We start from the raw sequence: 72,089 nt of genomic DNA on the forward strand, positions 1-72,089 counted from the left end.
AGCTCATATGGCACTTGTGACGAGGCTTTCATGTGAGCCCTCGCCCGATATTCTAGGACTACTGGTTCGGTACAATCACGCCTGAAAAAAAATTCCTATGCGAGAAAGTGGTTTTCTTTGTTTTTCAAGATAGGGGACTTTTAAGTCTCCCAGACAGGATTTTTGGCGGGTTTCCGGCCTGCTTGAAATTCCCATAAATTTATTAATAAACTTTACTATCAAGATTAGCTGGAAAACCAAATACCATTCTTGAATTTGCTTCAAAAGGGCTTCGTCACTTGACAGCAAGGGCGTATCCAGATTTTTTTTTTTTTTTGGGGGGGGGGCATTGTTTTACACAAAGTACTTAATTTCAATTCAAGTATCAATCCTATTAGGCCTATCAGCTGTTGTATATTTCTCTGAAACGAAAAACCACTAAAAACAAAATGGAAGTCAGTTAATACTATGATGCGAAGATCACGGCTGTAGATAGAATTGCATTTTGGAGCGTTTTCAGCTAGTTGTGGTGGGCGGGTATAACCGACAACTCAAAATTTTTTTATATTAAAACTAATGGAGATTAAACTGTAGGAAAAATCCTTACCTTGTATTTCGCTTCACTTTGTTAAAATGTTCCTCGAGAACAAATGTGTTGTTTGTCATTTACTTGATTTAAACTGAAGCATTGAACGGAACATTCCCGTCTAGGTTAGGTTCATCAAACCAACCATAAACTATTTGACGATCAATTTCGCAATCGATGGTTGAACTTGTTCCTAGAGATACAGCTTGTTCCTAAACACAACCTTAAAGCCGTCAAAAACGTGTTTTCATTTTTTGTAGTACGTTATTACGAGTCGATCAAAAATTTCAGGGTAGGGGTCGGGTTCAAACCCGCTAAACCCCCTCCCCCCTGAATACGGCTTTGGCTCTGGGGGTATCTGAATACTTTCTATTTTTTAATATTATTTTTCCCGTATCTTTGAGTCCGTTGATTTTTGGATTAAAATGGAATAGTTGTGGGCATCAAGCCATGGCTAATTGTAGAAAAAGCCACGACAGATAGTCCAATTGGGTGAGAAGAAAAACCTGGCATTAATTCCCCCCCCCCTCATTGCCTTATACAATCTTCCCAAAGATTGTATGATTTACTACAAACCGGATCTGACGAGGCTTACCGACAACTCTTGCCAATCCTCCCATGCTTATCTAATTAGCATACAGTTGATCTGTCGCTATCTTCATTTTTTTTCACTCCAAGAGAAGCTATCGTTTTTTTTTTTGGTCCGCCCTCGTCTGCCTTCAGCCTCCCTAAAAGTTTTTTAACCAAAATATTACTAAACATTAGGAGCCACTGGATCGACGTTTGGGATATATAAAAGCCTCTTGCACCATTTTCGAAGTTTAAAAAATTTCTCCAGTATTCCTTTGCCATCACAACTTCAACAGGATTCAACTCAAGTGTAGAGGGCCCTTGGTAAAGAGCGAAGTGGCTTCCATGTATTGTTTATTTGTTATTCCCGGCCAATTCATATAGAAGCAATGGTTGTAGAAACTTGAGAGATGGCTCATTCGATCGGATATCTGTACATGTTGTGACGGAAAAGACAAACATTGCCTTTTAAAAAGGGACAGCTTTAGAACTTTCTCACTATAATCTGAAAAGACTCCTGCACGGGTATATACTTTTTGGAATCTAGGTGACTAGATTCAGTCATATTGTGCACGGTCTATGTCTATCACCTCTTCAGATCTTTAATAGGCCACAATGCAACCCACTGATTACAAGAGGATTTGGCTATACTCTTTGTATAGTTTCAAAGGATTTTTGGTATTTGCGCACTTTAGGAAATGGTTTCAAAATTCTTTTTTTCTACTTATCAGGAAACTCAAGCTTCAGACTCAGAGGTCGCTATCAGTCCAGGTAGGAGACTGTCTAGCTTCAGTTTGTAAGTTTTGTTTTTTGTATTCTATACTACAAGCAGTTCTTCACTTATAAGTTTCCGAAACTTTCACTGCAACTAGTACCAGACGTTTTTATTTTGTTTAAAAAGACGCGGTAAGGGCCCTCTTTCTGATATTGATAATACCCTAACTTTCCATCCTTATACAGTAGTGGTCAGTAAATCCTTAACTAATGAAATACAAAACCAATTTACTTTTTAAGAGTTTCCGAGATTAAATCTGCCTGCCAACTAGTCTTCAGCATTTAAGACTAACTTTCTGACCTTGTCTTACTTTCTAACCCAAAGGGTAGGGAACTTATAAGAGTGGCAACTAACGCTAACGTTAGTTCCCCATTACACTACCTGGCTGAAGGGCTGTAAAACGGAGATTAGCACCGCCGATAGGGAGTGTAAAGTCAAATGCAGTATTCTTTACCGTAATTTGCCTCACAGAAATGAAAAAAAAAATTACGAAAAAGCAAAAACGAGGATAATACCAGCCAATGAAAAAAAAAAGGCAGGATAAATGTGCAGATATATCCGTTGAGACCCTGACTCGATCGGAATTGCTTGGAGAGGGCCTCATTTAATTTAGTATTTGTCTTTTTTTTATTTGCCCCGAGACATTTATCTCTGTAATAAATGTGATTTATCTCTGGACGATCGAACGGAGGTCTCAACCGAAATATCTGCATATTTCGATTGAGCACATTCATCCTTCCTTTTTTCACTGGCTGGAATTATGCTCATTTCTCCTTCTTCACGAATTTTTTTTCAGTTTCCTATGTATAGCCAGTGTAGTCTTAGAAATTATTAAATGACCCTCGCCTGCCTCACGCCTTACCAATTTCTATCGCCTTCAAATGATTTACGATCTTCTAAAATCTGCTACGTCTGGAGATAGCGAATTTAAAAAACTAAGGTTATAATCCAAAACAACAATTCATTCATTTAAAACTCTATTTAGAAAAGAGAAAAAACCCCAAGGCCTAGCAACTTAAAAAAGATAAAAATAAATAAATTGAAAACACACTATCGGTAACAAAACATTTTCTTTCAATAAAACAACTACTAAAACAGAGTTGTGAATCCTCACTTGACAAAGGCTTTATACAATAATGGCGACCTACAAGTTTCTTTATCTTCTTCTAGTATAAATAGCATTTCACGAACAGTCGGTCTCTTAAGTCTTGGACGATAAGGCATCTACAAGAAAGAAGAAAATTATCAATTTTTCGTTTTTATAATTATAAATTATTCTTACATAACCATAATATAATTACATAACGATATAAATTATTATCATGTTTAATTTTAATTATATATGTTTGTTATATATTTTTATAATTACTATATAATTACCTTCCGTTAAATAACAATGCTATAAATTCGCACACGGGAAAAAAGTTAAATTGGACAGGCATAATTGTACATCTAAAAAAACTGGGATAGAGGGTGAAATTTCTATACTAAAGCAAGTTTCAGTTTCTGCAGATCAAAGTAAAATCCTGAAAATACGCAGGAATATACGAAAATCCAGATATTTTAGAAGTACCCCCCCCCCCCCGTCGAGTCTTGATTATTTGCACCATATGGTGCAATCCTACGTCACATATTCATATAAATACACTTGTCTCATTTCTAAGGTCGTGTCAAACAGAAAAACTTGAGGGGTTGTATACATGAACTCTTTAAAAATATTAAACTCAAAATTAATTAAGAAATTAAACCATCATATTTCTTTTTGAGCTTCCTGATACAACGTCTTAAAAATATTTTTATATATTTAAATTTAAAACTTTTTTTATTAGCCAGCTTTTACTAACCAGACTAATTACACACAAATTAAGATACATGTTTTAAGATACAAATTAAGATACAACAAAATTGGTAGCTATAGAGTTTAGAAATGCCGATATTTAAGCTGAATAACTTTGAAACTGCTGCTTGAAATGAGAGAATTGAAAACTATTTGGGTAACCCGTCCACGGTAACCAAACCACTAGCCAAGGACCCCCCCCCCAAGAAAAACTATCTGACCCAGTCGTATACTTAATTGAATTTTTAGTTACTATGGACTAGAAATTCGATAGTTTATTCTACAGCATAAACTATGTCTTTGGGGATGACTTACTCCTCCACAGTCCCCATGGGAGGGCCTGCAAGCTACAAACTTTGACCAGTGTTTACACTTAGTAATGGTTATTGGGAAGTGTACAGACGCTTTCAGGGGGATTTTTTTTGGTTGGGGGGAGGGGGTTATGCGGGTGGATCTTTCCATGGAGGAATTTGTCATACGGGAAGAAAATTTCCATGAAGAGGGCGCAAAATGTTTTAGCATTTTTTTAAAGACCAATGAAAAAATAAATGAAAAAGTTTTTTCAACTGAAAGTAAGAACCAGCATTAAAACTTAAATCAAACAGAAAGTTTTACGCATATGAAAGGTACACCTCCTCCTAATACCTCGCTCTTTACGCTAAAGTAACTTTATGAATTTCAACTATTTATTCTACGGCCTTTGTGATTCAGGGGTCATTCTTAAGGAATTGGGACAAAATTAAAGCTTTAGTGTAAAGAGTGAGGTACTGACGACGTGGTGAATCCCCTCATGTACGTAATAAAAACATACGAGTATAGAAGTTCGTTACGTAAGCTAATTCGTAAGTTACGTATTTTTACAAATAAAAACGTTTGAATCAAAAGTTCTAGTTGCTTTTTTAAATAACCAAAAGAATTGGAGGGTAACAATGCCTACTCCCCCGCTCTTTTTCCTCAAAATCGTCCGATAAAAACCATGAGAAAGCCATGTAGTCATGAAAATAAATTAATATGCAAATTTCTTTTTAATTATTCATGTGCGGAGAGCCCAAATCAAAACATGCAAACGTTCAGAAATTAAATATAAAAAAACAAGTTTTTTTAACTGAAAGTAAGGAGCGATATTAAAACTTAAAACGAACAGAAATTGCTCCATATATAAAAGGGGCTGTTCCCTCCTCAACGCCCCACTCTTTACGCTAAAGTTTTTTACTGTGTTAAAAAGTAGAGTTAAGAGAAAGAGTCAAACTTTAGTGTAAAGAGCGGGGCGTTGAGGAAGGAACAGCCCCTTTTATATATGGAGTAATTCGTTCTATTCTATTCGTTTTAAGTTTTAATATCGCTCCTTAATTTCAGTATAAAAAAAACTTTTTTTTTTTTTATTTCTCTTAATAGTGACATCAGATCCAAAATACACAATCATCATTGATTGATTCAGAGTTTGTTGTGTAAACACATTATTTCTGGATAATAACCTCTCAATCAAGTAAGGCCTTTTACCTGGATGGTTTTCCCTAGAGACTTATAGTCCGATTGTTCATGTAACTGCTATTGACATTAAATCCCCTGGGATTCAGTGACTTAATAGGTACAGAGTTGTGAAGAAAAAGATTCAATTAGCAGTATCTATTAGTAAGTTCTTAAGCCAAATCATAACAGTTGTAATAACCGGCTTGGATACGGACTTAGATAATATAAGACTAATTTTTGTTTGTGATAATAGTGTGTGACGTTATGCATTTGAGAAAGGATTATTCAAACGGACATTGTGTAATCGCTCTGGAATAATGGCGAGCGGAGAACTGGTTTATTTGCCAATTCTGAACTTTTTGTAGTTTAGACGAAATAATGGTGTTGATGATGATCTTATTATTCGGCATGCCTTGGAATTCTTCGATGCAGCTGCTGTTGCGGGTGCAAAGTCTGCTTTTTGGGAAAAAATTTGCCCAAGACGTGCAGGAAATAAGGCTACACAGAGTCATTTACGTGATATTCTTGAGCTGCTGGCGAAATGTGATTCTGAAGATTTAACCGTACCTACGTATGTTATCTTGTCAGCTAATGAAGTTCTTTCGGTTCCTGACCTGATGTTTTCACATCTATCCTCGAAGCTCACGCGAATGGATAAAGTCCTTAGGTAAAATTGGAGCAAACAGTATTACTGGCTTTCATATAAAATGAATATACCACTCGATGCCGTTTTTAATGCTCTTTACAAATATAATAATCACTTCTACCGGAAATTCAGATTTAAGCACTTTTTGACCTCTTAAAAATGACCTAAATATGGGGTCATTACAAATCTGTAATAGTTTAGAAACAAATTTGGGCTATATATTTGCACATCAGGGGAGGGGGGGGGAGGGTAAAGCATAGCATATATTAAATATGTAAACTAACCATTGCTGTTTTTTTTTTTTTTTATGTGTGCTGTTCAATTTCAATTTATTCAAAAAGAAAAGAAAACACAAAACAACAATAATAATAAAGATCCTAGAAGCGAACTTGTTAAGGACCAAAACAACAAAAAATTGTAAATGAAAAAGAGAGAGAAGAAAAAAAAAGAAAAGAAAAGAGAAAACAAGGGTAATTAAAGCAAATTGAACAAACATTTAGAGAAATATAATATCAAGATTTTAGTACATTGCTATATAGCGTCCGAAAACTTGTGGATAGCTCGACACTGGAGGGCATTACATTCCATTGAATTATAGATTTATAAATTGGGGATCGCTGGGCGAAACTAGAGATACACCTGGGGACAATGAAGGAACGGTTGGATGAACGGAGACAGTGGCCTTCAGAATTATTACTATTAAAATAAGTTAATAAGTGGGGAGGAAGATTTTTATGGTAAGCGGAATATGCAAGGGATAGATTTAACTTTTTGATGATTTGTTCAAAAGGGATAATACCAAAATCGGAGTACAAGTCCTTGGTGGGATATAGTCGTGGCAACCGGAAAACTGCTTTGACGGCACGGTTTTGAGCAGATTTTAATTTATTGGTAACTGAAGGATAAGTATTGCCCCATACAGATCCGCAGTATGAGATATATGGGTAAATAAAAGAACAATAAAGGGTGACAAGGATATCGGGAGGAAGAAAATAGTTCACACGATTAATTATACTTACCTGTCGCAAAATTATGGCTCTGATATAGGACACATGTGTTGCAAATGATAGGCAGGAGTCTATGTGGACACCAAGAAACTTGGCAACTTCGACCTGCGGGAGGAGATTGGTAGAATATTTTAGGCCAAGTGCTGGCTGAACTTCATTTTTTTTTGTAAGGGGTTTGAAATAATACCACCTGACTTTTCTTGCTGTTAATGGTCATGCAGTTAACGAGACACCACTCCTGTACTCTATTCAGAAGGGTTTGAGTAGAGGTGACGACGGATGGTAAATTAGGACCGGTGATGAAAAAGTTGCTATCGTCAGCAAAAAGTACTGGGTGCACTGATGGGCCCAGGTCCGTAATCAAATCATTAATATAAAGGAGAAAAAGTATTGGACCAAGAACAGAGCCCTGTGGGACGCCCCTCCGGACAGGTAGGGGATGTGAAGTCACCCCGCCCAGTCTCACACTCTGTACTCTACCAGAGAGATAAGAGCCGAACCATGAGAAAGGAACTCCGCGAATCCCTAGGTTATTGAGTTTACTTAATAAAACACTGTGATCAACCATGTCAAAGGCCTTTGAAAAATCCAGAAATAAGCCCAATACAGTATTTCTAAGGTCAAGTTGGGAACGTATAAACTGTGTGGCGCCTATTATCAACGAATCGGATGACTGATTCCCAAATACAAAGGGAGAAAGACGTCGGAATATAATTCTCTCAAGCATCTTAGATATAACTGGGAGAAGTGAGATTGGACGATAATTGCTTATCTCAGACGGATCGCCTTTTTTATGAATCGGGATAACAATTGCTGATTTAAATATTTCTGGGAAGACTCCATTGGTCATAGACAGGTTTGCTATGTGCACAATGGGTTCACAAATATAGGAAGATACGGTCCTAAGAAGCTTATTACTTATGCCAAAGAAGTCAGGTGTACTACTATTAGAGAGAGATTCGATAACTTGAAGCACCTCTTTGCGATCAGTTGGAGAGAAAAACATGGATCTGGGATTCTTACTAGGGTGTACTGACTGTGAGAAGGAACAGGAGTTAGCATTTGGAATATTAGTGAAATAATTATTAAAAGCATCCGGTACTAAAATTGGGTCAATTAATCTGCCACTGATGTCCCTAAGGTTAATAGGAACAGATCTTGAATTCCTTTTTTTTGAAAGGATTTCATTTATTGTAGACCAAATTTTTTGCAAGTTCCCTTTGCAGTGAGAGATTTTTGAATAATAATAATTTTTCTTTGCTTCCCGGATGGGTTTGGTATATATGTTTTTGTATTTTTTATAATTAGTTAGGTAAATAACGCTACTGGTTTTGCAAGCTAACTTATATAGGTCATTTTTTCGATATGAAGAGATTATCAGGCTATTTGACATCCAGGGGCGTATATGGGTAGTTTTTCGGTTTGATTTACGAACTGGAAAGGTTGAACTAATAAGATCACTCAATCCCTGTGTAAAACTACTTGTGGCTGAATTAACATCCTGACAATCCAAAGTCTTGGACCAGTCGAAGGATTTCAAACAATCCGTGAACCGGTTCATATTCACAGTATTATATATTCTATTAGACGTAGGGGTATTAGTTCTACGGGGTTGAGTAGCTGATAGGGAGGGTAAGGAAAGATAGATTGGAAAGTGATCTGACAGGTCAGAAAATATTATTTGGAGGACAGGTGGTTTCCCAGGGAAGTGGATACAAAAATGTTATCAATTAAAGTAGCGGTAGACCTCATGGGATCAACTCTAGTAGGAAAAAGGATTGTGGGAAGAAGACCACTTGAGGTAAATGTTTCAAAGAAGGTATCACTATCATTGTTATTGCTAACATTTAATAAATTACAATTGAAGTCCCCAAAAACTATTGCCTTCTTTTGTGGTAAATTAATAAAACTAGAAAAATCATCAAACTGATTACAAAAGAAAGGTGTCGGAAATGAGGGTGGTTTATAAAATAACGAAAAAATAAAAGAATTCTCGTCTACACTTATGTCGACGATTATTGAATAAATGCATCTATTATTTATAGGTTGCGAGAACAAGAATTCACAATCTAATAGTCTGGTGAATTTTAGACTTGATCGGATGTAAAGAGAAATGCCACCAGAGGACTTGGTTAATTTTCTTTCAATATGAATAGCTTGAAAGCCAGTGAGGGAAAATTCATTAGTATCATCAATTTCTGAAAGCCACGTCTCCGTTATTCCAATTACGTCGAAAGGGCAGTAACCATTTGTTAAAATTAAATCTTTAAAATTAGCCCACTTATCCCGTATGCTTCTGATATTAAAGCAAATTACATTAAGTTTGGTCTCTTCCATTAGCTTAGGTTTCACATTTTTCACAAAATCAAAAGTGTCGAGATATTTACAGTTAATATGGTTTAAAGGGCTATCGGGGCTAGCTAAGGTGTTGGTGGACAGATTATTTTGGTCATCGTAATAATTAAAAACAACATTATTGCACAGTGACAAATTATTAAGAAACGTAAAATCTTGTAAAGTACTTGTACTTGTGTTTGTTTGACTGTTCATTTCTTAAGCAGTAGTTTCTGTGCTTCTGGACATTTATACGAATAACAGGGGTGGTCGGAGGAGCCACAGGGAGCACATTTCATGACAAGTTGACACGGGTTTTCTTTGGAGTTCTGGTGGTCACCAGCGCATTTAGAGCATCTCGGGGAAGCTTTACAGTTATTTGCAGTATGGCCGTAGCACTGAAATTTGTAGCACTGGGTAGGCAAAAACTTGTACTCAGTTAAAGGTAGACGCTCGTAACCAATAACAAGGGGATTCTCAGTGGCATAGTTTAGGTGGTCACGTGACTCAAACTTTAATCGAAAAGACCTCGTACTTCCTAACTGAACAACTTCTATACAGTTATTAGCGAGATCGCATAGGTCACTTTTAGATGTTCCGTCAGGCACTCGGCGTACTTTACCGAAAAAGGCAGGACTCTTCACTTTAGCATTAATGGATTGGTCTACTTTGCTTAATGCATCTGCCAAAGTATTGGCGGCACCCTTTTCCGACAGAACTACTTGCCATGCATCCCTCCTAGGCCTCAAAACAACTATGCTTGAACTGACACCCCCACAAGCTTTATCCAGGAAATCTTTTCGAGCGTCAATATTATTCAAGTTTTTTGGTGGATTTTTCATAATAACTGAATAGGACGGTTTTGCGGGTGGGAGAGGTTTCATATCAGGAATAGTTTGCACGACTGACCTTGCTTTATGGTGCTCAGCGAAGCTTTTAAATTCCATGTAGAGTTCATTAACCTTTCGAGTTAACGTAGCTGTTGTCTCCCCTGGCACACAAGGGACCTGATCTGGCTCGAAAATCAGATACTGAGGTAGGCTGATCTTTTTCTCATCACAAAGATCAAAGGCTCGAACCATATCACTTACATTATCAGTCACTTTGGGGCGCTCAGTTTCCCTAGTAATAGAGGCGTCAGCCCACAAAATCTTCTTTGCTTCAATTAACATATCTCCTTTGAAAAAATCGCAAGCAATTTTTACAATATTATCAGCTGAACAACCTGCATTTCTAGCCCGTGAAATGAAATTCAACACGGGATTCAAGACAAGTCTTTCACCTGGCATCATCAGGTGAAATGATCAAATTTCATCAAAATTCGTGGGCGGGGCCACAATAGTTGTCAGTAAAAGCAATAGCAAATCAGGTAGCAATACTCACAAGATATATAGGCCTATTCAGAAGTTGCGTACACAATTTTAATTATCCAAAATCCAATTATTCAAAGCAAATTGTTCACAGCACGTTACACAACTTAAATAGTTGCGTACACGATTTTAATTATCCAATTATCAAAAGCAAATTGTTCACAGCACTACATAGCATTGTACACAATTTCAATAGTTGCGCAATGAAATAAATATCCAAACAATAATCCTCTGTAAGTTAACCAACCAATATAAACTGGTTTTCATCCATATAGGTCAAAGACTGAATGAATTGCCCTCCTTTAATATCGCATTTACAACTACTTTTTCAAATGTGTTTGTGTTGTTCTGTCGTGTCGGACAGTTTCTTGTGTGGCACAGTTACTTCTATTTTAAAAAGGGGGAAAGATCCATTCTCATGTTCATCTTATCGTCCTATCACTGCTTCTTGTACCTTAAGCAAAGTCCTTGAGTATTTACTTCTCCCTTCTATAACAGATAATATAAATTTTGGAGTTAACCAGTTTGGTTTTCAGCGTGGTCTGGGATGTCAGCATGCCCATAAATTTCTTTCTACTCTGCTATCTGATGCTTCCGGGAAGGGCTATGATCTTTATTTTTGTTCTTTAGATCTATCTAAGGCTTTTGATTCTGTAGTTCACTCCCAAGCCCTGTTTTCTTTGCTTAAATGTGGAGTGAATGTTTCTATGGTTTCTTTATTAATATTTTGATAAGGTCATTCTTTCCCTCATATTAAATCTTCTCCTTTTGATTCTTCTATGTTAAAGATCTCCGTAAGACAAGGTGGAGTTTTATCTCCATCAATTTTCAAAATTTGTATTGCTGATATTTTAAATAGTCTTCCAACAACTTGCATTTTAGCTAGTTCAAATGTCTCATATTTTGCTTATGCAGACGATATTCTTCTCATTAGTAGTAGAACTAAATCTGGGCTTTCGGCTTCTGTTCGTTCTATCTCTACTGCTTTCTCGACTGTAGGTCTAACCCTTAACCCTGATAAATGTGAATCCCTCCATTTTGGTCCTTCTCCTAACCAATCTTCTAGACTTAATTGTTCTTTAGGTAGGTAATTTTATTCAAAAAACAATACAATAAACTTTCATTCATCAGCTAAAAAAAAAGGCCGCAATGGCCTGTAAGCATAGCTGACATCAAATACGATCCATTTCTTTAACATATTTCACTTACATCAAAAAGAAAAATAAATAAGAGAAATAAACTAAAAAAAAGAAAAAAAACACAAAAAAAGAAAACAAAACAAAAACTAATGGTCAATTTAACAAAATGGGGGGAGATACCCCTCTCTCAATCTAAAATACTCAACATTACTAATTGTTCAGAAGGTGGGCCTTGAGGCGTCGCTTCAGCTGAGGCAGACTTTCTGATTCCTTAACTTGATGTGGGAATGGATTCCAGACGGACGGTCCCATGTATCTGATGACATGAGCCGACCGGGAAGTATTCCGAAACTCATGAACAAGATTATTTGAATTTCGCGTGTCATAATCATGACAGGAAGAACCCAAGCTAAAAAAAAATCATTAAAAATATCAGGCCCTAAATTATGTAGACACTGATACACTAAAATACCAATCTGCATGTCTCTGATTTTTCCAACATCCAAAATATCAAACTTCTTATATATAGAAACAGTGCTAGCGCTTCCACGACTATAATTTCCTAGAATTCTAATTGCCTTCTTCTGTTGCACTTGAACTCTCCTGTAATTAGACTGAAAGTTACTAGCCCAGATTAAACAACCATAATTTATATACGACGCTATTAAAGTATGGTACAGTGACATTAAAACTTTCAAAGGAAGCACATTTTTTAGACGCCGCAGCATTCCAACTCCCCTTGACACTTTGCAGGAAACTAGGTCACTGTGCGCCTTCCAACTCAGTTTGAAGTCAAGAAGAAACCCGAGGTAACGCGTTTCTCGGACTTGTTTTAAAGAAACACCATTGTACTTAATATCTGAAGGTAAATCTTGGGGCTCACCAGTCCTTCTAAAAACCATGTAACTTGTTTTTGAAGCATTAACAGCAAGTTTACTGAGTGTAAAAAACGTATGTAGTCCCTTTAAAGCACTGTTTGCTCGGTCTATCAAGTCCGGCAACGATTTGGCAATAACAGTTATAGCAGTGTCATCAGCAAAAGACGTTAAGTAACCAGGGACAAAAAATCTCATACTATCTACATAAATTAAAAATAAAAGAGGACCTAGGACAGAACCTTGTGGCACTCCGCAATTCAATGGGTAAGCTTGTGAAACTTCATTATTTATTACGACTTTTACACTTCTACCTCGCAACTACGACTCAAACCAACTCAAACACTTATTCCTAATACCTAACTTCGACAATCTATCCAGCAAAATTCCAAAATCAACAGTATCAAAAGCTTTCTTAAAATCAATGAAAATTGTCATGCAAAAATAATTTTTTTCCAGTGCACCGTTTACCTTATCAATTAAATTTAAAGGAGCATGCACAGTTGAATGTCTTTTTCTAAATCCAAATTGAGTTTCAGACAGAAATCCGCAATTTGTTAGATGCTCATATAGTCTTTTGTGCACTATTTTTTCATATAGCTTTGAAATGATGGGTAGTATTGATATAGGTCTCCAATTTGAAAGGTCACTTAGAGTCCCAGACTTCGGAAGCGGGATGACTTTGGCCATTTTCAGCGAACAGGAAAATTGACCCTCTGCCATTGACAGTTTTATTAAAAATACTAGTACTGGAAGAATATTCGGAAGCACTGATTTTAGAGTTCGTAGGTTGAGGCCATCGGTCCCAGCACTGTTTGATTTTATTGAAAAAACAATATTCTCTATTTCTACAGAATCGCAGGGTTCTAATTTCATTTCAAAATCTTGACCTCTTAGGTCTTCAAAAGTTGATTCTTCTATCAGCAACTCGTTGTTCACTGCTGCTTCACTCTGAACAGTTTCACCAATCTTCGAGAAATGATAAGCAAACAAATCACATACTTTGTCAAGATCTCGAACTATTTCGCTACCAGCATTTAGGCTATACTGTTGTGGAGCAGGACTACCTCTGATCACTTCATTAATAATTATCCAAGTGGCTTCAGGGTTTGATGCATTTTTCTTAAATTCTTCGCCATAAAAGTTTCTCATTTTCTTTCGTCTAGTAGAGTTAACTAGATTACGTTGATCTTTGAACTGTGCAGAACTAAACTCATTTGGTTCATTGATGTGTGCTGTATACAAAGCATTTCTTATATCAATCATTCGCAAAAGCTCATCATCAATCCAAGGTTTTCTCGCTGCTTTTTTTCTTATTTTCATGCTTTTCAGTGGGCATGTCGAGTCATAAATACCTAGCAGCGTGGTGTTGAACTTTTCAAAAGCCAAAGATGGGTTATTCTCCCTAAATATACTCTCCCAATTTACAGCACCTAGCTCTTCTGAAAACATTTTAACGTTCGCTGGCTTCAGATCTCGGATCTGTATATTACGCTTCACTACTTGTTTTTTTATGTGAAGTCCTAATCTAGCTAGGACTGGCAGGTGATCGGAGATGGGCGAAACTGTAACATCTGCGCATGTAGTTGCTACTTGACGTGACGAAACAAATATGTTGTCAATCAAGGTCGCAGAATGCTCGGTGATCCTTGTTGGAACTGTGACCACAGGGTATAGATCGTAAGATGACATGAAATTTAAAAAATCAAGATTCATACCAGCTAGTATTTTCAAGTCACAATTAAAATCACCCATTATCATAAATTCCAAACCTGAATTTTTTACATTCAGCATTAAATCATCAAAACCAGACATAAAACGATCAAACATAGCACTTGGTGGTCTATAAATAATACAAAATAAAAAATTCTTTTCTTCAAATCTAACTTCAACAGAAAAACTTTCAAACTCACCCTCTAGCCAAACCTCAAGATCATCACGCACCTTATTAACGAGAGAAGACTATCCCTACCCAAATACGTTTCACATAAAGCAAGCAACTGAATAGAATCATTTTCATACATAAACTGAACAATATCATGATAAGATGACGTAATGTGGCAGTTCCACGCGCACACAAGGCACTCATTTATTCTTTTATTAATGTCTACAGGTCCATTAATATACGTGCTAAAACGACCCGGCCGAAAACTTAAAGTAGACTGCTCTGCCACAAGCTTAGATAATAAATATTTGTCAATATCAAATGGGTCTTGTTCATATCGCTTAAGCCGCAAACTTAGTAGATCAGTACCCATTAAAACAAAAAATAGTAAATATTGATGTTACTATCGAACAATAAAAATCAAAATAAAAAAATATCTGAAAAAGAAAATGGAGAAAAAAATATAAAAAAAATATAATCAACAAAATCACATGCAATCAACAAGTGACCTTATTCTGCGAACAGAAGGGTCGCTTGGCCTTTTCACAAGGACATTACCATGGTCTGTCCAAACATACTTCACACCAAATTTGTCTCTCGCCATGTTTAAAATGTCTCTTCGACGCTTTGTTAAAGCCTCAGTGATGTATACACCGGTACGCGCTAATTTTGCTTTTTCTTTGAAGACTCTTCGGACAATATCTTTGCTCTGAAACTTCACCATTATTGGAGCTACTTTACCAGAACCATCAGCGCTGATCATATTCTGCCGGAATCGAAATACACTTGTAATATGCCCATCCGTTATATCACTAACACCTAACTTCTGCTTAACCAAATCAATCACAGTGGTATTCAGGTTAACACCTGGCTGTTGTTTCATTCCATGGATTACGAGACTATTAAGCAGAACTTATTGGTCATAATCATCAAGCCTCATCTCTATGCGATTAACGCGCTCCTCAAGATTTCCAATAAGTGTTTTTAGGGTTTTGAGTGATTTTTCAAGCTTTTCAAATTTAGGATTATATTCAACCACAATAGAGTCGTACACTTCGCTGACAATTGTATCCACAGAGCCACCACCAGTAGCCATTTTTGCTACTTTACGGGCTATATCATTTTTTAGACTCAACTTCGTTTTTTCCAACTCAGCCTGCACCGTAGCCACTTGGCCAAGTAGACCTGAAGTCGCAGGTTCAGGGTCAGCCAGAGTAAGATTCTTAGTGGCAAAGTTTTACTTCTACGATATATATCGGGCATCGACTCTAGCTCAGCGAAAGCTTTATCTACTCCTTTTGATTTGTTTTTTTAGGCCTGTTGAAATTTAGCCTTTTTGGACGTGATATTTGATTCAGTGGCTATATATTCACTTTGCTGACCGTAGCAGAAAACAAGGTATTTGGAATCTCCGTCACCCTCAGTTCTAACTTTCATTATTCTTGATGGCCAGAGAGGATATCCTGCAAAGTGGACTAAAACCAAGTCGAACTGCCTAAACTTTGGCACTTTAAGGTGGCAAAAAATAAACCGAAAAAAGTATGAAATGAAGAAAAAAAAACTTCACTTGCAAGAGAAGTATAAATAAAGGGGTCAAACTCAATACGAACAGAAATTCACTCAAGTAGGGCTCAAAAGCCCCTATGCATTCCAAATGCCAGAAGATAATTTTCACTTTATTGAGAGAAATACAAATAAACGTGCATTATCATTTTATTGCACATATGCTGATTTTCATAGCTTGAAATATTAATAGTATTTGATTTATTAAAATTATAAAAGTAAAAAATTTAACCAATTTGTTTTCAGTAAAGTACAAATTAATGTCTCAAATATCAAAATTATGACTGTAGGCTCCTAATCCTGCTTATGAAGTGTTTACATTTTAACGGTGGGAATTCGGCCTGTCGTGGGCTAGAACTTATTAGAATTTTTTACTTCTAAACGTAAGAAAAAGTTACCATACATCCTAGCCTATTTAAACAAAATTATTCTACTTCGCAACACTTGCCTTAGATGTTTCTTATCCATGATAGAGTCTGTCTATGATTTAGTTCGTTTGTTTTATCTTTAATATCTCGGAATTAAAAACAGGGAACTGGTCTATTATTAAGCAACATTGTCCAAGTTTAAGGTTAATCCTAAAGTATGTCTCTAATTAGACTCCATTGCCATCTATAAGTACGGTTAAAATAATTTGTGTTGAGATTTAGTTAAAATATAAAAAAAAAATGACACACTTCTCGAGAAAAAAAAAATTTCTGGAATTACTGAATTTTGTTCCATTGCTTAAAATTTGAATAGTTACTTAATAGGTGAAAATACGAGGAGCGCTATTTAGAGCCTGACTTCTGACCAAAATCCTAATAATATACTTTTCATGAAAGCTTTCAGGATGTTTTACCACTCAATGATAACAGTAAGGAATTAGAATATTGTTTAGTATAGTACAATAGAATATAGTATAATAAGCAATTAGAATATAGTAAAGTATAGCATAATAGAATATAGCATAGTAAGGAATTAGAATATAGTATCACCAGCAAGAATCAAAGAATTAAACAAATAGGAGTTCCAACGCGGTTTTTATTTCAAGTGGTAAAAGTTAGGATTCAAAATCCATTGGATATTGAGTTTGTCCAATGGCCAAAAAATCTTTCATTTTTGATCTTTCCACGCTTGAGCCAATTAGCTTGCTCTTACATGCATGAGAGCTACCATTAAACCATTAAAATCTAGTCCTCCAGACAAAGTACAAAGTTTACCAACGCTAAAACTACACTCAAGCTTTATTTTATCTTTAAATACATTTTATGAAATGAACCAATGCATGGTGAAATATATAAGCACATACATTTCTTAGAAAAACAACAAAATACACAAAATATCCAAAACATACATTTTTTGTCCCTCTTCGTGTTCACTCGATAGATTCCATCAGATTCAACACCAGTAAAACCTGTGTGCATCTCCAAATTTTGTTCCCATTCATTATAAAGGTAAAAACAAAGAGAAAACTTGTCTTTCTCCTATTTCTCTAATAAATCTCGGACTATTCGCGAAAAAAAAACCCATGGAAGGAAGATCAAGAGTTACAAGAATATTATCTGGTTTAATGTCGGCATGCACTATGTTAAAATTCTCATCTTGCATTATGTGTAAACAGCAATAGTGTTTATACTGTAAAGACGGAAAATTATAATATCAAAATTAAATTAAACAGAATATAATTATTTAAATAAACGGCATAAAAAAAGTGTAAAGGTATAATATTCACACTTAATGCGAGTTTTGATACCCTGCAATAGTTTACAACAGGGCACCAGCCAATTTCTTGTTTCCATTAATGTAAAAGTATGACTGTAAAGCACATAGAATGATTTTATATCAACAAGAGAAAAAGCGAACAAAAACCTTTTTCAAGGCAAAGATAATTTCTTTACAAGTTGAGAAGCGGTTTTACCACGGTGTCTGAACTTGCCATCAGTCCACCACATTTAAATCAATTAGGAGCTTCACTCAAAATTAGCAATTAGAACGTATAATAAACTCCAACAATAAAAGCTATAATTTCAAAAATAGACTGTTTGAAACTGGACTTTTCCAATATTTTTGGAATGAATAAAACAGTTGCACCATAAATAGACCCTCCGGCAATAAATGGAATAATCCAAGAAGTAGCAGCATTCAAGCAGAAGGAGATCTTATGTGGAATTACAAGAACAAAAACTGTGACTGTTGTAATTATACCGATTGGTCGCCCAACAAGAAACGAACCTCCTTTTGCTAAACCATCTTTGAATTTATGTGTAAAATCTGCTGCCAAATTCAAGAATGCAGCTACTTTGATGCTCCTTTCTGTCTTCTCAGTATTTTCTTTGCTATCACTATTCTTTTTAGTGTCCTTTCCATTTTTGTCACTATTCTTGTTTCCATCTTTCTGAGCTTCCTTGGCTTCTTTTTCCTTTTCTTCGATTTTAAACTTTTCAGAATGAGAATGTCTGTATCCTCCTTTTGCAATACGGACACATTTATCAACCATCAAAAACGTCAAAATCCCAAATATTACCCACAATCCAACACTCATATCATGAGGCTTGTGTTCATGATCGTGACTATGTGAATGGCCATGTCCTGCTCCCTCCATCATTATCATTCCAGGAGGAATAAGGTGAAGAAATGCATCTCCTAAAATTCCACCAGATGTAAAACTGATCAAAACCTTCAACAATGAATCTCCCATTGGTGCTAAAAATAAGTAATAAATTTTTGTAGTAATAAAACTAAAAAATAAGCTTTTATTTGAGATAAACGCTTTCAATTCAGCTGCAGTGGCAGGGAATGTCTCAGGTTTTCCCCGAACTACTCCATCAGTACCAATAATAGCCCCTTCTGAAATGTCTTTAGAAAACGATTCACTTTCATCCTGATTATTCCATGTAGACATCTTATAATTTTTAATAAGTCTTAACGAATGGAAGTCATGGTGTTGAATAGCAGCAACCTAACAAAAACAAATTTAATTCTAAAATTTTCAGGTAATTTTCTACTTTGAAATAAAAACTAAAAATTAGTGCTCAGACCCCATAAATATTTTTATTGTTTACATAATAGCTTTAGTGGTTCTGAACTGAAAACTAAATAAAAAAAATATATAATTTCTTTTCTACGAAAATATAGCACAAAAGATACGCACTTTAGAAGTTAAGCCAAAAAAGTACGAGTCCAGGAGACAATTATAACTATGAAGCGAGAGATGAAATAAAATTTTCGCTGATTAAATCGAACAAAAAACAAAACTAATTTTAAAATGTTCAGGTATTTTATAGTATGAATTAAAAATTAATATTATTGCTTTTTTTCTCAATCTGTGAGTTCTAACTTCAGTAATCTGTTTACAGATATAATATCAGGTGATCTTTTTTGTGTCGATATTGCAACATAACTTTCACGGTTTGTAGCATCTGAGGCCTCAGTTCACATATGCTCTTAGTTGAATTCATTATATTGAAATGATTATTCTTGTAAATGACAATGTTGTTGTGACAATGACATGGGAACGCCAAGTAAGATCAGTCAAGAGTCTTTTACTATGCTCTAGATAAGATTGAGGCATTAGGTCTACAACAGTTGGATAAATCTTCGTTTTCCTGTTTTTACAATTATTGTGCTGGTGGTGGTGCTGAATTTTTGGAGCTTGGAGGTTGATCAATAACATTAATTATGAGCGATATTTCACTGAAGGGTTTACACCCATTTACACGTCGAAGGGCATTATGAAGCAAAATTAATTATCCAGCATTATATTGAAATTATATTGAAATGGTGATTTTTAGTGATGATACCTTCTTATAAATGACAAATGACATCATAGTTGCATCTATGATCACGTCAGCCAAAATATTCAGCTAGGTATAATGATGTCATTTTAAAAGTGCTCTATGTAATGACATTGCTGTAAAAACTAAAATTATAGAAATGAATTTAAGGTATCATGCCTTGTAACTTAATGTTTTTCGGAACTTTCGCACATGATTCAAAACACACCAACACTGTAGTGTGACAGAACATGGTGTGTGAACACACCAACACTGTGGTGTGGTGTTCAACGACCACCAATAAAAAAATGGCACGAATTTTGGACACCAATTAGAAATGTTTGACGTTTTTGTCGCTGTTATTTGGTTGATTAAATGCGTCCAATCAGTAGGGTTAATTAAAAAAATTGTCGAGGAGCAAAATGTGTTTTTGAGTTTAGGGGGGGCAATTTGTCGTTTTCTATCAAAAATAAAAAAAGGGCGCATGTCAATGAAATACCCCTCACCCTGAATAAGGTATTTTTCAAAATCTAAAGGGGGGGGGGTTAAATTACATTCTTCTGCAATTGTCACATTTTCTATCTATTTCCAGCATGGTTAAGCATCGGCAGCGAGAATTCCAATAAAAAAGAGGGAGCTTTGCCGCCAATTTTAAATATTTAAACAAAGTCAAATTTCAAAATGCCTTCAAAGCAACATTGTGTGTGAAGATAAAGAAAGAATTTGGTTGTTTAAGGAGTTTTTTTCTTTTTTTGTACAGACAATCAACCTAGGACAATTATCACAAAGGGCTACTAAAGTTGTAACTAGAAGAGACAACTATACCTCCCGGGCAGAAATTCCAATTTTATGCTGCGAAGCAGTGGAAAGTTATAAAACTGGAAACTAGTTCTTTTACATTTTTGGGTTGATGTTAAGTTGTTTACATTTGGGGTTGACGTTTTTGGCTGTTTACTTTTACTTTGAGTTGTTTTCAAAAGCCAGTAAAGTGCATTTTCTATTTTGAGAAATGGGGACAGTACAGCTATACATGCAGAAAGTTTTATTGAGTGACAACAATCTATTGCCGTACGGTTTTTGTGACAGATACTGCTGAACTATTTCTTGACAGTTTACTTTTATTGTTGACACACAAAAAGCAAAACATGTTTTTGTGAATCGATTTGGCTATATCTCAAAACAGACATTTTTAATAATTGGGGTAGCCATTATTTTGATGTCATTGCGTCCAATTTTTTTTTTAAATTAAAATTCTTTAATAGACTGATTCCTTAATGTTTTTTTCAAATATTCAAAAACGAATTTTTGTGTTTAGCTGGGAACATGTTTAAAGTGATTTTGTTTGATGAATCAGTTATAATTGCCTTTTTTTGTAAAACGCACTGTTAGAATTCTGCTTATTTAGATCCACTGTCAACACGCTATTTTTAAATTGAAAGGGTAGGAAAATAGTAAATATGTTGGCACGTTTTACCTTTTGTTTCTTTTCGTTGTCCAATAAAGGAGGTCACTTTTTCAAGATCTTCTACTTCTTGAATATTATAGTTTTAAATCCTCTCTCTCTTTCTCTCTCCCCTCTCTCTCTCTCTCCTCTTTTTTTCCTTTCTTTCTTCTTCTCTCTCTTTCTCTCTTCCTCTCGCTTTCTTTTCTTGTTCTCCTTAGCTGCGTTGTATTAACATAACAAATTCGACTTTATGTCAGCATTTTGCTTTTTAGTGTCTTATTTGTACCTTTTTGCCATCGACATGGAACAGCAAATCAAAAACTTTATTTTTGGCAGTAATGTCAAATATAAGACTCCAATACCCTTTAATACTGAATTAACGAAGCGTCAGCTTTTATTCAGCTAATGAATTGATTCTTATAATCCTTGCCATTCTTGAAACACACAAAAACCTTTATTAGAAAGAAAGCCATCAATTCATTTTAAATTTCGAATTTTCCACTTGAATGTATAATTTCTATGTCAACATGGAAAGCAACGGACGTTTTTTCTTCTGTAGTCAAAAGAAAGAAAATGTTGGATAAAAATAACCCTGCTGTAACCCTTTGTGGGTAATTAAAATAGCCCTGTTGTAACCCTGTGTGGGTAATTAAAATAACCCTGTTTTAGCACAGTGGACTGATGTTCAGCTTGGGTGTACGAGGCCCAGGGATTGATCATTGCTGCAGCAAGGTTTGTTAGGCTTGCTATTTATCCTGTAAAAAGGACCAGCAACTTGAACCTCGATTTGACACCCTGTGTGCCAGCAATGGCTTTGGAGGATCTTTATCCACATTTACAAGTCGAACGCCTGCCGTGTCGATAGGAAATCAAATAATACCATGTAATTCATTATCTTGTCAACCTTACCTTAGACCTTAGTTCCTCCAGTGCCTCAAGAGGCACAAAGGGTGTCAGTCAGTAGCCTCTAATCTTCCCTTAAGTTGGCCGCTGGGTAGATGTCCTCCCACTCTGGGATGAAACTCGTCTGGAGGGCTTTTCTGTCACGCTCTACGGAGCGTGTTCTTTGGTCTTCCTCGGTGATAGGTGCCATCCTGTTGCTAGCGGAGGAGCATTTTAGAAAGTCTATAATCTGGAACACGGAGGACGTATCCAAGGTATCGCCATCTTTGTTTTCAACCGAGATGCTAATTGAAACGTGGCTCGTTTTGTTTGTCATTTTTATTCTAGGTATACGCTTCCTGCTTTAGTGAATTGTGCTCTTTTTATTGCAATTCTTAGCTTTTTTATGCTCTTTTATGGTCTTTTTTTTATCCTGTCCTGCTCTTTTATCCTTTCTTTATCCCGTCCAATGTTTGTTGGTTTAAACCTGCCATATTCCTTGATAGGAGGAGAGCCTCACATTAGACAAAAGGGTAGAATCTGGATTACAAAAATCCAAGGTGAGGGGGGAAAGGGCCAAGCTAAAACAAAAAAATCGCTGCATTTCAGATTTTTCGCTATAAACTGTATTTTGGCATTTCTGCTATTTGGCATCACTGTATTTTTGCTGTGGGAAAAAATATGAATGAATCATGCTTGTTGTTTTCACTTTTAGTAACTTTCTTCTTTTTTTGCAGCTCCAAATATTCCGTCCATTCTTTGTTCAACTGAACTTACCCTATTCCGTTATACGAGGAGAAGCAGTGTCCATTCAAGTGGTTGTGTTCAACTACATGTCGAGAGACCAAAATGCAGCTGTAGTTCTGGAGTCATCTGGAGACGACTTTGAATTCATTGGTGATGAAAATGACATTCGATCGTTGGATCTTTAGGGAGAAAAATGTGAATGTCAAATCTCAAGATGGAGCGAGTGTATCGTTTCTGATCCGTCCAAAGAAGCTGGGCTATATTGACATTAAAGTCAGCGCAAAAGCACCAACTGCTGGCGATGCCGAACTGAGGAAGCTTTTAGTCAAAGCAGAAGGTTTTTTTTTGTTTTCTCTTGTAGTTTGTGTGTAAATCTTAGAATTGAACGAAAAAAAAATACATTTTTGACAAATCAATTTCATAAAAACACATTTCATTTCTTGAGGAACTTTCTTTCCTTATTGCAATATATTTATTTTTATTTTCTCTAACCAAAAATCTCAAACTTCAGAAGAAACAAATCTAAATAAAACTCGGTGCGTTGAAACTTTGCTTAATAAGAAAAAAAAAATATTTTGATACTGACAAGGCCGTGTCCACGGATTCATAAAAACGTGACAAAAAAGGGATATGAATACATTTTTCATGCGTTTTTCAAAGCCTTTTTCGACAATCTGCGATTTAGGCCAGAAAGCACAATCTTTGGCAACCTGCCATCTTATTTACCAATGTGTCATGACTATTTACCAGTAGTCAGAATGAATTTTTTTTTTTTTAAGCAGTCAAAGATCAAATTTAATAACCAAATTTTTTCCAAATTAAATAAGAAATTATTTATATTTTCGACCTGTCCAAATAAGGTAAGCTATATTAAAGTTAAAGTCATATATATTGAAGTCGAGTAGAGCTAGCTCAGCCCCAGAATATTCAAATTATCAATATTAACTTCTTCATCTTAACTGCATTTATTTATCGGATCTACATTCACTCGTCTTGCTTACAGCGACATCTATACTTCATATGGGACCTATCGTAGTGGGGACAAAAACGGCCAAAACTCGATATGTTGTTTGTTGCAACGTATTTTGAAGTGGTGTGTTAATTTAGTTGATGTAATTGAAATATAATTAATTTAACAGTGATAACGATAATAATTTAATACTAATATTTTGATATTTTAATACTTGTTCAGTTTAATAGTTATTAATTGAATTTAAATAATTTAGTTTAAACTAATTTAATTAGATCAAACTATTCAAATTAAATTATCTAAATTGATTAATTTAAACAACCAATTTAATCTAACTAATACAATGTAATTTAATATAATTTGAAGCAATCTAATTTAATTAGTGTCTATTGAAATTAATTTAACTTAAATAATGGTAATTTTATTCAAAACTAATCTTATTTAAATTAACTTAATACTGCATGGATTAACGGTAAAAAAAGAATCCCTCTCTTAATTGACTATCTTTTCTTTAGTTTCTCAGTTTCATATATGCTCTTTATCTTGGTACCACTTTCACTTTGTTTCAATCTTTTTTTTGATAATAGTTCTGTCTTAGGTGAAACCATATACAAGAATAAGGCCGTCCTCATCGATCTACGACAACGTTCTTTGTTCAATGAATCGATATCGATTGAGATACCTCCGTATGCTGTTCCTGGCTCAGAACATATCGAGGTAGATGCCATAGCTGATATTATGGGACCAAGTATAAATAACCCAACATTGTTGCCCAAGTTCAAGGGAATTTAAAAAAATTCCCTTGACCAGGGTTGAAGGATTTTTATTTTCTTTTAGTGTATTGACTATCTTGTAATGTTATTGGCACCATAACTTTATTTTATGGATTTAAAATCAAAACACATGCAACGTGTTAGTGTCCTTCCTTGCAAAGGCGTCTATAGACAAAGGGTAAGTACCATTGATTGAGCTTTTTTGTAATCGTAATAAAAGGTATTCCTATTTTAATATTAAGTTTTTAATAATTACCTACATTTCTAGGGTTTTGTGGTTTTTTATTTTCTTTCGGTGTGTTGACTATCTTCTAATATAAATAGTCTATTAATTTTAATTTTATGTATTTAAAATTTAAACATATGCAAGGTGTTAGTGGCCTATCTTGCGAAGGGGGTCCATGGGCAAAAGGGCAAAGCTTCTTGTAATTGATCGAGCTTTTTTTGTAATCATAACAAAAAGTGTCCTCGTTTCGATAGTTTTGAAAAAGTGTCCTCGTTTAGTAGTTTTTAATAATTACATATATTCTCAATTTAGGCATGACTTTGCCCTTACTTATAAGGATAGTTATCTGCTTAACTAGGCGACCAGATACGAAAACGTAGGGGAGAGGAGGGGGGGCAAGGATTTTTTTGGATTTTCGATATAAAAAGGGGCTTCAAAATTTTGGGATAGCGGTTTTCTGAATTAAATAAAAAGATGGCGTTTTTTATAGCCTAGGGATTTGATCTCTTTTAGTAAAGATATAAATAAATGGTTAAGAAAAATACCGGAAACACACAAAAACTGGATCTTTATTTTATTTATAAGGACTTTTTGTTGTTGTTGTATTGACTGTCTTCCAGTGTAATTGGTCCTGTAAGTTTATTTTAGGTATTTTAGGTATTTTATTTTATTTATTATTATATTTTTTTATTATTTTTTATTATTATTATTTTAAATTATTATGTTTATATAATTTTTTTATATTATTCTTTATATTATTATTTTCTATTATTTATTTTTATTTTATTTATTCTATTTATTTAGGTATTTTATTTTATTTCAGGTATTTTAGTTTATTTTTGGCATTTAGGTATTTTAGGTATTCATTTTAGGTAAAACTCGCGCAAGGAGCTAATGGCTTTCCTGTGAAATGGTCGATGGGCAAAAGAACTAAGAACCGTTGATTGAGATTTCTTGTAATAATCACTAAAATTGTATTTGTTTTTATACTAGGTTTTGAATAATTACCAACGTTTTTAATTTTTGATATGGCTTTGCCTTTACTTGTCCAAAAGGGGCCTATGAGCGAAAGGGCTAAGAGCCATTTATTCACCTTTTTGTAATCATTAAAAGAAGCGTCGCCGTTTTTATGCTAAATAGTTAATAATTACTGACACATCCCTTGGACATGACTTTGCCCTTACTTGTAAAGGGGTCCAGGAGCGAAAGGGCTAATAACCAATGATTGAGCTTTTTGTAAACATTTCAAGAAGTGTTGTTATTTTCATGCTAAGTAGTTAATAGTTACCAAGAGTTTCAATTTCGGTTATGGCTTTACTCTTACTTGTAAAGGGTCCGTGGGCAAAAGCGGTAAGAACAATTATTTCAGCCTTTTTTTGTGATCATTATATGAAGTTCATCGTTTTTATACTAAGTAGTTAATAAATGAAAATATTTCTCATTTGCACAGGGTTTTGTCCTTATTCATAAAATGTTCCATGTACTGGCGTCAATTTACGGAAACTAAGGGGGGGGTTGCATTTTTAAAACCTGGGGGGGGGGTTACTTCTGTTGTTTCTTTGATATTCTTACAATGCAAGCGTAAAAAAGTTTATTTTTAATGAAAACACTAAAAGATAATCTAGGAGGAGGTGACAAATTCTTGAGAGGCCAGGCCCATGAGCAAAATGGCTAAAAACCATTGATTGAGCTTTTGTGTGATTATCACAAAAACTGTCGTCGTTTTTATGTCACTTGGTATTTACCAAGTGACATATAGCGATCGCAATTTCTGTCGGTATGTCGGTTTGTGTCCTGGTTTTGCTAGTTTTTTTTTTCCTTCCAGATAAGCTAGGACGATGAAATTTGGCAGGCGTATCAGGGACCATACCAGGTTAAATTAGAAATAGTCTTTTCCCTGATTCGACCATCTGGGGGGTGAGTAGGGGGAGGACGGTTAATTCGGAGAAATTAGAAAAAATGAGGTATTTTTAACTTAAGATAGGTTATCGAATATTAATGAAATGTGATATTTAGAAGGATATCGTGTCTCAGAAGTCTTATTTTAAATCCCGACCGGATATGATGACATTGGGGAGTTGGAGGGGGAAACCTGAAATCTTGGAAAACGCTTAGAGTGGAGAGATTGGGATGAAATTTGGTGGTAAAAATAAGCAGAAGTCCTAGATCCGTGATTGACATAACCGGAACGGATCTGATCTCTTTGGGGGAGTGGGGGGGGGGGTGTATTACGAAAAAATTAGAAAAGACGAGGTATTTTTAACTTTCGAAGGAGTGATCGGATCTTAATGAAATTTGATATTTAAAGAACCTCGTAACTTAGACCTCTTATTTTAAATCCTGACTGGATCCAGTGTCATTGGGAGGAGTTGGGGGGTTGGAAATCTTGGAAAACGGTTAGAGTGGAGAGATCGGGATGAAACTTGGTGGGAAGGATAAACACAAGTCCTAAATACGTGATTGACACAACTGGACCAGATTCGCTCTCTTTGGGAAAGTTGGGGGAGGGACCTAATTCGGTAATTCGGAAAAATTAGAAAAAATGAGGTATTTTTAACTTACGAACGGGTGAGTGATTCCTAATGAAATTTTATATTTAGAAGGACCTCGTGTCTCAGAGCTTTTATTTTAAATCCTGACCGGATCCGGTGACATTGGGGGGAGTTGGAGGAGAAACTGGAAATCTTGGAAAACGCTTAGTGGAGAGATCGTGACGATACAGATGACACTGTTCTTATATTTACATAGTTTCGATAGGTTTTATTTATTGCAGCTGTTGAATTTTTTTTCTGAATATAAAACGGTTAATCAACCCCATAAAAACTAACAATTAATAAATTATAAAAAGAAGATAAGCTATCACTCATGACTTTAAAATACCAATAAGTAAAACATTGAAGAATTTTAAGATTACTTTTGGCAAGTACACTGGGGGGGGGGGATTATTCTCCCATGCTCCCTGAATTTTTGAGATTGTTCTGCTTTCCCCTGTAATATAGAGGATATTTTATGTTTCCCTGGTTTGTTCGCCTCTTTGTTGTTTTTAAGCCCCTCCCCCTTCTCGAAAGAAAATCTTTTGTACTGCCTTGGTTGCTTATGTGTTTTAGTATAATGAATGCGTCTATTTATATTTTAATGTATAAACTTTGACTAACTGTCTACAAAATTTGATGTAGAATTATTAAAACGAATGCTACGAAAAAAAGGATTCAATGACCGTTTTCATGCTTGGTATTACTTCTTATTTTTGAGGATTGTAAATATGAAATTACATGATTGTCAGATAACGGATTGCTTTGATACCCAAATCTCAACTGAGGTTTTATCCAATTTCACTTCAGAATGACTCATGTAGCATGTGCTGTGTTTTTGGTTTGATGCAAGCTCTGATCTAAGCATTGACAGAACCCCAAATGTGTTTATAGGTGCTCACAGGCCCGACTATAATTGGGAGGGGATTTGAGGAGTGTTCCTGTAGAGGCAGAGTCGTGAATAAAAAGTACACATGTAGCTCACAGCTTTCAATTCTCCTAGAGAAGAGAGGGACTCTAGGCCCCGTTGTGAAGATGTTTACTTGTTATTCTTTCTGATTTTCTTTCTTATGATTTCAGGTAGTACGTGGTTAACAGCGTTCGTGGCCCGGTCGTTCCGGCAGGCCCAGTCCTACATAGCCATTGAGGATTCTGTTATTGATCAAGCGTTGGAGTGGCTTGCCGCTAATCAAGCTCCAAACGGGAGCTTCCCAGAGATAGGGAAAGTCTCCCACAGTGACATGCAAGGGGGTGCAGCTAAAGGAGTCCCGCTTACTGCCTATGCTCTACTTGCCTTCCTTGAAAAGTCCAACGGACAAGATAACCATAAAGATACTATAGACAAGGCGAAGAGATTTTTGCGGGGTGAACTTCCCAATATGAGAGACCCGTATGTTATCGCTGTCTCGGCATATGCGTTGAATTTAGCTGAAGATAGTGGGCAATTTGACGCTTTTGAGCTTTTAGAAAGCAAGAAAAACACTTCAATGGAGGGAAAGTTGTATTGGTCCCGCGAGATAGATGAAGAAGCTATGAAGAACCCCCGAAATTTGTTGACAAAACCAGTTGATATTGAAATGACTGCCTATGCATTGCTAACCTACATCCATCGAGGTCTGGTTCCAGAAGCATTGCCTATTATGAAATGGCTTGTGTCCAAGAGAAATTCCCAAGGAGGTTTTGAGTCGACCCAGGATACAGTTATTGGGCTTTTTGCTCTAGCTGAGCTTGCTGAGCGTATTATTGTTTCAAACACAGATGTCAATGTCAAATTTGAATTTGAAGGGACTGAGCATCTTGTTTACCTTCGTAAGGAGAATGCTATGGTTCTTCAGAATTTCATATTACCAACAACTACAAAGAGTGTAGATATAACGGCAAGTGGCAGTGGTTTTGCTGTAGTACAGGTATCATATAGCTATAATGTTAATATAACAAGCGAGTGGCCTCTATTCAATCTAGATACACAGCTGTTTCAACGTGCTAATGAAAACAGGATGCAGCTCACTGTTTGCTCCAGCTTTGTTGGCACTTACGGTACTAATGAATCTAATATGGCTGTCTTAGACGTGAGTGTACCTTCTGGATTCACTGTGGATGAAGATTCCGTCCCTGAGCTAACCACTTACAAAGATGTTAAGCTGGCTGAAATGAAGGAAGATGGCTCTGGAGTGTTGATCTATTTTGATTCGGTAACACAGGATACTGTTTGCCCTTCAGTAACAGCCTTCCGTACTTATAAAGTATCCGAACAGCGGAAAGTCCCTGTGGTAATGTATGATTATTATGATAATTCAAGAAGGGCCCGTGTTTTCTACGACCCAGTACCGGCTAAGATCTGTGATATTTGTGATGGAAGTGAGTGCAAGTCTAGGTGTCAGAATTTACCGGGATGGAAGGTTGAAGACGGGGCTTCGGTTGGGGGTGTAGATGATTCTCCAACCGGGGATGATGGAGCTGCAAACATTCACACGCTCTCCCTGTCACTTATAGTATTAGCAATTCTTAATTTTCTTTTGCGCTGATAAGGATCTTAATAACTAGATGATATTTTAAAGTTTGACCCTTTATGCAAATTATTTCATTAATTCATATACTAATTTACTCATTTTTTTTTTTTTAATTTCTTGTTGACATTTCCACCTTTCTTATTGCGCTTGAAAATTAATTAAGAAATATATGTGCGCCGTAGTAGTGTCCACAATTTTTTTTTATCTGCTTTCAAAATACTGTGGAAATAAGAAGACATTGATAAAAGAAAGGAGTAATATGATGGAAAGGCAAAAAGCACAATGTTAAAACGAACAAAATGTAAATCTCGAAACGAGAAAAGGAAAGAAGCAACAAAATAAGGGTTTTGAAGCTAAGGGTCTTAAGCTCTATCAAGTGCTCCAGATAGGAGGTAATTGATAAAGAATGATGGAGCCTCTATTTGCCTAAAACCGTCATAACTTTTGTTACTAAACTGAATATCTGAAGCTTTCCTTTCAACTGTGAAAAAAGTTTGCTATTAAACTGGATAACTGTATGTCATAAACTGAACCATCATATTTCATAACGAGATCTATATAAAAACTTACAGAGCTTGGACATTGACTTACGCTTCAGTTTTGTCCCGGATGTATCTACGGAAGCTTAAGTGCGCTATGTCGAAACCCTCCCCTAATCTGTCAACCTAAACAACAGTGAAGGGTTTGAGGACCTACCCTCAAATCGAAGAAGGTGCATAGGAGGGGATATTTTGGTTCTTAAGTCTGGGTGTAATAACAATTTGTTATCATTAATCTCACTGGTAGTAAAGCATCGCTCAGCAGAAGTGTAAAATCTTAGAAGTAACTCAGATTTAGTTTAAAAATTTAATTAAAATCTAGGAGCAAAAGCAGAAAAAAAAATGAGGCTGAAGAAGCAAAATTAGAAGGACAAATGTGTAAAAAAAAAGGTAAAAGAGGAAATGTGAATAGAACTGGTTGTTACTAAACTGTGTATTATGTGCCTGGGTATAATAAGATTTTGTTATTTTAGTCTTTCTGACGGCGCAGCATCACTCAGTAGAATTGCAAAATTCAGAGCTAATTCAAATTGATTTTGATTTTAATGAGTAGAATAACATTTTTAAGTGAAATAAAAAAAGATAAATAAAAAAAGTAAATGTGAGCAGAAACAGCTGTTACTAAACTGAGCAACTTTTCCAACAATACAGTGTGTCTATCCTCGGTTTAGGATTTACGGGATAATGGTAATTATACAACAACAAAAGAGAGAATAATGCGATTTTTTTTCCCAAGACAGTGAACCAACAAAACCTATTTGAATATTTCGGCCCTATATCTAAGGGCCGTCTTCAGCAAAGAAAAAATAAAAAACAATAAAACACTTACAATAAAAGTTCTCAGTTAAAAATCCATTTGTTTTTATTTTAAAATAGCCTTGGCATCATTACTTCTTAACGAAAAGTTCAGCCAAGACAATGGTAATTAGTGTTAGTTGTTTGTTTCTCGCTGGTGAACTTGATATTTCGCTTTACCAGTTAATCGTAATTTTTGACCTATCTACTTGGAGTTGTCATGCGCAGATTAGAACATTGGAAATGTCAAAAGAAATTTTTACTCATAATTTATTAATTGTTAATTTAGTTCTGGTGAAGGTAGCTATATTAAGTTTATTAGCTTTGCAGTATTTTCTTGCTTGATATATATTATATAGCCTATTCCACAAATTCTCATTTTAACCGGCGATTTTGAAAAGAATTGAATAACTATGGAATATAGAATAAAAAAATCGCTGTGACGGGTAGCAAAACTAAATTGATTTATATATATATATATATATATATATATATATATTATATATATATATATATATATATATATATATATATATATATATATATATATATATATATATATTGGTCAGAATGTTGCTACCTCTCTGACAGGTATATACTGGTTCATTAATTCCATAAATATTGTTAAAAATAGCCGAAAATCAACAACTATTATCCATCAATTAGAAACTTTATACAAGAACTATTACCCATTGAATTATATAAAAAATGTGCATCTTTTAATCTTTTCAGTACATCATAAAAATCAGCCCAAACATCATTCAGCCCAACCACAAACACACTCCCCCGGCAAGCATCATTATGACTATTTTTCTGCTTAAGCAACTATTTAGAGAATGTAGAATTGACCAAAATATATGTATTTATCGGCTTAAGAATTATAGCCTGCCTAGGGAAGTAATTTTTTACTATATCGTAAGAATTTACTATTGGCCAGCTAACAATGGCAGTATAATAACTAGAGATGTGGCAATGGCCAAAACTTTTCCCGATTTCATTACCTTAGACCTTAGATCCTCCTGTGCCTCCAGAGGCGCTCAGGGCGTCCGAGAAGAGTCTCAAGTCGTCTCTGAAACTTGCGGCTACGACGATGTCTTCCCACTCTGGCTGAATTGAGGCGTGAAGGTGCCGCAGGTCGTTGTTGTAGGTACGACGGTGTATTTAGCCAAAGGACAGTTTTTAGCCAATTTGGCTCTCGATGCCCTCAAAACTTCTATATAATAGGCTTCTGTCATGTTTTTTCAACCTTTTGAAAAATTCACAAGCACAACTCCTTCCGTCCTAGAAAACGGTTGCCATAATCTTGTCGAAATACTTCTAAAATTTGAATTTAATTGAGTCAAATGATCCACGTGGAAAGCGTTGTTCATTGTTTGCTTCAGTCTCGGTCAAAACATCAGCTGATAATTCACTTCTAAGATTTGACTGATCAGGACATGACGCTTTTGGTACACATCGCATCAAAAGTAAACTGAGGCCTAAATCGTCATCCAGAACTGAACGAGCTGAATCACCAGATATGCCCATAAACTGAGGTATCTAATAAACTGTGTACCTCCTATATTGGTCGACTAGGCTCTTAACAGCATCAAAGTTTCCAAACATTTTCTTCCACAAACCCCATCATCTTCGACAGCCTCGACCATCCTGAAATCTTTCATAAACGCAAAATTTCCTCGGAGCATGAGCCCCATAGTTGTTCTGCAAAGCCTGAATAATCACTGTTCTTTTCCAACCAAGCGGTAGTAAAAACTTGAGGTTCCTTCTTGTCTCACAATCCTCACGTTCCATGGGTATTAAATACATTTTATTCACCCTCATCTCAAAGCTTTATTTCCAGGCAAACACTGATTACCAGGGTTGCCACCCGGTGAGGAAAAATCACCGGATTTGAGTGATTTTGGGGTTGATTTAGTTATTTTCTTCAATATTCAAGTGATTTAAGTGCTGATTCAGTGATTTTTTGTTTTAGCAGCATAAAAAATCACTAGAAATAGTGATAAATCATTAGGGGCGGCAACCTGCTGAATACTAGTTAAGATTAAACAGCCGAACGAGGGCTTTTTCCAGCTGACATTCTCTTTCTGTTTTCGGTTTGCACTCGAACTAGCCCAATATGAACCGTTTGTAGTATTTAGTCCACTGTTTAAAACACATAAAACCTTCTAGTGGATAGGGGGGTCTATAGCCACCCAGTTTCATTGAGTTCGCCCTTACTGCTAATACAAACTCGGCGCGGTGTTAAGACACCTGAGACTGACACTATTGTAACCCTCCATCACGCTCTGGTCGAAACTTTTACTTTGACCACCCCCGAGAAAAATCAATCAGTGAATAAATAATAGTAGGGGTGCAATTAAAGTAATTTTAAGAGCCAAAATAACATTTAATGTGAAAAAAGGTAGCGTTAAAGCAGAAAAAATGCGTATTAATGCGGCCAGTCATTCCTACCAATTCATCTTGCAAATTCAAAAAATGTCAAACATTCACGGTAACATATATATATATATATATATATATATATATATATATATATATATATATATATATATGTATATATATATCATATATCATAAATATATATATATATATATATATATATATATATATATATATATATATATATATATATATATATATATATATATATATATATATATATATATCAGACTTTCTGAGGTCATTTTTTGGTGCTATTAGCTGCACGTTTGAATTTGTGGAAAGGACTGTTTAGAGAAGACAATTCTATAATTCTGGTGATGGTCATGTGATTATTTTTGTATGAGAAGTGTGTACTTAGATTTTGTATTTTATGGAGCTATTTTGACGTTCACACATGACTTTCTCTAAATTAAAGGTGAAGACCAAATTTGATTAATAAAAACGATAGACAATTAATTGTTCAAGTTCAATTAATATCAGTGTAAAGAGCATAGGCAACTGGAGTCGGACATTCGGCGACATAGCACAAGACGATAATAATTAAGATTTTTATTCATAAATAAGTAACGTATTTAACAATTAACATGCAACAAATTAACAAAATGATTTCATTTTGTTTTACAATTTTATTCAAAGATAATTTTATTTATAAAATAATTTTATTTAACAAATACAATTAATAAAAAAGTAACACGGTCTCACCCTTCCTCCCTGAGCCTTAGCATCACTTTACATTACTGTTCATCAAATCAGTGTTATCTTTGGGTTCATATTTTTTTTAAAGGAAACCAGCCCTTAATATTAAGTATTAAGGGCTGGACGACATAGGGGCTATGTTAATTCAGTATGGGTGTAAGTTAAAACCCAATTTGAGCATTTTAAGGCTGACTGAATAAGTCTGAGCCGTTTTATCAGTATTTTTGATCTAAGGATTGTGGCGCTACTTACTACTTCACTTGAAAGTTTGGTCAAGAAAATCAAGTGTTTACGTTTTAGAAATTTAAATAATTTGCCACTGTCTGCAATCTTTTCTGTGAAAAATTCAGCTTATTATTTGCTCATAATTGTTTCTAAGAGACTGGAAGAAAACTACGTCTGTCTACCTTTTTCGATCATAAATTCTATGGGGAATGCTAGATTGAAGCATTTTTTTTTGTCGGTAAAAGCAAAGATTATATATAGTAAGATGCTTAATTATCTGTTTTAGATCATTAATTATCTAATTATTAATTATTTTAATTAATATAAATTTATTAATAAATTAAAATAATAAAGAATAATAAAATAATAATAATAATAAAAACATACTAAAAAATAATATATATATATATAAAAATTTATTAATATAAATTATTAATTATTTAGATAATTAATTATCTATTTGTCATTGTAAAAAAAAGAGCTGCAATCCACTGGCACTTTGCAGAACCATTTTGGATTATTTTCAAACAGAAGTATTTCCCAAAGTTAAACAACTCTTGTATGTGAAATGGGTAAATATAAGGTTTTTGTAAAAATATAAAAATCTCATATTTCCAAGTCTATAAATGTGAATTTAAATTTGTGTCAAATTTTGGCCTGTCAAAGTTTTTTTAATAGGATATGTTAAAGCCTTCATCTGTGTACGTGCGTGTTTTAAATACACCGTTGATTTTGTCTGGATGTGAACGTTTAGAAAAAATATGTGCCTTTTTTCTGTCCCTATTCGGAATTTTGTATGGTTGTGTTTTAATAAAGATTTTTTTTTTTTTACTTTTCCATCCTGTTGTTTAAATCTAAGGATGATTGTTGATATTTAATTAAAGTAATTTACTCATACTGAATTTTTTGTTTGTTTTAAATCGGGCTGTTTGAAAGAAAGAGAAAGCCTTTAAGGTTGTCATTTAATACTCTTTTGCTTTTCTTATGAAGAAAAGAGCCATAGTTTCATTCCAGATACGCCAAAACTTGGCTTAAGAACCTAGGGACTCAAAAGGAAAAAGAAAGAGGGAAAAAGGTCTTTTTTTACTCCGATTTTAGACTCTATAGCGATTTCTTTTCATATGAGCCCTCGCCCAATATTCTAAGACTACTGGCTCGGTACAATAACGCCTGAAAAAACATTCCTATGCGAGAAAGCGGTTTTCTTTGTTTTTCAAGATAGGGGACTTTAAGTCTCCCAGACAATTCAAGTATCATGTGTCAATCCTATTAGGCCTATCAGCTGTTGTATATTTCTCTGAAACGAAAAACCACCAAAAAACAAAATGGAAGTCAGTTAATACTATGATGCGAAGATCACAGGTGTAGATAGAATTGCATTTTGGAACGTTTTCAGCTAGTTTTGGTGGGCAGGTATAACCGATAAATCAAAAGTTTTTTATATTAAAATTAATGGAGATTAAACTGTAGGAAAAATCCCTACCTTGTATTTCGCTTCGCTTTGTTGAAAATTTCCTCGAGAACAAATGTTTCATTTGTCATTTACTTGATTTAAACTGAAGCATTGAACGGAACATTCCCGTCTAGGTTCGTCAAACCAACCATAAACTATTTGACGATCAATTTCGCAATCGATGGTTGAACTTGTTCCTACCATCCTAAACACAACAATTGTGTTCCTAGTGTTCCTAAACACAATAACTTTCTTTTTATCCTTTATCCTCGTCTGCCTTCAGCATTCCTAAAAGCTTTTTAACCAAAATACTACTAAACATTAGGAGCCACTGGAATGACGTTTCGGATATACAAAAGCCTCTTGCACCATTTTTAAGGGTTTAAAAATTTGTCCATTATTCTTTTGCCATCACAACTTCAACAGGATTCAACTCAAGTGTAGAGGACCCTTGGTAAAGAGTGAAGTTGCATCCATGTATTGTTTATGTGTTTTTCTCGGCCAATTCATATAGAAGCAATGGTTGTAGAAACTTGAGAGATGGCTCATTCGATCGGATATCTGTACATGTAGTGACGAAAAAATAAACATTGCCTTTTAAAAAGGGACAGCCTTAGAACTTTCTCACTACAATCCGAAAAGACTCCTGCACGGGTAGATACTTTTTGGAATCTTGGTGACTAGATTCAGTCATATTGTGCATGGTCTATGTCTATTACCTCTTGAGATCTTTAATAGGCCACAATGCAACCCACTGATTAAAAGAGGATTGGGCTATACTCGCTGTATACTTCCAAAGGATTTTTGGTATTTGCGCACTTTAGAAAATGGTTTCAAAAACTTTTTTTTTACTACTCAGGAAACTCAAAGATCAGACTCAGAGGTCGATATCAGTCCAGCTAGGAGACTGTCTAGCTTCATTTTTTTTTTTTTTTTTTGTACTTTATACTACAAGCAGTTCTTCATTTATAAGTTTCCGAAACTTTCACTGCAACTAGTACCAGACACTTTTTATTTTGTTTAAAAAGACGCGGTAAGGGCCCTCTTTCTGATCTTGATAATACCCTAACTTTCCATCCTTATACAGTAGTGGTCAGTAAATCCTTAACTAATGAAATACAAAACAAATTTACTTTTTAAGAGTTTCCGAAGTTAAATCTGCTTGCCAACTAGTCTTCAGCATTTAAGACTAACTTTCTGACCCTCTCTTACTTTCTAACCCAAAGGGTAGGGAACTTATAAGAGTGGCAACTAACGTTAACGTTAGTTCCCCATTATACTACCTAGCTGATGGGCTGTAAAACGGAGATTAGCACCGCCGATAGGGAGTGTAAAGTCAAATGCAGTATTCTTTACCGTAATTTGCCTCACAGAAATGAAAGAAAAAAATTACGAAAAAGCAAAAACGAGGATAATACCAGCCAATGAAAAAAAGGCAGGATAAATGTGCAGATATATCCGTTGAGTTTCTGACTCGATCGGAATTGCTTGGAGAGGGCCTCATTTAATTTAGTATTTGTCTTTTTTTTATTTGTCCCCGAGACATTTATCTCTGTAATAAATGTGATTTATCTCTGGACGATCGAACGGAAGTCTCAACCGAAATATCTGCATATTTCGGTTGAGCACATTCATCCTTCCTTTTTTCACTGGCTGGAATTATGCTCATTTTTTCTTCTTCACGAATTTTTTTCAGTTTCCTATGTATAGCCGGTGTAGTCTTAGAAATTATTAAATGGCCCTCGCTTGCCTCAGGCCTTACCGATTTCTATCGCCTTCAAATGATTTATGATCTTCTAAAATCTGCTACGTCTGGAGATAGCGAATTTAAAAAACTAAGGTTATAATCCAAAACAACAATTCATTCATTTAAAACTCTATTTAGAAAAGGGGAAAAACCTCAAGGCCTAGCAACTTAAAAAAGATAAAAATAAATACATTGAAAACACACTATCGGTAACAAAACATTTTCTTTCAATAAAACAACTACTAAAACAGAGTTGTGAGTCCTCACTTGACAAAGGCTTTATACAATAATGGCGACCTACAAGTTTCTTTATCTTCTTCTAGTATAAACAGCATTTCACGAACAGTCGGTTGCTTAAGTTTTGGATGATAAGGCATCTACAAGAAAGAAGAAAATTATCAATTTTTCGTTTTTATAATTATAAATTATTCTTACATAACCATTATATTATTACATAACAATATTAATTATTATCATGTTTAATTTTAATTATAAATATTTGCTATACATTTCTATAATTATTCCAAAGTATAGATCTGTTATGTATTTAAAAATAATTACTATATAATTACCTTGCGTTAAATAACAATGCTATAAAGTCGCACACGGGAAAAAAAGCTAAACTGGACAGGCGTAATTGTACATTTAAAAAAACTGGGATAGAGGGTGAAATTTCTATTTTAAAATAAGCTTCAGTTTCTACAGATCAAAGTTGATTATTTGCACCATATGGTGCAATCCTACGTCACACATTCATATAAATACACTTGTCTCATTTCTAAGGTCATGCCAAACAGAAAAACTTGAGGGGTTGTATATATGAAATATTTAAAAATGTTAAACTCAAAATTAATTAAGAAATTAAACCATCATGTTGCTTTTTGAGCTTCCGAATACAACGTCTTAAAGATGTTTGTATATATTTAAATATAAAATCTTTTTTTATTAGCCAGCTTTTACTAACCAGACTAATTACACACAGATTAAGATACATGTCAACAAATTTGGTAGCTATAGACTTTAGAAATGCCGATATTTAAGCTGAATAACTTTGAAACTGCTGCTTGAAATGAGAGAATTGATAACTATTTGGGTAACCCGTCCAAGGTAACCAAACCACTAGTCAAGGAACCTTGATTGAATTGTCAGTTACTCTGGACTAGAGTTCGATTTTTGCAAAGGCGTTACCATCTGTCTCGTATTTTTCCACTGAGCATGAAGTCGACGTAGTAGCTAGTCGGATTCGTTGGCAAATCCGCCAAATCACTTTTTAGAGCGTAAAGACGGTATAATTCATGGGTCACTAAGAGAAGTGGCCTAATAATGGCATAATAAGATACATCCTAATAATGGTTTTCTACTGTCCCTCCATAATGTAAACCATCCAACGTAAGAATGTAAAACGGTCTATGATTTGCTAGCTCAAAAAGGCTGCACTAACCAGGAAGTTTTTATTCTAACAGATTTTAAGTAAACCAATTAAACAGGCCTACTTAGCCCATGCGTAACCTCTGTAATGCTGCCATAGACAGATGAACAGAAATATATAACGATGGATCAATAGACCCCCATAACACAACAGCACCCTCAATAGATACCCTTTTCTTTGCTCTTTTCCATATTTTACTGTTTCTCCTTTATTTAATTTTTCTATTTCTATTTTATACTCTGCAGTCATTGCATCTAGAACCAGCAATTAATGGTAACAAACTATAATTAAGGAGTGACTCGCCCCAATACTAACCAAATTCTAAGGAATTTCGATAATAATTAATACATTGGTGAAAGAATTGGCTTCATATGCTGGTTCCAAATAAATAAAATTAATTAGATTGATGTTATCCATCAAAAGCTGAGAAAATATGTCACATTTTCTAAATGGTTGAAATACCTCTAAAATTAAAGCGACATTAGCGAAAATCACATTAGATTCAGCATTTGAGAGAACCCTGTTGTTGAGGTTTTAACCTCCTATCTAAACAATATAGAATTTTATATTTTTTGCCATTTACATAAATAGATTCAATTAAAATTTCGTCAAGACAAACAAACGGAATGTCGCTAAGTCAATTTCCAATCAAAAATAATATGAAATTGAAAGCAAAAATTCTCCAGCAGATTCTACCAGCACAAATAAGAAGCTTTAGTTTTATCGAAAATAAAATGTTGCGTAAGGCTAATTCTGATTCGAAACAGTTGCGAATAAAACATTCACACACAAAGGCGTTTATTTTTTTGGCAGCGTGAAAGGCCAAACAACGTAGAAAAAAAAGACACTTCAACGAAAACGCCAAGTACGGGAAAGTGTGTCTTAGGATTTAAACACGACAGATTTAAAATAAACTACCCAAAATAGTTAATTTTTAGTCATATTTTGGTGTTGTAGTTACGAAAAAAAAAAATCAAATATAAGGCCGTGGTATATTCCATCCCAGAAAAAAAGCGAACTTTCAAATAGCTATTCAGGTTTAACTTTCCATCTTCTTACACCTGCTTTTATAAACCTAACTGTCGGAAAGAGGAGCCAATCAAACATTCACCCTTAGACATTTCTCTGAAAGGGTGTAACACCAAAAGGCGTTTACTTCTGGCGGTTGATGTGTTGGTTTTATTTAAATAAAACCCTTATAATTATATATCAAAAAAAAAAAAAATTGCTTTATTTTCTGACATAAATGTTTTTCTTTACATCTGTTACTATTCTTTTTAGTTTATTTCTTAAACAATAATAATAATTTTACTTTCCCCTCTCACACAAAAAAAGAATAAAGCGGAACAATAAAAAGAAGAAAATGAAACCAAGAACACGTCATCACAAAAAATTAGGAAATAATTTCTTCAAAATTCACAACCAAAAAGGCAAAAACTTACAAAATATTTTTTACCCTTCAGCACAAAATATTTACACCCGTTCAGCACTTTTTTCAGAAGTTGACACAATGTCAATTGGGTGTACCACATTTTGGGAATTTCAAACAAATGTGCTATCATTTTTGGAGTGTCTCATTGAGTGAACACAAATTTAGGATTTAGTTTCACGGAGATGATATTTATGAATTATATTGAAATATAAAAAAAATACCTGAGTGACTCCGGTTGCTCCCGCTTCTAATTTTGGCCTCTTCCTAAGGCCGATGTCTTACAACGCTGTACGATTGTACGATCTCCACACGTTGCATAAATGAAAGAGGCAATTAATAAACAAGAAGAACAAAACAATAATCATTAAGACAAAGCACAAATTAGACATTTTTTGAGGAATTAAATTTTTCCAATAAACAGCATTTCCCATTAATGACCATGTTTAATATAAAGAAAAATCGCGATATAGCCATAAATGGTATCACTATAACTCCACAACATCATTTTCACATTTCTTTGAGGAAAAAAAGCCATTATCAAACTTTTATAAATTAGACAATGGACCAACAAGTGCTTGAATTTATAATAAGTTAGGTAGAAATTTTAATTTTGGTAAAAAAAAAAGAAATTGAACAGGTTGAAAGAGAAACAATTTTACTTCTCTTTGCTTTAGGCAAGGATTAACTTTCATACCTTTATGATCATTCCAACAAGCAGGGGCATATCCAAAGGGTGGGGCTACCGGGCTTACAACCTACTTCCCAACTCCCCACTCCCCCAGAACCAAATTTGTTTTGGTAAATGCGCCCCCTCCTCCCTGCAAAAAACTGGATATGGCTTTCAGCCGGATTTGGAGGTAATAATAAATGTGAATAGTTTCTATAGTATTCCTGGCTGTTTTAATCCTCGCCAAATACCACTTCTTGTGACAAATCATCGGTGATACAGTGACGATGAGGCCACCACAAATACACACGTTCAAGCTATGTTCAGAGCTTCAAACTTTACGCTCTCTTATTGAGTTCTGATTTTCCTTAAGTTTCTTAAACGTTGCACCAGACTACACTCATCCCTCAAAAAAAGAGGGATAAGTCACCCACCACTCACCAGCGGACCTGCAGCATCTAATCCTCAGAACCAGCAATAGAAAGAGAACTTCTTTCTCCAATCTCAGATCGCTCTTTAATGGTGTTTTTTTTTTTCCAGCGCCTGTCCAAAGGGATTGACCCCGAGTGGAACTTAGGCAGTCATTACTTGTTTCAATCCAATTTTAGCAGCGCATTCCAAGAAAAAACCAGTACCCCTTTCATTACAAAAAAAAATAATAATCAAAATATCCCGCTAGTTTTTCTTCTTTTTTTTTATTGGATGACGGTGCAGCCCATTTATTCACTTGCTTTGCACCCCCCCCCCCCTGCCCACTGCTTTTATAGGGTCTCTTTTTAACTTTTTAATTAAGATTTTCCAGTTAAATTATTGACTGACTAATGATTATCCATTCTGATTTTTCTGCTTTCGTTTTGGCATTCTTTGCCAGTTTTCTAGTTTTTGTGTTTTTATGATATTTTGATACTCTGAAATCCAAATTCGGCCCTTCAGAGCTTGTGAGAGTGTAATGTGATTTTGAAATACATTGGATCCAGTATTGATCCCAGTATTAATCCAGTCTTTGACCTAGTTTTATTGTTTGGCCAGTTTTCAACTTTTTGGATAGTTATTTAATTGCGCAACGATTGCCTTTGAATATAGTTGGATTTATCTGGTTTTTGTCGGCCACTAACGACAAAATTTTTGAGAAGAGCTCGAAGGCCGGTACGAGGGTAAATAAGAAAGGCATATCGAAGGTAAGCCTTTGGCATAATATTTAATACACTAAGATGAGCGACGAAGGTATAAAACAACTGATAAAGGAGATGCAAAGTCTAAGAGCCTCAGTAAATAAAATAGAGGTTTTGGCTGAGGGAATTGAAGGCCTAATGACGGTTTTTTCGGAATTTTCTTGCAAGTTAGAGGAAACCAACAGAGCAATTAAATCGGAGATGGCGGGTCTGACATTAAGCTGCTCGACTGTTAATGAAGATTTGCGGAAAACCCAGTCCAAGATAGTTTTTCTTGAAAAAGAATTAAAGAACATGAATTTGATTATATACAAATTTGACCCAAAACATCGAGGACCCAGTCTAGCGTCAGATATTTTGTCATACTTAAATGAAATTGTCCCGAATTTGGATCTAGAGAGGCGAGATATAACGGATATTTTCCGCCTTCGTTCTAAAAATGGCGTGCCCCCTATTGTCATTAAATTTATTAGCAAGCCTCTAAGAGATTTGGTGTTGAGATCTTCTGGGCTATGTAGCCGTCATAAGTTGAATATCTCCCCTGATTACACGGAAAGAGAGCGTATGGCTCGAGATAAGCTAAAACCCTTCTAGCGGAGGCTAGGTAAACAAATATGCCTGCTAAATTAAGGGGGGTGAGGCTAATATTACAGGACAAGATCTTGACCTATGATTTTGAGGATGAGAAAATAATTGAAGTAAGAGGCCCAAGTGTTAAAGATATGGTCCCGATAGCTCTGGGAGCTATCGCAATTAGGCTGCTCCGATATAAATGGATTTTAAGGCGTATTTTATGTTCTCTGTAAAAGGCGCGATTTGGGACAAGTCAACTCCTGTAACTTGCGCCATAGGAAGAAGATACCTAGAACATCGCCTACATTAGTTTTTCAATCTAGTCTATTCACAGAGCTAGAATTATAACATTAATTGGGCTTTTTTTTTAGAGAAAGAATCAAATTTGTATACAGAAGATATCTGGAGTCAGAATAACTTATAACCGACATTAAAGGCCTGCTTATGACTTAGGCTTGAGTATAAATACAAAAAAAGAAGAAAAAAAAGGAAGTTAGTAAACATTATATAGGAAGTTATTAAATAGCAAACATCATGTCAAATGTATTAGCCCCTTGTTTTTATTTTAGCCCTTTTGATTACACATAATTTTTAATTTTTACCTTTAGTTTCCGTTAGCCAGATCATCTTTTTTCCATTCAGTTCCATATATACTTTTGTTTTTTAATTTTATACTGCAGCACACTGAGTTAATTGTATTAGCAAGATTATTAGACTAAAAACAGAGTAGAGCACAAATAACGCCCTATTGAGGTTAGTCCAATTGTTATTGATAACGTCGCTGACAGACGTATGGGTAGTGTTTAACAATTCCATTCTCAGCAGGGCAATAAGGATGAAAGGTTGATTGAACAAGAATTACCCTGCTGATCCCCAGTTGGGAAAAAGCCCTGGAAAATGGCTTGTGGTAATATCTAATCAGTTTTAAAACATCAGATGTGCCATCCCTTATCAACAACAAAAGATTCATTGCTGTAGTGAAGATGAATAAGAGCATTTGGAATGATAAGCTTTGCTATCATAAAAAATCAGGTCATTTTGATGAGACAACCTTTACAAATCACTTAAACTACTGTAATCTACTGCTGCTAAACCAAAATAGATAAATAAAAGAGGCATTAATTCCGCCAAACCACGAATATATTTAATTTTGTTATCTATTGACCCATCGTGTTAAAGTGAAGCCCACTTAAGGTGTTTTTTTTTTCTTTTTTTTATATACAGAGAGCAAAAACTCGTCAAGTCTAAACTTTTTTAGAGTGAGGCTTTATCTTATCTTAAAGTTTGAACTAGAAATGATGACATGACCAAAAGTAAAAACGCGGGGACGGGGAACTCACCTTATAATCGACACTGACCTCAAAAGTGTTATCAGGGTAAACTTGAAGACGATACAAATGAGGCTTTTTATCAGAAAAATATTCATCTAACTTGGTGCTTGGCTTCTTGGCATGTTTTTCTTCAAAACTTTCATTCTTTGGATTCTTGTGTTGGAAGATGAAATGGAGCTAAAATAAATAGACAAACAAAGTTTAAACCGCCCAGGAGATTCCAACTGAAATTGTAATGCACAAGAAAAAAGCATGGGAGATAAAAACTCAGCTTTATCTCTGAATATAAAAAAATAACCAACCCCATTTAACATTACCCAACAAAATCATAAGGTTAATTTTTGAAATTTAAGTAAAATAATATTTTTTTTTACTTATGCTTTACAGGCAAGCACAAACGAGCTTATTTTTCCAGGAGTGCACCACAGGCGTGTTCACACGCAATATCTTTAAGATAGGGAATTTCCTGAACGCTAAACTAACCAAACCATTCACGGTGAATCAAAAATGGCTTAAAAGCAAAATATTTGAATAAATGCAGATTAAGCTTATTTTGTATGTTTATAGTTTTGCTGGGGAATGCTGTACAGCGATGTTAATACTTTTTAATCCATATTAAACCGCTATTGAAGTAAAATTTACCCCCTCCCTCCAAAACAACCCAGAGCATCACAAACTATTATGACAGCGTTGCAGCAGGACTTCCAGCAGTGATGTGTAATGTCTTTCCTCATTGTTTACAAATCGGTCATAAAATGCTTTCTGTTGTTTATACAGGAACGAGATAGCATTTTCCATATAAACATCCGTAATTAGAAAGTTAGTAGTGCTGGAATAGTTTTCTTTTTATCATTCTGATAACATCAATAAAATCGGTTCATCACAGCTGCATCCAAACAGAAGTCGCTGTTAACTAAGGGGGATGTAGGATGATATGGTGAGAAAACAAGAAGTTATTATTAACAACTACGATATTTAATTAGGTCAGCGTTATAATATTAAAGCCTACTTAGATATTTATTGGGATAGAAATCGCAAAATTTGAGATCCCAATTGATGAAGCGCGTTTAACCTAGTGAGTTGTAATAGTTGGCTGACGACAGCATTAGAGCAGACTAAAACGGCTATCGTTGACAGTTTCTACACTAAACTAGTCAGAATTTATAAGCAATGTTTCTACGAAATTTTCTTGAGTTAAAGCTCTGGTACTTTAATACTGGTTAAAGTAACCATAAATCAACTCTCTTGAGCTGAGTTGACATTACTGCCTTGAAAGCGATGACTGAAAAATAGTTTTTGTAAATAACTTTTATCTCTATAAAGGTTTAGAGCATTCTTAGGCAAAATTTCCCCCTGGTTCTGAAAGCCCCTTTTAATGTTTCTAAGCCTATCTTCTAGGAGCACGAGGAGCAAGTGCCAGAGAAACGGACATCGACGGTGTAATAAGTGTTAGATGGTTTAGACAAAAAAAAAAGTTTAGTGTTTGACTAAAACTTCGAATAATGAAATAGCACGGCCATTTTATGTCGAAGCTAATAGAACTTAGCATGAAGGTAATAGGTTCTTCGAACTTAATAGGAAGAAAGGAATACACACAGGATTTTGAATGTTAGGGAGGGTGAGGGGGGTAAACTTTTTAATAAATGACTAACATAGGCAAATTTCATTAACAGTAATAAGAAATAAAGGTGAAAATTATATTGACAGTAGTCAATTTTTATGCTTCATAATGATGATATTGTTTAGTCAAACAAGCCCTTACAGCCTAATTGCCGGCAAATTCATTATGAAAATTGAAGTAACGAATGACGTTTGAGCCCCTACCTCCTTAATGGAAGACCATACTTCCATCTACGTGGAAATAGGCACGAAAAAACTTTTAAACTATTACTGGAAACAACAAAATGGGTTTCTCAAATCCCTTTTGCCTGACTGTTGAGTACGGTGTATTTCATGCAAGCGCTTAACTTTTAATAAAGTAGGTCAAATGTCTTTTTTAGGGTATGAAACACGTGAAGGGGTTGAACTATAACCACTTGAACACTATCTCTTTAATTTATAAGGCAGGGAAGTAAAGGTATAATATTTCGAATAACATTTTGCTTAGTTCGAAACAATAAGAATGTAATCCAGGAAACTCCTAAAACTTTGCCGAGCTCAAACTTATCCCCCATGTGACAGATATTTAATTTCATTTAATAAGGTCAATGTTAATACTAACATACAACCAGCAATGATTATCGTAATTGGCTTAAGTCTGAAAAATAAGGATATTAGGTCTATTACATAAGAAATTTCGTTCAATCATGAAGCCAAATAAATCGCTTTGAAGCCTCACACGATCAAAATCAATGGAACAAACTTGCAGTAAAAAGGAATACTAAAAATCAATAAATACGTGTGAATACAGATCATCTTCAAAGACACTTATCGGTAAAGAATAGCCTAGAGAAGGAAAAAAAGCAAAATAGATTCTTTTTCATTTATATTCAGGTGAGACACATGACATATAGCATGATTTTTTTTTTTCAAATGGCTTCTTAAAAATAGCATTCAACAGAAAAAAAAAATTTGTCATTGTTCTTTTTTTGGAAGTGGGGTGTCAAAACCTGTTATATTTTGTTATGAAGATCCATAGTTAAAAGTCGCGTAAGCACTTTGAAGAAAATCTACACTGATAAAATACAAATTTAATGTTCTCAAACGAGTTTAAAAAATCCTCATTTGATTTTATAATCCAGCTGAGGGGAAGTGGTAGGAGGGCATGTGCTCCCTCCCTTCGATTAAAAAAAAGTTTTATTAATGTTTAGTTTCATTGAAAATTTTTTACTTTTATTTTTTTTAAATACGTGCAGTATATAAAGACAAATGCCGGAATATATATATATATATATATATATATATATATTTATATATATATATATATATATATATATATATATATATATATATATATATATATATATATATATATATATACATATTTATATATATATATATATATATATATATATATATATATATATATATATATATATATAATATAAATATATATATATAAATATATATATATATATATATATATATATATATATATATATATATATATATATATATATATATATATATATATATATATATATATATATATATATATATATATATATATAACAAAACAAAAACACGAATACCGAATACATTTGTTTAAAATATAGCTAAGTGGATAAATTGTAAATCAAATTGGAATTTTAAACATAATGTTTTGGTTTTGGATGGCTGGGCATTCTTATAACCTACAGTCAGCCAGATCCAGGTGATTTCCTTAGTCATTTGGAAGTTCATTAAATATTTTCGTGGGAGAGGGGCAGGAGGGGAGGTCAATTTTGACGTATAGAACCGACCCTGATCATGATAAAATAAAACTGAGTAAAGTGTTACAACCTACTTTATTATCATTACCGCACTTGTCAGGTCCAAACATGATAGTGTATGGAGTTTTATCTGTAAATTGGGAAAGTCTCATCTCTTTGTCATATTGAAGCAGTTTGAGATAAGCCCCACCACACTCCTGGCCATTTTGAAGCGTAACATCATACTGTACGATCAATGGCTTGTCTGTGAAGTGAAACACAGACAAGCCATTGATCGTACACATGCTGCTATATCTGCTCTTCTGGAAAAGCCGAGATCACCCGGGATTGGTTCCTTACTGGCTGGATCAATTGCCCATAGACCTGATAAGAAAAATTCATAATAAGTAAGACAAAAGGCACAGAAAAATATAAATTAAATTACTCATGGATCCATCAAAAAATCTAATCTAGGAAAGATTGAGGCTAAATCCCAATAAGTCAGTTCCGGGAGGGGGCCAGAGCTTAGGAATACCCCCTCTCTAACGTTTATTACTGTGTAAAATTTGCAAAGCACATCAAAGTATAAAAACCATGGACAAGTAAAGCTAGGCATTTCCCCCCAAAATATGCAATTTTCTGTTATATTTATGATAGTTAATTTACACAGAAGTTGAGAGGGAATTGACAATGGTCAATACTGTCCAATCCCATGAACAGTAAGTAAAAATCAGTAAGAAAAATAGACTTAACATAAAGACCAAAACTAAGTTAAAAACAAGTTTAGCTTGTATTACATTTCAGCTAATATTCAGTCCCGAGTCCGTTTACCAAGAAAAACAAACTGTACAAAATTGGGTGTGACTTGTGAATTGGGTGAGTTTTCCTCGAAAGTACTTCCAGCAATCACAGATATGTTGACCTTAAAATACATTAATTTATGAAGCAGATAAAAATTTAAAAGCACAAGAAATAAGCATTATTTTAGGTCAAAAATCCTTTTTTGTACGATTTTTCAAGGGACCAGACCCTGAAAATGTAAAAAGTCGACGAGGAGATTTGAAACAAACAACACATTTTGGGCCGAATTTCATGGACTCTAACCAACCATACTCCAGTGGTCTCTTATTGTCAAATATTTAAGGTTAATTTTATATTCCCCACGTGACGGGTGCCTCCCCCTCCCCATCATTGGACTTCCTGGCTGAAGAGCCGTGAATAAGCGATCAGCACCGCCAGTAGGGACTGTCAAGTCCAATGCCATATTCTTTACCTTTTAAAAGGTTCCCGGGAAATATCCGATTTTGTGACAAACCCACAAATTCAGGATGCCAATGTCGTTTTATTTAAAAAATTTCATCTGTAGTTTCACTTAGCCTTGAAATTCTGGCTAAGTATTTCAATAGTATTTGTCATTTCTATTAAATATTATTCTAAACCTACCTAACAAATAAGGAAGTATGAACACAAGTTTTCGTATTTTTGTTTTTATGCCTATTTTCTACAGTTGTTCTTTTATTTAAACGGATGCAAAGAAAACCAAAATGTAATTTTCCATATTAATAAAGCTAAATTTCAACTATCAAAAGATATCAAAATATTTGTTTTACGTCGAAAGTAGCAGGACTGCAGAAAAATAGCATATTAAATACCTATACAGTGAACATAGCCTCAACTTGATAGCTTCCAAATGTTATTAGCTCAAGTTGTATACGGTTTTGAGATTCATCAGAAATTAAAAAGCATTTTGAATACTTACATTCATTTTATGACAAATATATTTTAAAGTCTGAGAAAATTTACACTGCAACAGAAAGGCAACGAATATCGTTCGTGCAAAGTAGTTTGAACTTAAATCCTCAGTTTCCAAAGGAGAATCTTTTCACCATGTACCGTGGGAACTGCATTGTCTTGTCACTCCTACAGTTCAATTCAGTATGTAGGATCACTCCATTACTCAATCGCCATGAAGAAATTACATGCAATTTTTGATTAGAATAATTCTTAAAAATGCATTTTATTGGAATATTAGATTGTTGAGCATTGGACAAAAAAATTACAAACATTTTCCTTTTTATATTATTTTAAAATTACTTGCATTTTTTGATTAGAGTAGTTCTTAAAACAGGTTTTATTTGACTGTTAGGTTTTTCAGCACTGGACAAAAAAAAAAAAAAAAAACAGTTCCGTAATTAATTATTTTTAGGAAACATACGATTGTGTAAGTCTACACAAAACCAATTCAAAGATTTTATTTTCACTGTCTTTGGTCCTCAAAGAAGCTTCATGAATCACAAAATTAAGTTTACAAGTGACCTCTCCAGCTCCTCATTATTCCTTGCAACGTTTATCAAATTAAACAGATAAATTTACCATGAATGTTCAATTCAGCTGCAGAAACAGATAAAGGCTGACTAAAACAGCTGTTTAAAGACTATTTGATCATAAATTTGTTTTTATATTGGATTTGTGACAAACAATTACAAAGACTATAAGAACTTAATACAAGGACGTCCCAAAAGGAACTTTGATTATAAAGTGTTTATAAATAAAAGAATGACAATCTCCTAAGAAAGATCAAAACATTCTAATTCTTCTTATTTATTGTTTGTTCCTGCTACAAAAACATTTTTACAGCCTAGTCCTTAATCTAATGAAGTGAACAAAAAATAGTGAGATTTCAGGGTCACTCTTAATAGATTTAATTTTTCTTCTGCGTACATAAAAAACGAACTGACACTGCAGAATTTTTTCTAAAATAGGAGAAAAAAAAAAGAAATCGTACAACATTTTTTATATATATACAGTTCTGATACTTTCTTTTCTGGATCCTGTTAGACTGATAAGTAACATAATATGTTTATGACTATTTGAAAAAAGTCAGAAACCACAAATAAGTCCAGAAATTAGCAGTAAATAACACATTTAGCAAGGAAGTGCATTAATTTGTCCTTTTTTCGAAGGGGTAAATAAAAATATTTGACAATGGTGACATCAAAAGTATGTATAAAAAATAAAATCCCACAACTAACAACAATAGATGCAGATAATAAAGTTGTCACTTTGTTCTAATAAGCAAGGGTTCAAACTGGGTAAATAATTCAAATTTAAATAATTTCAGTGTTACCTGTCACCTTCACACACTGAAGCATATTGACTTACAGCTATGAAGTCTTTAAACACAACAACTACTAAAAGGATTAAATGAGTTTAGTTATTACTGAGGTTCTTACAGGTCACACTCGAGGCTATGTCCAGGGGATGGGATGAGGGTTTGACCCCCCCCCCCAAAAAAAAAATCTGTCAAACTCGCGAAAATGCATACAAACTAAGTTTGAATGCGTTTTTCATTTTTTCCTGTACCCCTTCCCTGAAAATGGTCAAACTGCAAACAGAGTGATAGACCCTCTCTCAGTTTTGACCCTGATTCATTTAAGCACAGATTTGTGCACATATTGCGTAACATAATTTTTGATAACATTTTAATGCGTAACATATTGATTTTATAAAATATATATACTGATGGCAAACGACATGCAGATATCCATAGAAAGAATTATCTTTATGCAAGTTTGATCAAAAACTATTAATTTATAGACAAAAGTTCTTTAGGATATAAACTAATTTTTCTGATCATCTTCAACCTCTTGCCTATCAGACAATAATTGTCTTGAGTACCAAAAAGGAACAGCACTTGCCTATCATGCATCAACAAATGTATTCAATCATGGGCACCAACTTGGGGAGGCTGAACTTTCAGCTTCCAACATCTCCCCATAGATTTTTGAAAATTCTTTTTCTTTTTTATCTATTTTTCATAGAAAAAATAGCGGGATTCAGTATTCTCATCAAGAAATTGAAAACAGAAACTTGGCCCATTCTCCCCCAAATTTTGGAGAAATGAAACATTTTTATTGGCCTTGAAAATGTGAACCATTCCTTCCCCTTGCACCTACTATTAATTTTTTTTAGCAATATATATATATATATTGTTGTTGTTTTTTTTTACTAAGAAAAAGCAAAACAGAAGATCAAAGGAATTAACTTACACTAAGTAAGGTGTTCTTAACAATCATCAAAAGAAACTTCAATGAGAAAACTAGAATGTTCAAAAGCCTCTTGGTGGCTTTATGAAAAATCGGTATGAATCTCCAGAACCAAATCTTATTATACATCTTAAGATGTGACTAATGTGTATTAACATACAGAGTTTCTATGAAGAAGTATTCATTTTTGAAGCAATGTGTAATTATCTGAATATTAAACCTAGGATTTTTCTTCAAAATTATTCAAACATTAGGGTGCCCAGATCCAAATTAGTTATAAGGTATGGGTATATACTTAGAAGATTAAAAAACTGGCACAATAATGCATTGGAAAGAACTAAAGGTGCATTATTTACCATCCTGTTAAAACAGCATTAAAGCAACATTGTTCTAAAAGCCCTACTATCCATCTATAATTTTCAGCCTTTTTCATTCAAAGAAAACATAATGACTTTTTCTTGAGTCTTAAGTATGTTGAATTTCTTGTCAAGAAAAGCAAATTACTATACATAGTATGCTTCAGGCCATACAATACCTTAAGAGATAACTCTATCCTATCTTTAGCTTGTAGAGCTTGGGTAAAAGATAAAAAAAAAAAAAACAATAGAAAGTTGACATCAATTCTCCTGAAAATCTTGGAAAAACTATTTAACTTCCCCCCCTTTTTTGCAACAGAGAGAAGGATATTAAGCTTAAATGAAATTTACATTATCAGAAAGTGTGAATTTTGTTTTTTTACATTAAACAAAGCAAAATATTCTATTTAAATTTCTGGAAAGGACAGGCCCTTAAAATGTTCAAGCATAGCTACTCCATCATTTGAGTAATTTGGCTCCATCTGGAGTTACTTATAGGGCCACCCAATTTGATTGACAAATCTGAGGTCAAAATGGCAGTAAAACTGAACTGTCTTTTCAGTGAGATTTTGCAGTCAAACCACAAATTTTCAACCTTTTTTATATAGCTAGGCACCTGAAAAAATCCACCAATGGAACCTTAGTTTTTAAGATGGTCAGCTGATGCTGAGACTTGCAAAATTATTTTTAAGGTGTCTACAGCTCTAAGAAGAGGAAGAATAAAACAAAGAGGAAAGGGCAAGGAACAAAATACAGGGACACACCATCATATTTAGCCAAAGATTCATCTGTGCCTTCTTTTTTTGCTTGTGATTTCACCCACTTTGTACCAATAGCTTCAGGATTGTCAAAATGTTCAGCTAAATAGACATCACCATCAGGCTCTGGTGAAACATAGCCTACTTCACTTTTTCCACAGCAGATACTACCAAAAAAAATTCAACATTGGTAGTATCTCCTGTGGAAAAAAAGTGAAGCGAATTCGGCACTTTTGGTCTTGTGATAGCCGTTTTGTTGGAATAAAATCTTGTCTGAAGTCTCGACTTTTTAAATTACACCTTATTTACCCAGGAAAGTTTTTCCCCAGAAAATTCTTCTCCAAAAAATCATCTATGCTTATACCGAGCCTCATCTTTTAATAGATGGTGCTTAATGATCCATAATTACACAGCAGTTCTTGAAATATGGCGTGGATCAATTTTATGATGGAGCTTTTATGTACATTTTCATTTTTAAACATTTTTCTTGTATTTGCTAATTGAATTTGAAGGAACGCATTTGTCTCTGTGCTTTTCTACATAACAAAATGAGCCAGGGATTTGTCTCAAGGGATTTGTTAATAGTAAGGGAAAAAGGTCTTGACCTAGCATCCCAACCACCTTGAGGTTTCCGCTCTTTTAATATATTTAGCCAGTCTTCAAAATTTATCCCTTTATAAATTTTTTAGGTTGAAAAAACATAGTATTTATTGTCTGTAAATGATTGACGTTCCTCTTCTTTTCTAGGTAATGAAGTAGCTGCTGGGCAGTAAGTTTCGAACTCTGTATAAGGCTGTTTTCTGTTGCATTCGTCTTTTTGTGTATAGACGCTTATTTTTACATAACAAGACAGTGCAGCAGAACTGGTTTCTTATAATTTTAAAGTTTTAATAAATAAAAAATTAAGGGTTCTAAACCTTAAGTTAAATAGAATCTCAGTAAAATTCGCGTGTATTTTTCTTTCTCTCACCTTTTCGTATTTTACAAAAAAAAAATAGAACCCTAAAAAAATTTTCTAATCAATATTCTTTTTTGCTCATCCTTCACCTAACGAATTTACTGCTCATTGAAGCTGTGCAATTATGTGGCCTCTGCTTCTGCCAAGGAACCCCTTCTTGACTCAACATTCAAGACCATTTTTCCCCCTTATTTTAAAAGAAATTAAATCAATAAAATATTGCTTCTTTGCATTCTTACAAACTACTTGTTGATCCCGCTGAATGAACTAAAAGCAGAGAAGTGTTTACGAATAAGTGCTGAAGACCTTCTCATTTATCTAAGTAAGAATGAAGTACTTCCGCTAGACATCCGTCAGCCACAAGAGTAAGTGAGCTCTATATTTAATTATTTTTTCGTGCCTTGTTTCAGAATAATATAGTTAATTACAAAAACATATAACAGGTAACATACAATATAGCCCATATTGTACCAATAATTCAAAATGACTTGGAATTTATTTTGAGCGAAATTCTCATTCCACTACGGAAATAATTTTAACTTCTTGAGAGGCTCTCTCTCTTCCTCCCTATCTCTCCCTCCCTCTCTCTTCCTCCTTCCCTCTCTCTGAATCTATCTCCCTCCCTCCCTCTTTCTCTCTCCTCGCACTCTTTCTCATTCTCGTTATCTCTCTTTCATATATTTCATGTATCCTAGTTACTAAAGTTCTAAATAGAAAACAAGAACTCTTAATCACGTTGACAGCTTGTTATATTCAATGAAATTTTAAAACGGAAAAAAAAATCGTCGTCAAGATAAGCCTACTGGCTTTGACTTCTGATATAAAAACATACTCAGTGCAACAGCCAAAAAAGCTTGAGTTAAAATCAGCAAGCCCTATATGGCTAATCACGTGGCTCTTTCGATTGGTAGAGTTATATAAATTACTAGATCTCTTCATATTTAATTGTTCTGTTTCGAAAAATACTATTTGCCGTAATTTTACATGCTACTCAATACTTCAAACTTTAATTTGGCAAATCTTTTAAAACCTATGTATGGAAGGAATCAAGATCAACTTGTGTTTTGTGTCTCTAATTTTAAAGTAATTCCCTTTTTTCAGCTATAGTCGTGGCTCTTTATCTGAGAGTATCAATTTGCCATTCTCAAATTGCTTCGATAAATCAACGGAAGAAATCACTAAAATACCTACTGTAGTTAGAGCTACTAAGAAAATTGTTTTAGTGATTAGTGGTGGACGAGGTCACATGGCTGCCTGCCTAGTTGCATCTGCTCTCTTAAAGGCTGGAGTAGCACGAGTGTGCACATTGCATAAAGGCATTGATTCTCTGAGGAACTCAAACGCTTTAGTGCTACCTTCCTAGGAAGTATTAGTGATATATTCTAGTGTAGGCAAAAGTTCTACACATTGTGTAAAATATATGGGCAAGTTTTCTGAAAAGCCACTCTTAAAATAAGTTATCGCATGTATGGATTTTTTTTCCTGTAAGATTTTTTTTCTCTTCTTCGTTGTTTTTATAGATTGCCTGTTTTCACTGTAAGCTCCTTTTTTTTAAGTTTATTTTTCATGGTATGCACCATGTGAAGGATCTTTTGTTAAATAAAAAACCCGAAGAAACTCAAATGTCATTGTACTACATGAACCTTCTTAAGAACCCCCACTCATCTAATTTGTGATTGGGAAATATTTTGAGTTCAAAAACTTAAAAAGGACGGCAAAATCGTAGAAAAATAAGATAGAAAGTGACAATGAGTTTGTTTTGTTTTTTTCTTTGTGTTCCTCAGATTTCATTTGTTTTTTTGTCGTTTTATTTTCAGTCCAAGAGGAAAAGTATAACTTTGACTTTTTTATGCTTACCTCATTCAAAATTGAAAATCTGGTAAATCAAAATGTTAATAGCCACTTGGTGATGGAGTAGCTTACAAATGTAACAAAAAGTGTTTTTGTATGTTTGTTAAATAGTGATAAGTTATTGATTCCTGTCTATTTTATTGATTGTAGACCTGTTTTCAGTGTTATACATCATTCTCAGTTTAGACTGTAATGTTGTAGTGTTTATTTTTGTGTAATTTGGCGGTTTGGACATCAAAACTATTAATTTTGATTATTTATGACATCAACTATGAATGCTAAGTTTATGTTAATGTTAAGAATGCCAGGTTTTTTCAGGTGACTCTTGTCTTTTTTTTGCATTGCTCTCAGCATTGTACATCCGTCTTAGTTTGAACTACATTTTCGCGGCACTTGGTATCTACCAAGTCACATATAGCGATCACAAATTCTGTCGGTCTGTCGGTCCCGGTTTTGCTAGTTTAGGCACTTCCAGGTAAGCTAGGACGATGAAATTTAGCAGGCGTATCAGGAACCAGACCAGATTAAATTAGAAATTGTCGTTTCCCTGATTCGACCATCTGGGGGGTAGCGGGGGGACGGTTAAATCGGAAAAAAGAAAAAAATGAGGTATTTTTAACTTACTAACGGGTGATCAGATCTTAATGAAATTTGATATTTAGAAAGATATCGTGTCTCAGAGCTCTTATTTTAAATCCTTACCGGATCTGGTGACATTGGGGGGAGTTGGGGTGGTGACCTAAAATGTTGGAAAACGCTTAGAGCGGAGGAATCGGGATGAAACTCGGTGGGGAAAATAAGCAGAAGTCCTAGATACGGGATTGATATAACCGGAACAGATCCGCTCTATTTGGGGGAGTTGGGGGGGAGGTTAATTCTGAAAAATTAGAAAAAAATGAGGTATCTTTAACTTACGAAGGAGTGATCAGATCTTAATGAAATTTCATGTTTAGAAGGACTTCGTAACTCAGATCTCTTATTTTAAATCCCGACCGGATCCAGTCTTAGGGGAGGGGGGGGGGGGCGGAAATCTTGGAAAACACTTAAAGCGGAAAGATCAGGATGAAACTTGGTGGGAAGAATAAAAACAAGTCTAAGATACGTGACAGTCATAATCGGACCGGATTCGGTGACATTGAGGGGAGTTGGGGGGTGGGGAACCTAAAATCTTGGAAAACGCTTAGAGTGGAGGGATCGTGATGAAACTTGTTGGAAAAAATAAGCAGAAGTCCTAGATATGTGATTGACATAACTGGAACGGATCTGCTCTATTTATTGGAGTTTGGGGAGGGGGTTTAATTCTAAAAACTAGAAAAAATGAGGTACTTTTAACTTACGAAGGAGTGATCAGATCTTAATGAAATTTAATATTTAATATTTTACTTTTTTTAAGTAACTCAGATCTTTTATTTTAAATCCCGACAGGATCCAGTGTCATTGGGGGGAGGGGTGGAAATCTTGGAAAATACTTAAAGCGGAGGGATCAGGATGAAACTTGGGGTGAAGAATAAAAGCATGTCCAAGATATGTGACTGACATAACCAGACCAAATCAGCTCTCTTTGATGTTGTTGGGGGGGGGGGGGGGAGCAATTCGGAAAATTTTGAAAAAATGAGGTATTTGTAACTTACGAACGGGTGATCAGATCTCAATGAAATTTTATATTTAGAAGGATCTTGTGCTTTAGAGCTGATGTTTTAAATCCCGAACAGATCCGGCGATATTGGGGGGTGTTGGAGGGGGAAACCAAAATTCTTGGAAAATGTGAAAATTGAGGTATCTTTATCTTACGAATGGGTGATCGGATCTTAATGAAACTTGATATATAGAAGGATCTTATGTTCTCCATTATCAGTTCGAATTGGATCCGGGGACATAGGAGATTGGAGGGGGGGGGAAGAAATCTTGGAAAACGCTTAGAGTGGAGAGATCGGGATGAAACTTGATGGGAAGAATAAGCACAAGTTATAGATACGTGATTGACATAATTGGAACGGATCAGTTCTCTTTGGAGGAGCGGGGGGGTGTTGATTTGGAAAAAATAGAAAAATCTAGGTGTTTTTAACTTAAGAACGGGTGACCAGATCTTAAATGAAATTTGATATTTAGAAGGAATTCATGTCCCAGAGCTCTTATTTCAAATCTCGACCAGATCTGTTGACATTCGGGGAGTTGGAGAGGGAAACCGGATATCTTGGAAAACGCTTAGAGTGGAGAAATCGGGATGAAACTTGGTGGGTAGAATAAGCAAATGTCGTAGATACATGATTTAGGTATTTTAACATAAGAACGGGTGACCGGATCTTAATGAAATTTGATACTTAGAAGGAATTCATGTCCCAGAGCTCTTATTTCAAATCTCGACCAGATCTGTTGACATTCAGGGAGTTGGAGAGGGAAACCGGATATCTTGGAAAACGCTTAGAGTGGAGAAATCGGGATGAAACTTGGTGGGTAGAATAAGCAAATGTCGTAGATACATGATTGACGCAACCGTACTGGATCCGCTCTCTTTTGGGGAGCTAGGGGGTGGGGTTCAGTGCTTTGGTGAGTTTGGTGCTTCTGGACGTGCTAGGACGATGAAAATTGGTAGGCGTGTCAGGGAGCTACACAAATTGACTTGATAAAGTCGTTTTTTCCCGATTACACCATCAGGGGGGCTGAAGGGAGAGGAAAAATTGAAAAAAATTAGTTATTTATAACTTACGAGTGGGTGATAGGATCTTAATGAATTTTGATATTTAGAAGGACCTTGTGACTCAGAGCTCTTATTTTAAATCCCGACCGGCATTAAGCCTCTGATTTTCCTTTTAAATCAATCTATTGATTCTTAGAATTTTGCTAGAGCTCATACCATATGAGCTCTTGGCTCTTCCGGCTTCGTCACAAGTGCCATATGAGCTCTTGTTCTATAATAAAGTGACCAGGATTCCCGTAAACACCAGCCTTGACTTTCTCTGTATCTGTATCTGTATCTCAAAAGTTAATTTTAAAGGGGAAAGCAATCATTCATTTTTGAAGCAATCGTCGATAGTTCTGCGACGAAATCCAATTTTCTACTCTATACTGTTAACAAAATTCAACACGCTTTTATACCACCTTTAGTTTGCCTATAGTTTTGAACTGAGATGAACTTTTTGCCCTCCGTAAACGTCCACGTCCTCTCCAATGTAAACACAGCTTATTTACAAATATATAAACACAAAATATGCACAGAACTTATTACGTTCTTTTCATTGCTGTTTCTCCATTTTCAAAAAGATTGATTTTTTTATTTATGACGCCAATCATGCACCACTGACGCCATCTTTTGGGGTTAGCAAGGCATAATTCATCCGATAACTTATCCAGACCGCTTCAAATGGTAATCCTCCTAACTTCTGACATTATCTAAGTCTCTTAAAGCACTAATCATAAATAATCGTAGTGGCGGATAAGTAATCTTGAGATATTCAAACGCACTAAAACTTTCAAAATGTTATGCATATTGATTAGACTCTCAATGAAGCATAAAATAAGGTTTATAGTAAAGAGTGAGGAGATTAGGGAGAATCCCCTCCAACGGTTTCATTTGTGTGCGTTCTAAGATTCAAATCTTGTCTTTTCAATTTAATTGTTATCCAATGAATACTCTTGCAACAGCCCCCAAAACAGGCCTTCTGACTATCAAGGCAAGTTGCAAAACCATCTAAAGAAAAATATTTCCTTCGGGAAATCTCAAAATGGTGCTGTTTTGAGCATGGCACAGGATCGACTCACAAACATAGCGTTTGAGTAGCATCCTGAGGAGAGAGCAGAAGAGTTCATATTAGCATAGATACTGAATATACCAGTTTTGCGAAATTTCGACAGATATAAAGTTGGAGCAAATTTTACCAAGTCAAGTGAAAATGAGCCATACAGTACCATAAGGGCAAAGATACACTAAGGAAAACTGACCTGTTTCTCTGGATGCTTGAATTATGCATGCTTATCTTAGCTTTAACAAGATTTTTTTTTGCAGAAACTAAATTTCAGTTGGGAGGGGGCAAACTGAGGATTGCAAGGGGCATTTATCCCCTCCTTCCTGTCCCATAGCAAATTAACCTCTCAACTGTTTCAAGTATTTGGGGGGGGGGGTCAAATATCACGTATCTATAGCTTGTGCTTATTCTTCCCATCAAGTTTCATCCCGATCTCTCCACTCTAAGCGTTTTCCAAGATTTCTTCCTCCCCCCCCTCCAATCTCCTATGTCCCCGGATCCGATTCTAACTGATAATGGAGAACATAAGATCCTTCTATATATCAAGTTTCATTAAGATCCGATCACCCATTCGTAAGATAAAGATACCTCAATTTTCACATTTTCCAAGAATTTTGGTTTCCCCCTCCAACACCCCCCAATATCTCCGGATCTGTTCGGGATTTAAAACATCAGCTCTAAAGCACGAGATCCTTCTAAATATAAAATTTCATTGAGATCTGATCACCCGTTCGTAAGTTACAAATACCTCATTTTTTCAAATTTTTCCGAATTGCCCCCCCCCCCCCAACAACATCAAAAGAGAGCTGATTTGGTCCGGTATGTCAGTCACATATCTTGGACATGTTTTTATTCTTCACCCCAAGTTTCATCCTGATCTCTCCGCTTTAAGTATTTTTCCAAGATTTCCACCCCTCCCCCCAATGACACTGGATCCTGTCGGGATTTAAATTAAAGATCTGAGTTACTTAAAAAAGTAAAATATTAAATATAAATTTCATTAAGATCTGATCACTCCTTCGTAAGTTAAAAGTACCTCATTTTTTCTAGTTTTTAGAATTAAACCCCCTCCCCAAACTCCAATAAATAGAGCGGATCCGTTCCAGTTATGTCAATCACATATCTAGGACTTCTGCTTATTTTTTCCAACAAGTTTCATCACGATCACTCTAAGCGTTTTCCAAGATTTTAGGTTCCCCGCCCCCAACTCCCCTCAATGTCACCGAATCCGGTCCGATTATGACAGTCACGTATCTTAGACTTGTTTTTATTCTTCCCACCAAGTTTCATCCTGATCTCTCCGCTTTAAGTGTTTTCCAAGATTTCCCCCCCCCCTAAGACTCTGGATCCAGTCGGGATTTAAAATAAGAGATCTAAGTTACGAGGTCCTTCTAAACATGAAATTTCATTAAGATCCGATCACTCCTTCGTAAGTTGAAGATACCTCATTTTTTTCTAATTTTTCAGAATTAACCTCCCCCCCAACTCCCCCAAATAGAGCGGATCTGTTCCGGTTATATCAATCCCGTATCTAGGACTTCTGTTTATTTTCCCCACCGAGTTTCATCCCGATCCCTCCGCTCTAAGCGTTTTCCAACATTTTAGGTCACCACCCCAACTCCCCCCAATGTCACCAGATCCGGTAAGGATTTACAATAAGAGCTCTGAGACACGATATCTTTCTAAATATCAAATTTCATTATGATCTGATCACCCGTTAGTAAGTTAAAAATACCTCGTTTTTTTCTTTTTTCCGATTTAACCGTCCCCCCACTACCCCCCAGATAGTCGAATCAGGCAAACGACAATTTCTAATTTAATCTGGTCTGGTTCCTGATACACCTGCTAAATTTCATCGTCCTAGCTTACCTGGAAGTGCCTAAACTAGCAAAACCGGGACCGACAGAATTTGTGGTCGCTATACTGTTTAACAAATCCCTTGAGACAAATCCCTGGCTCATTTTGTTATGTAGAAAAGCACAGAGACAAAAAAAAAAAAGTCGAGACTTCAGACAAGATTTTATTCCAACAAAACGGCTATCACAAGACCAAAAGTGCCGAATTTGCTTCACTTTTTTTCCACAGGAGATACTACCAATGTTGAATTTTTTAGGTAGTATCTGCTGTTGAAAAAGTGAAGTATGTTTCACCAGAGCCTGATGGTGATGTCTATTAAGCTGAACATTTTGACAATCCTGAAGCTATTGGTACAAAGTGGGTGAAATCACAAGCAAAAAAAGAAGGCACAGATGAATCTTTGGCTAAATATGATGGTATGTCCCTGTATTTTGTTCCTTGCCCTTTCTTCTTTGTTTTATTCTTCCTCTTCTTAGAGCTGTAGACACCTTAAAAATAATTTTGCAAGTCTCAGCATCAGCTGACCATCTTAAAAACTAAGGTTCCATTGGTGGATTTTTTCAGGTGCCTAGCTATATAAAAAAGGTTGAAAATTTGTGGTTTGACTGCAAAATCTCACTGAAAAGACAGTTCAGTTTTACTGCCATTTTGACCTCAAATTTGTCAATCAAATTGGGTGGCCCTATAAGTAACTCCAGATGGAGCCAAATTACTCAAATGATGGAGTAGCTATGCTTGAACATTTTAAGGGCCTGTCCTTTCCAGAAATTTAAATAGAATATTTTGCTTTGTTTAATGTAAAAAAACAAAATTCACACTTTCTGATAATTTAAATTTCATTTAAGCTTAATATCCTTCTCTCTGTTGCAAAAAAAGGGGGGGGGGAAGTTAAATAGTTTTTCCAAGATTTTCAGGAGAATTGATGTCAACTTTCTATTGTTTTTTTTTTTTTTTATCTTTTACCCAAGCTCTACAAGCTAAAGATAGGATAGAGTTATATCTTAAGGTATTGTATGGCCTGAAGCATACTATGTATAGTAATTTGCTTTTCTTGACAAGAAATTCAACATACTTAAGACTCAAGAAAAAGTCATTATGTTTTCTTTGAATGAAAAAGGCTGAAAATTATAGATGGATAGTAGGGCTTTTAGAACAATGTTGCTTTAATGCTGTTTTAACAGGATGGTAAATAATGCACCTTTAGTTCTTTCCAATGCATTATTGTGCCAGTTGTTTAATCTTCTAAGTATATACCCATACCTTATAACTAATTTGGATCTGGGCACCCTAATGTTTGAATAATTTTGAAGAAAAATCCTAGGTTTAATATTCAGATAATTACACATTGCTTCGAAAATGAATACTTCTTCATAGAAACTCTGTATGTTAATACACATTAGTCACATCTTAAGATGTATAATAAGATTTGGTTCTGGAGATTCATACCGATTTTTCATAAAGCCACCAAGAGGCTTTTGAACATTCTAGTTTTCTCATTGAAGTTTCTTTTGATGATTGTTAAGAACACCTTACTTAGTGTAAGTTAATTCCTTTGATCTTCTGTTTTGCTTTTTCTTAGTAAAAAAAACAACAACAACAATATATATATATATATATATATATATATATATATATATATATATATATATATATATATATATATATATATATATATATATATATATATATATATATATTGCTAAAAAAAATTAATAGTAGGTGCAAGGGGAAGGAATGGTTCACATTTTCAAGGCCAATAAAAATGTTTCATTTCTCCAAAATTTGGGGGAGAATGGGCCAAGTTTCTGTTTTCAATTTCTTGATGAGAATACTGAATCCCGCTATTTTTTTCTATGAAAAATAGATAAAAAAGAAAAGGAATTTTCAAAAATCTATGGGGAGATGTTGGAAGCTGAAAGTTCAGCCTCCCCAAGTTGGTGCCCATGATTGAATACATTTGTTGATGCATGATAGGCAAGTGCTGTTCCTTTTTGGTACTCAAGACAATTATTGTCTGATAGGCAAGAGGTTGAAGATGATCAGAAAAATTAGTTTATGTCCTAAAGAACTTTTGTTTATAAATTAATAGTTTTTGATCAAACTTGCATAAAGATAATTCTTTCTATGGATATCTGCATGTCGTTTGCCGTCAGTATATATATTTTATAAAATCAATATGTTACGCATTAAAATGTTATCAAAAACTATGTTACGCAATATGTGCACAAATCTGTGCTTAAATGAATCAGGGTCAAAACTGAGAGAGGGTCTATCACTCTGTTTGCAGTTTGACCATTTTCAGGGAAGGGGTACAGGAAAAAAATGAAAAACGCATTCAAACTTAGTTTGTATGCATTTTCGCGAGTTTGACAGATTTTTTTTTTTTGGGGGGGGGGTCAAACCCTCATCCCATCCCCTGGACATAGCCTCGAGTGTGACCTGTAAGAACCTCAGTAATAACTAAACTCATTTAATCCTTTTAGTAGTTGTTGTGTTTAAAGACTTCATAGCTGTAAGTCAATATGCTTCAGTGTGTGAAGGTGACAGGTAACACTGAAATTATTTAAATTTGAATTATTTACCCAGTTTGAACCCTTGCTTATTAGAACAAAGTGACAACTTTATTATCTGCATCTATTGTTGTTAGTTGTGGGATTTTATTTTTTATACATACTTTTGATGTCACCATTGTCAAATATTTTTATTTACCCCTTCGAAAAAAGTACGAATTAATGCACTTCCTTGCTAAATGTGTTATTTACTGCTAATTTCTGGACTTATTTGTTGTTTCTGACTTTTTTCAAATAGTCATAAACATATTATGTTACTTATCAGTCTAACAGGATCCAGAAAAGAAAGTATCAGAACTGTATATATATAAAAAATGTTGTACGATTTCTTTTTTCTCCTATTTTAGAAAAAATTCTGCAGTGTCAGTTCGTTTTTTATGTACGCAGAAGAAAAATTAAATCTATTAAGAGTGACCCTGAAATCTCACTATTTTTTGTTCACTTCATTAGATTAAGGACTAGGCTGTAAAAATGTTTTTGTAGCAGGAACAAACAATAAATAAGAAGAATTAGAATGTTTTGATCTTTCTTAGGAGATTGTCATTCTTTTATTTATAAACACTTTATAATCAAAGTTCCTTTTGGGACGTCCTTGTATTAAGTTCTTATAGTCTTTGTAATTGTTTGTCACAAATCCAATATAAAAACAAATTTATGATCAAATAGTCTTTAAACAGCTGTTTTAGTCAGCCTTTATCTGTTTCTGCAGCTGAATTGAACATTCATGGTAAATTTATCTGTTTAATTTGATAAACGTTGCAAGGAATAATGAGGAGCTGGAGAGGTCACTTGTAAACTTAATTTTGTGATTCATGAAGCTTCTTTGAGGACCAAAGACAGTGAAAATAAAATCTTTGAATTGGTTTTGTGTAGACTTATACAATCGTATGTTTCCTAAAAAAAATTAATTACGGAACTGATTTTTTTTTTTTGCCCAGTGCTGAAAAACCTAACAGTCAAATAAAACCTGTTTTAAGAACTACTCTAATCAAAAAATGCAAGTGATTTTAAAATAATAAAAAAAGGAAAATGTTTGTAATTTTTTTGTCCAATGCTCAACAATCTAATATTCCAATAAAATGCATTTTTAAGAATTATTCTAATCAAAAATTGCATGTAATTTCTTCATGGCGATTGAGTAATGGAGTGATCCTACATACTGAATTGAACTGTAGGAGTGACAAGACAATGCAGTTCCCACGGTACATGGTGAAAAGATTCTCCTTTGGAAACTGAGGATTTAAGTTCAAACTACTTTGCACGAACGATATTCGTTGCCTTTCTGTTGCAGTGTAAATTTTCTCAGACTTTAAAATATATTTGTCATAAAATGAATGTAAGTATTCAAAATGCTTTTTAATTTCTGATGAATCTCAAAACCGTATACAATTTGAGCTAATAACATTTGGAAGCTATCAAGTTGAGGCTATGTTCACTGTATAGGTATTTAATATGCTATTTTTCTGCAGTCCTGCTAATTTAATGTTTCGACGTAAAACAAATATTTTGATATCTTTTGATAGTTGAAATTTAGCTTTATTAATATGGAAAATTACATTTTGGTTTTCTTTGCATCCGTTTAAATAAAAGAACAACTGTAGAAAATAGGCATAAAAACAAAAATACGAAAACTTGTGTTCATACTTCCTTATTTGTTAGGTAGGTTTAGAATAATATTTAATAGAAATGACAAATACTATTGAAATACTTAGCCAGAATTTCAAGGCTAAGTGAAACTACAGATGAAAATTTTTAAATAAAACGACATTGGCATCCTGAATTTGTGGGTTTGTCACAAAATCGGATTTTTCCCGGGAACCTTTTAAAAGGTAAAGAATATGGCATTGGACTTGACAGTCCCTACTGGCGGTGCTGATCGCTTATTCATGGCTCTTCAGCCAGGAAGTCCAATGATGGGGAGGGGGAGGCACCCGTCACGTGGGGAATATAAAATTAACCTTAAATATTTGACAATAAGAGACCACTGGAGTATGGTTGGTTAGAGTCCATGAAATTCGGCCCAAAATGTGTTGTTTGTTTCAAATCTCCTCGTCGACTTTTTACATTTTCAGGGTCTGGTCCCTTGAAAAATCGTACAAAAAAGGATTGTTGACCTAAAATAATGCTTATTTCTTGTGCTTTTAAATTTTTATCTGCTTCATAAATTAATGTATTTTAAGGTCAACATATCTGTGATTGCTGGAAGTACTTCCGAGGAAAACTCACCCAATTCACAAGTCACACCCAATTTTGTACAGTTTGTTTTTCTTGGTAAACGGACTCGGGACTGAATATTAGCTGAAATGTAATACAAGCTAAACTTGTTTTTAACTTAGTTTTGGTCTTTATGTTAAGTCTATTTTTCTTACTGATTTTTACTTATTGTTCATGGGATTGGACAGTATTGACCATTGTCAATTCCCTCTCAACTTCTGTGTAAATTAACTGTCATAAATATAACAGAAAATTGCATATTTTGGGGGGAAATGCCTAGCTTTACTTGTCCATGGTTTTTATACTTTGATGTGCTTTGCAAATTTTACACAGTAATAAACGTTAGAGAGGGGGTATTCCTAAGCTCTGGCCCCCTCCCGGAACTGACTTATTGGGATTTAGCCTCAATCTTTCCTAGATTAGATTTTTTGATGGATCCATGAGTAATTTAATTTATATTTTTCTGTGCCTTTTGTCTTACTTATTATGAATTTTTTTTATCAGGTCTATGGGCAATTGAGCCAGCCAGTAAGGAACCAATCCCGGGTGATCTTGGATTAGTGATGAAATCAAAAGCCAAACATGCTGCTATATCTGCTCTTCTGGAAAAGCCATTTCACTTCACAGACAAGCCATTGATCGTACAGTATGATGTTACGCTTCAAAATGGCCATATTGAAGCAGTTTGAGATAAGCCCCATGGCTTATGGGTGGGGCTTATCTCAAACTGCTTCAATATGACAAAGAGATGAGACTTTCCCAATTTACAGATAAAACTCCATACACTATCATGTTTGGACCTGACAAGTGCGGTAATGATAATAAAGTAGGTTGTAACACTTTACTCAGTTTTATTTTATCATGATCAGGGTCGGTTCTATACGTCAAAATTGACCTCCCCTCCTGCCCCTCTCCCACGAAAATATTTAATGAACTTCCAAATGACTAAGGGAATCACCTGGATCTGGCTGACTGTAGGTTATAAGAATGCCCAGCCATCCAAAACCAAAACATTATGTTTAAAATTCCAATTTGATTTACAATTTATCCACTTAGCTATATTTTAAACAAATGTATTCGGTATTCGTGTTTTTGTTTTGTTATATATATATATATATATATATATATATATATAGTGATTTTGCAGACACTACTAATTGGCACAGAATGTGGCAGGGGTTTGTCAAAAAAGATTTTCCAAACCTACCTCCCAGTTTGCTCTCAACTTCAAATCGGTTACTCGAACTTTATTAGATTTATGATATTTTCTCCAGAGTGCTTACTTGACTTTTAACTATGGGTCTTCATAACAAATGTATGTAACAAATGTAGAAAATATATTCCGGCATTTGTCTTTATATACTGCACGTATTTAAAAAAAATAAAAGTAAAAATTTTTCAATGAAACTAAACATTAATAAAACTTTTTTTTTAATCGAAGGGAGGGAGCACATGCCCTCCTACCACTTCCCCTCAGCTGGATTATAAAATCAAATGAGGATTTTTTAAACTCGTTTGAAAACATTAAATTTGTATTTTATCAGTGTAGATTTTCTTCAAAGTGCTTACGCGACTTTTAACTATGGATCTTCATAACAAAATATAACAGGTTTTGACACCCCACTTCCAAAAAAAGAACAATGACAAATTTTTTTTTTCTGTTGAATGCTATTTTTAAGAAGCCATTTGAAAAAAAAAAATCATGCTATATGTCATGTGTCTCACCTGAATATAAATGAAAAAGAATCTATTTTGCTTTTTTTCCTTCTCTAGGCTATTCTTTACCGATAAGTGTATTTGAAGATGATCTGTATTCATACGTATTTATTGATTTTTAGTATTCCTTTTTACTGCAAGTTTGTTCCATTGATTTTGATCGTGTGAGGCTTCAAAGCGATTTATTTGGCTTCATGATTGGACGAAATTTCTTATGTAATAGACCTAATATCCTTATTTTTCAGACTTAAGCCAATTACGATAATCATTGCTGGTTGTATGTTAGTATTAACATTGACCTCATTAAATAAAATTAAATATCTGTCACATGGGGGATAAGTTTGAGCTCGGCAAAGTTTTAGGAGTTTCCTGGATTACATTCTTATTGTTTCGAACTAAGCAAAATGTTATTCGAAATATTATACCTTTACTTCCCTGCCTTATAAATTAAAGAGATAGTGTTCAAGTGGTTATAGTTCAACCCCTTCACGTGTTTCATACCCTAAAAAAGATATTTGACCTACTTTATTAAAAGTTAAGCGCTTGCATGAAATACACCGTACTCAACAGTCAGGCAAAAGGGATTTGAGAAACCCATTTTGTTGTTTCCAGTAATAGTTTAAAAGTTTTTTCGTGCCTATTTCCACGTAGATGGAAGTATGGTCTTCCATTAAGGAGGTAGGGGCTCAAACGTCATTCGTTACTTCAATTTTCATAATGAATTTGCCGGCAATTAGGCTGCAAGGGCTTGTTTGACTAGACAATATCATCATTATGAAGCATAAAAATTGACTACTGTCAATATAATTTTCACCTTTATTTCTTATTACTGTTAATGAAATTTGCCTATGTTAGTCATTTATTAAAAAGTTTACCCCCCTCACCCTCCCTAACATTCAAAATCCTGCGTGTATTCCTTTCTTCCTATTAAGTTCGAAGAACCTATTACCTTCATGCTAAGTTCTATTAGCTTCGACATAAAATGGCCGTGCTATTTCATTATTCGAAGTTTTAGTCAAACACTAAACTTTTTTTTTTGTCTAAACCATCTAACACTTATTACACCGTCGATGTCCGTTTCTCTGGCACTTGCTCCTCGTGCTCCTAGAAGATAGGCTTAGAAACATTAAAAGGGGCTTTCAGAACCAGGGGGAAATTTTGCCTAAGAATGCTCTAAACCTTTATAGAGATAAAAGTTATTTACAAAAACTATTTTTCAGTCATCGCTTTCAAGGCAGTAATGTCAATTCAGCTCAAGAGAGTCGATTTATGGTTACTTTAACCAGTATTAAAGTACCAGAGCTTTAGCTCAAGAAAATTTCGTAGAAACATTGCTTATAAATTCTGACTAGTTTAGTGTAGAAACTGTCAACGATAGCCGTTTTAGTCTGCTCTAATGCTGTCGTCAGCCAACTATTACAACTCACTCGGTTAAACGCGCTTCATCAATTGGGATCTCAAATTTTGCGATTTCTATCCCAATAAATATCAAAGTAGGCTTTAATATTATAACGCTGACCTAATTAAATATCGTAGTTGTTAATAATAACTTCTTGTTTTCTCACCATATCATCCTACATCCCCCTTAGTTAACAGCGACTTCTGTTTGGATGCAGCTGTGATGAACCGATTTTATTGGTGTTATCAGAATGATAAAAAGAAAACTATTCCAGCACTACTAACTTTCTAATTACGGATGTTTATATGGAAAATGCTATCTCGTTCCTGTATAAACAACAGAAAGCATTTTATGACCGATTTGTAAACAGTGAGGAAAGACATTACACATCACTGCTGGAAATCCTGCTGCAACGCTGTCATAAATAGTTTGTGATGCTCTGGGTTGTTTTGGAGGGAGGGGGTAAATTTTACTTCAATAGCGGTTTAATATGGATTAAAAAGTATTGACATCGCTGTACAGCATTCCCCAGCAAAACTATAAACGTACAAAACAAGCTTAATCTGCATTTATTAACCTTATTGATTTATAAATTAACCTTATGATTTTGTTGGGTAATGTTAAATGGGGTTGGTTATTTTTTATATTCAGAAATAAAGCTGAGTTTTTATCTCCCATGCTTTTTTCTTGTGCATTACAATTTCAGTTGGAATCTCCTGGGCGGTTTAAACTTTGTTTGTCTATTTATTTTAGCTCCATTTCATCTTCCAACACAAGAATCCAAAGAATGAAAGTTTTGAAGAAAAACATACCAAGAAGCCAAGCACCAAGTTAGATGAATATTTTTCTGATAAAAAGCCTCATTTGTATCGTCTTCAAGTTTACCCTGATAACACTTTTGAGGTCAGTGTCGATTATAAGGTGAGTTCCCCGTCCCCGCGTTTTCACTTTTGGTCATGTCATCATTTCTAGTTCAAACTTTAAGATAAGATAAAGCCTCACTCTAAAAAAGTTTAGACTTGACGAGTTTTTGCTCTCTGTATAAAAAAAACAAAAAAAAAACACCTTAAGTGGGCTTCACTTTAACACGATGGGTCAATAGATAACAAAATTAAATATATTCGTGGTTTGGCGGAATTAATGCCTTTTTTATTTATCTATTTTGGTTTAGCAGCAGTAGATTACAGTAGTTTAAGTGATTTGTAAAGGTTGTCTCATCAAAATGACCTGATTTTTTATGATAGCAAAGCTTATCATTCCAAATGCTCTTATTCATCTTCACTACAGCAATGAATCTTTTGTTGTTGATAAGGGATGGCACATCTGATGTTTTAAAACTGATTAGATATTACCACAAGCCATTTTCCAGGGCTTTTTCCCAACTGGGGATCAGCAGGGTAATTCTTGTTCAATCAACCTTTCATCCTTATTGCCCTGCTGAGAATGGAATTGTTAAACACTACCCATACGTCTGTCAATAACAATTGGACTAACCTCAATAACAATTGGACTAACCTCAATAGGGCGTTATTTGTGCTCTACTCTGTTTTTAGTCTAATAATCTTGCAAATACAATTAACTCAGTGTGCTGCAGTATAAAATTAAAAAACAAAAGTATATATGGAACTGAATGGAAAAAAGATGATCTGGCTAACGGAAACTAAAGGTAAAAATTAAAAATTATGTGTAATCAAAAGGGCTAAAATAAAAACAAGGGGCTAATACATTTGACATGATGTTTGCTATTTAATAACTTCCTATATAATGTTTACTAACTTCCTTTTTTTTCTTCTTTTTTTGTATTTATACTCAAGCCTAAGTCATAAGCAGGCCTTTAATGTCGGTTATAAGTTATTCTGACTCCAGACATCTTCTGTATACAAATTTGATTCTTTCTCTAAAAAAAAGCCCAATTAATGTTATAATTCTAGCTCTGTGAATAGACTAGATTGAAAAACTAATGTAGGCGATGTTCTAGGTATCTTCTTCCTATGGCGCAAGTTACAGGAGTTGACTTGTCCCAAATCGCGCCTTTTACAGAGAACATAAAATACGCCTTAAAATCCATTTATATCGGAGCTGCTATTTTGATGGGAGTATGCTATGAAATCAGAGTACGGATATTTCCTTTCCGTACTGATCATTTAAAAAGCCATAACACAGAGGTGCTAATTCGCTAAAAATCTAGGATGATGGATTGGGGAGCAGACAAAATATATTTTCAAAACCTAGCAAGTTTTCAAAATTTGTTTCCTTTTTTTTTAGTTTCTGTAATGGAAATACCAAAACAGGCATTTTTCAATGATATTAACGCTTAATAAACCTTTTTTTTAATCGAAGGGGAGGAGCACATGCCCTCCTACCACTTCTCCTCAGCTGGATTTTAAAACCAAATAAAGATTTTAAAAACTCGTTTGAAAGTATTAAATTTGTATTTTATCAGTATAGTGGTAATCAGTGCTGCCACCACTAGTGATTTATCAATATTTCTAGTGGTTTTTATCTTGCATAAACAAAAAATCTCCTAAAAATAAACAATGCCTAAACGATAAATCAGAACGTAAATCACTAGACTATTGAAGAAAATCACTAAATCAACCAAAAAATCACTAAAGATCTTCTGATTTTTTCTATTGGGTGGCAACCTTGGTGATACCGAGATCTGTTTATATCAAAAAGAATAAAATGAAAGCTTATTAAGATAAGCTTATTAAGAAAAAAGGGGTTGTGGAAATTTTTTCTGGTTATAAAGCAAAGAATGTTGTTCTCAGATTAACAGCCGCCAAAAGTAATATGTTTAGTTTCAAATGTCAATAGATCAAGAGATTCAGCCAGTTGTCATTGGTGGCCTTAAAGCCGATTTTTACCCTACTTTAGAACAAGTTTACAAAAACTG

At 34.5% G+C, this 72,089-nt stretch overlaps 5 protein-coding genes and 1 pseudogene across 10 annotated transcripts; 3 read left to right on the top strand and 3 right to left on the bottom strand.

Annotated features, from left to right (window-relative positions):
• Window positions 1–2,870: 2,870 nt before the first annotated feature.
• LOC136036047 (calnexin-like) lies at window positions 2,871–53,261 on the bottom strand. 5 transcript variants are annotated; one of them, XM_065717985.1, is made up of 5 exons: window positions 53,195–53,261; window positions 47,821–48,109; window positions 44,385–44,552; window positions 40,854–40,935; window positions 2,871–3,134 (listed from the first exon to the last, which is right to left on the bottom strand). In XM_065717985.1, exons 2-4 carry the CDS (start codon window positions 48,028–48,030, stop codon window positions 40,897–40,899), a joined length of 417 nt encoding a protein of 138 aa, XP_065574057.1. In that variant the 5' UTR covers window positions 48,031–48,109; window positions 53,195–53,261; the 3' UTR covers window positions 2,871–3,134; window positions 40,854–40,896. The 5 variants fall into 5 exon arrangements, with proteins under 5 accessions (XP_065574057.1, XP_065574056.1, XP_065574058.1 ...); XM_065717984.1 differs by lacking the exon at window positions 53,195–53,261 and adding an exon at window positions 52,892–53,081; XM_065717986.1 differs by lacking the exon at window positions 53,195–53,261 and adding an exon at window positions 52,744–52,763.
• Window positions 12,910–14,343, bottom strand: LOC136036523 (uncharacterized). Its single transcript, XM_065718827.1, has one exon. The coding sequence runs from the start codon at window positions 14,341–14,343 to the stop codon at window positions 12,910–12,912; it is 1,434 nt and encodes a 477-aa protein (XP_065574899.1).
• On the bottom strand, window positions 18,006–18,920 carry LOC136036524 (zinc transporter zipt-7.2-like). Its single transcript, XM_065718828.1, has one exon. It carries the CDS (start codon window positions 18,918–18,920, stop codon window positions 18,006–18,008), a length of 915 nt encoding a protein of 304 aa, XP_065574900.1.
• On the top strand, window positions 19,486–24,626 carry LOC136036525 (uncharacterized). Its single transcript, XM_065718829.1, has 3 exons — window positions 19,486–19,539; window positions 22,855–23,014; window positions 24,433–24,626. Exons 1-3 carry the CDS (start codon window positions 19,486–19,488, stop codon window positions 24,624–24,626), a joined length of 408 nt encoding a protein of 135 aa, XP_065574901.1.
• Window positions 22,876–31,700, top strand: LOC136036046 (thioester-containing protein 1 allele R1-like). 2 transcript variants are annotated; one of them, XM_065717982.1, is made up of 3 exons: window positions 22,876–23,201; window positions 24,433–24,551; window positions 28,445–31,700. In XM_065717982.1, the coding sequence occupies exon 3, from the start codon at window positions 28,606–28,608 to the stop codon at window positions 29,887–29,889; it is 1,284 nt and encodes a 427-aa protein (XP_065574054.1). In that variant the 5' UTR covers window positions 22,876–23,201; window positions 24,433–24,551; window positions 28,445–28,605; the 3' UTR covers window positions 29,890–31,700. The 2 variants fall into 2 exon arrangements, with proteins under 2 accessions (XP_065574054.1, XP_065574055.1); XM_065717983.1 differs by lacking the exons at window positions 22,876–23,201; window positions 24,433–24,551 and adding an exon at window positions 24,766–24,785.
• Window positions 53,262–59,317: 6,056 nt separating the features above from the next.
• The window catches only part of LOC136036526 (calnexin-like), a 15,035-nt pseudogene continuing 2,263 nt past the window's right edge, over window positions 59,318–72,089 (top strand).

Source organism: Artemia franciscana, chromosome 15, assembly GCF_032884065.1.
Source record: "Artemia franciscana chromosome 15, ASM3288406v1, whole genome shotgun sequence".
In the NCBI taxonomy this organism is placed as follows: domain Eukaryota; kingdom Metazoa; phylum Arthropoda; class Branchiopoda; order Anostraca; family Artemiidae; genus Artemia; species Artemia franciscana.

Excerpts from the sequence above, each read along its gene's own strand:
- LOC136036523 (XM_065718827.1), bottom strand. The coding sequence starts at position 14,343 with ATGGGTGATTTTAATTGTGACTTGAAAATACTAGCTGGTATGAATCTT.
- LOC136036524 (XM_065718828.1), bottom strand. The coding sequence starts at position 18,920 with ATGTCTACATGGAATAATCAGGATGAAAGTGAATCGTTTTCTAAAGAC.
- LOC136036525 (XM_065718829.1), top strand. The coding sequence starts at position 19,486 with ATGATTATTCTTGTAAATGACAATGTTGTTGTGACAATGACATGGGAA. Across the intron at positions 19,540-22,854 it reads CAATGACATGGGAACGCCAA|CTCCAAATATTCCGTCCATT; the intron begins GTAAGATCAGTC and ends CTTTTTTTGCAG. Across the intron at positions 23,015-24,432 it reads AGACGACTTTGAATTCATTG|GTGAAACCATATACAAGAAT; the intron begins GTGATGAAAATG and ends GTTCTGTCTTAG.
- LOC136036046 (XM_065717982.1), top strand. The coding sequence starts at position 28,606 with ATGCAAGGGGGTGCAGCTAAAGGAGTCCCGCTTACTGCCTATGCTCTA.
- LOC136036047 (XM_065717985.1), bottom strand. The coding sequence starts at position 48,030 with ATGTGTACGATCAATGGCTTGTCTGTGTTTCACTTCACAGACAAGCCA. Across the intron at positions 44,553-47,820 it reads AGTGCGGTAATGATAATAAA|CTCCATTTCATCTTCCAACA; the intron begins GTAGGTTGTAAC and ends TATTTATTTTAG. Across the intron at positions 40,936-44,384 it reads AGGTCAGTGTCGATTATAAG|ATCGTACAATCGTACAGCGT; the intron begins GTGAGTTCCCCG and ends CAACGTGTGGAG.